Source organism: Phragmites australis, chromosome 12, assembly GCF_958298935.1.
Source record: "Phragmites australis chromosome 12, lpPhrAust1.1, whole genome shotgun sequence".
NCBI lineage: Eukaryota > Viridiplantae > Streptophyta > Magnoliopsida > Poales > Poaceae > Phragmites > Phragmites australis.
In genome coordinates this window covers 24,188,466-24,260,554 of record NC_084932.1, presented here as the reverse complement: position 1 = coordinate 24,260,554, position 72,089 = coordinate 24,188,466, and the positions used below count along the sequence as shown (strand labels likewise).

Here is a 72,089-nt window from a genome sequence, read left to right as displayed (position 1 = left end):
TTTTTGACGTGATGTTTGATTATATCATGATGTATCAGACAAAAAGTATTTAGCAACACCACACTCTCATGTACATATAAGAAAACTGATCGTATGTTGATGACTGCCCCTTGATAGGATGGAGTAGATGTGGGAGTTTGACTTCACCCAACAATGTTTAAATCCGATACCACTTTTTTATATACATACGAGAGCCTTTAATATTAAAAATAATTATGTCCTATATGGTACTGACTGTATGTAACAGAGAATCAATGTACTTGTTCATGAAATGTAATACAAGGGTAATCGAAAAAACGAAGCAATCAAATGTTGCTAGCTCTCCGGATCACGGGTACCATGCTGATTCATTTGAACGCGCGCGTGTCTACCCATTTTTTTTTTTACCGATGCACACAATGCTGTCGGGCAGGAGGTTAGAACGAAGTATCAAAGATATAGCTGGTTAGTTCTGTGAGTGCAGCTCTAACTTGATAGCATACGCAGCACATAGTTTCGTTTGTCCCAAGCTTTTCTCTCGCTTTATTATAGCTTAGTTCGGGAATCGATCTATCCTGTATATTAATAACTGACATTGATATCTGTGGCTTGTAGTGTCCAGTGGGCTGTGTTGTTCGCGACATCTTCGTTGTTGGTGGCCTTGGCATTTCATTTGGCTTTCTGTTCTTTGTCACGTGTGTGTTAACTGACATGGTTCATGACAGTTGACTGGGTAAATATGGAGAGGATTGCCACTATCTACTTTGCTTGACTGGCATGCGTCCACCAATCAGGTAACCTTTTACAAAGAGCATATATATATATATTCAGCACGTTCAATATTATTGAAAGCGCCTGAGAGCTGATGCATCTCTGGTTTTATTTTGCTGAGAAGGAGTGACAATCTTCATACCGACCTATGTAGATAATATAATCATTGTTAGCTCCTCACCTACTACTGCAAGCAGGTCAATCCAACAACTGAAGACTGACTTTGCTATCAAGGGTTGAGCCAGATAAAATATTTTCTGTGCATTGAAGTGAAGTCTGAAAAGAATGATGTCCTCTCTCAGAAACGCTATGCACTTGATCTCTTGAAGAGAGCAAACATGGAGAAGTGCAAGCCAATCGCTACACCAATATCATAGAGTGAGCGCTTGTCTAGAGATCAAGGAACGCAACTAAAGGAAGTGAGAGATTTCAATACAGAACTATCGTTGGAGGCTTACAGTACTTGACAATAACTCGGCCTTACTTACCATTTGCAGCATATCGAGTTTGCAGTAACATTCAGTGTCCTATTGATCTTCACTGGACAGTAGTGAAACGTATTATGAGATACGTCAAAGGATTGTGGTTTGTCCACTTTGTTATCCTACTATACCGTGCCTGATTAGCATTGAATGTCTAGCAATCGATTTTGGCATGGGCTAGCAGTTTAACTTCTTCTCTCCACATTGATATATACTTTGGCAGATGGTACTGTTGTGTTTTAATAAAAAGTCCATAACTTCAATGGGCAAGCATATGCTCTCAGCTACTGCAAGTGTTGTATTATTCCTATTTTTTCATTTCCATTCATATTAGAATCCACATTAGCTTTTATTTTATAGAGATAATTTGATTAATTTCACTATGTATATTTGATCCTTTTTTAATAGTTAAGTGGTATTGCATATTGAAAATAGGTCTTGAAAGGCCACATCGCACTGGACTCTGCTGCATTTCCTAATGGGATGACAGGTGAGCGATTTTTTTTCTGTTATCATACGTTGTATAAAATTCTTCTGACATTGTTGTAGAGGAAATGATAGAAATATTGCAAAAAGTCACATACAAGTCTTTAGTCAGGTTTCAACATTTTGAATCATGGATCGATGTCGCGTTGGGTCAAAAAAATTACCATATTTAGGTGAGGATATCTCTTTGGGAGTATTAAGAATTTAGTTTGAATTAAACCTGAAGTATTTAAATCCCCTCTATCCAAAGAGGCCCTTAGATTGAAGTCGTTTCGCTTACAAATACATTTGTTCTCTTCAAGAGATGCCTGTAGTGAGGCTTCTATCAGTTGTTGCTCAACACAAGACAGTTTAAGCAAGTCTGCAGTAACGTTCATAATCAAATAATTACTTATTATTTTCACAATAAAATATAAGTTGAATGTGTTTAATTATAATGATTTGAAGATGGATCCGTCATGGATGTACCAGGATCGAGGGCCAGAGTTTTTTGTTGGTGTTGAGGATTTTCTGAGGGCTGCTGCAGTGTACAAGAAGCCAAATAGGAAGCGTACCGATCGCTATATATGCTGTCCGTGTGTCGACTGCAAGAACAAGAAGCAGTTTTTAAACATAGAGCAAATCTGTGCACACTTCATTCGCAAGGGTTTCAAGGGTGGCTATACCCGTTGGACTGAGCATGGTAAATTTGAAGATGTTGGGCGTGAAAGGCAACCAACAGTCGAAGAGACATAAGCAATGATATGATGGTTAACGAAGACTTTGATATGTCGGCATTTGAAGATACTTTTGTCGAGAACGATGGAGGAGACACTTTTGTTGGCAACATTGAAGACGGCTTAGAGCAAATGTTGTGCAATGGGGAGGGGACCAGTAAAAGACAACATCAAAAGTTCCAGTGCAAGGTAGAGGACTCTAAAACACTAGTTTACCCAAACTGTAAAGATGAGCATAGCAAGTTGCATGTGATGTTAACACTGATGCAAATGAAGGATAGCAATGGTTGGGCTGATAAAGCTTCAATGAATTTTTAGAATTCTTGAAGGAATTCATAGATGAAGTGAGGAATATAAGGTTCGGGTTGAGTACAGATGGGATGAATCCTTTCGGCAACACGAAAAGTACTCATAGCATTTGGCCCGTGACTCTCTGTATCTACAACCTTCCACCTTGGATGTGCATGAAGCGAAAGTACCTTATAATGCATTTGCTGATTAGTGGGCCGAATCAACCAGGCAATGACATTGATGTGTACCTCAAACCATTAGTTAAAGGTCTTCTTGTATTGTGGAAAGATGGCGTACGGGTATGGGATGAGTATAGACTTGAGAATTTCACCCTGCGCACAATGTTGTTCGTAACGATCTCAGATTGGCCCACTCTTGGTAACCTATCAGGGAAGACTGTAAAAGGGTACAATAGATGTGTTTAGTGCTTGGAGGAAACCGGGGGGGGGGGGGGGTTGGCGGTGGCTGCCGAACAATCAGAAAATAATCTTCATGGGTCACAGTAGGTTCCTTCGTCTAGATCACCTATACTGCAAGAATAAAAGAGCTTTTGACGGGACATTGGAGCATCGTCAAGCTCTGAAGATTCGCACTGGAGAACAGGCATGTAAGATGGTAAAGACACTTAGAGTTGTACATGGAAATGAGTCAGGCAGTACAAAAATCTCGGCTGGGCAACATGCTCCTATGTGAAAAAAAGGTATCAATATTTTGGTTGCTGCCTTATTGGAAGTATCTTATGGTTCGATACACAATCACCGTCAAGCATGTGGACAAGAATGTGTTTGATAGCTTGATTGGTACCATATTAGACATATTCGGGAAAACAAAAGATACACTAAATGCACGGTTGAACCTGGAAGAAATGAACCTAAGGAAGGACCTACATTACATACAATTAGACAACGGCAAAAAGAAACTTCCCACAGCTTGGATAGGGATATTTCATAATTTCATTACGGAATTAACAAATTACAGACTTATTAATGAAATAAAGATAATTCAATGCACATGTCATGTATGCAAGTATTTTTTATCATGTAGGTGACAGTAATACAAACTCAACAAATTTAATTTTATATTTTTCTCAACTCAAATCTTTTTTCTATGTATTTCTCAAGTTTTCAGCTGAATTTAACAATAGAAGAACATTTCCAGGGAAAAAATATATCAGTGCTAGTTTTAAATAGTAACCGGCACTGATACCCCCACATATCAGTGCCGGTTAGTAAATAGAAGCGGCACTAATACGTTTATCAGTGTCGGTTACCAACTAGAACCAACACTGTATCAGTGTCAGTTAGCAACTAGAACTGGCACTGATGCTTCTGTACATATATATACCAACGCTTAGTGCTCTCCTCGTTCACTGCATTCACCATTTCATTCTTGTCCTCCTCCCGGCGCTCCTCATCCCCAAGCGCCGCTCCTCCCCGACCGTGACGCCTCCTCCCCGACCACGCTGCCTCCTCCCCAGTCGCTGCCTCCACAACCGCCGCCTCCTCCCCCGCCATGCCGCCTCCTCCCCAGTTGCTACCTCCTCCTCGACTGCACCTCGACGCACCACCTCCTCCTGACACGCCGCCGCTCCTCCTCCCGACGAACTGACTCTTCCCTGCAGCTGGCCACCGATGGCATTCCCTCCTCATAATCACCGATGTCCCCTTCCCCCTCCGCCCCCTCTGTTGTTTATATGCTTCTAGATGTGGTTAGAGAATTGTTCCAAAAACAGTTAATTATTCTCTGAAATTTGTCTTGCGAGTTCCATTATGGTTAGAGAACGGTAGTGTGAGATGCTATATGACTATGTATTTCGTGTGATGCTAGTTCAGTGAAAGGCAAGCAATTTTCTCTGATTGAGTGGTCTAGAGATTATGAAGTTTTCAAAATTTGTGGAGCAAATTGCTGTAGCAGTTCGACCACTAAGATGCTAGTTAGGTAAATTTTTCTTTGAATTTTACAGCTGCTACCCGATTGATTGGTCTACAGGGAAAAACATGTTTTTGAAATCAGGTCTCTAGTGAGGGACCATGTTGCAATCACATACAGAAGTTGGAGACGCAGACGAGATGACATGTGGGTGGTTCCCGATAACATCAAGGATCTTATGTGGGGCAAGTTGGTGGCAAAGTTTGAGTACCTTGAAGGATGCTACATGGCCAAAACGAAGCCTTGTGCCCTATCAACAATGGCCATCACGTTCAAGAATTTCAAGGGTAAGCTGTGGAGAAATTATTACTTGGTAGGTCGGACACCAAAATAGGATGATTATCCGACAATGGAACCATTTTGGAATGATTTCATAGAGTACAGGTGGTCAGAAGAAGCACAATGACTAAGTGAGGTAAACAAGGCCAACTCCCATAAGAACGTGTACCCCCACAGAACGTGAGGAAATACGATGAGTGGGAAGAGATGGAAGAACAAGTAACCCGCAGTGGTGGCACACCTTAGATGGCCAGTTGGATTGAACGAGCAAAGCACTATCTGTACGCGAGAGGGGTGACTTTGTCAGTAGGTGGTAGCCTAATCTTCAAAAGCGACAAAGAATAGGAAGTGATGCAAAGAACTACAGAGGCCCACACCCAGTCTTCCTAAGGCTCTTTCAGGCCAGAAAGGGAGAAAGACCAGCTAACCTTGGCACTGGAAACAAAGGAGCACCTAGGTCGCACCAGAGGCAAGGGTGGTGCCTTGGAAAGTGGGATTCTCAGAAGTCACCGAAAGTTACAGGAGTCGAAAGAGGAGGAGAGAAGAACTGGAAAAGCTGCTGGCTTTAGTATGACAAGAACTTGTACAAGAGTGTCATATGATAGACGCAAAAATCAAACAAGCACTTCAACAAGGAAACATGTAACAGTAAGGAGAAGAAAATGTTGTGAGCTCTGGTAGTCGACGGAGCAACTACACATCCACGGAGTTTGCAGAAGAAGAATCGGCCCGTTACCCCATGGTGACATCACAGAAAGCAAAGTGTGCAAGCTTATCGTGCCCAGTTTGAACATTACCACCATGGTGGCAATAGGGCAGGTTGACCAATGCGTGGAAGGAGCTCTCTTCAGCGATCTTCCGATACCACAGGGATATGCCAAGGTCCACGTAGACTTTGTGCGAAGGCTGTACCATAAGATTGATATGGATTACCCCGGAGAGACATGTTCCAAGAGGCTCGGATCAAATGTGGGTGGCTTCGTTCTGTGGCCCTAGTGCTACATAGTTTTCGAAGATGAGATAGACGAGTCGTCTAATGCGAAGTCGGACCCACCGCACAGAATTTCTCTGACTCCTCCACGATCGCCGCCACCGCCACCGTAACAAAGAAGAGAGCCAACTCCTCCACTGTCGCTGCCACCACCACCGTCACCCAGAAGAGAGCCAACTCCTCCCTTACGCAAGTTGCCACCATGGGAGCCAACTCCTCCCCCTCAAAAGTTTGCACTAGTTCCACAAAGAGAGCTAACTCCTCCACCTCCAAACTAAGTACCACCACCACCAAGAGAGGCAACTCCTCCCCCTCCGAAGTTGACAACAGCTGCACAGTCTAAGAATTTGAGTTCATCTCAGAATTTGGCTTCATCCCAGAAGCAAAAGGCACCTAAGAAGGTGGCATCACCTCGGAAGTTGCCTTATGAACAAACACCAGAGGAAACCAAAGTGATAATGGACGCCAGTGTCAAGAAATTCTTTCACAAGCCAGAGCCTAAGAAGAACATACCAATTCATGTAGAAACACAGAAGTTTTTCTTGAAGCTGGCCATACCTATTGAGCGTAAGAGTAAATCAGACTACACGCACATCAAAAGCAAGAAATACTTGAAGGATTCTTCTATCGAACAGAAACGACAAGAACAAAATTTAGAAAGATTTCTTGAAGATGCTAAAATGACAAAAGAGCAATTTCTAGATGAGTCCCTAGCACCAAAAGTAGCCGAGAGATGGCAATTTAAGTTCGGCGAACTCTTGGTCGTGCCAAACGTGTGGGACAAATTGACATATCAACTTCGGAAATTCCATGCATTGTACATGAAGGAGTCACAGGATTGGAGAGAAATGTTCGAGGCCAGATACAAGGATTGAGACTTCCTCCACGTGGATGGCTCTATTTATATATTATTTGAGGAAATGTATCGACTGTACCAGCAAGATGCCCTCGACGTGTATATCTTGAGTTGTTGGACTGTAAGTGTCATATATGTTTAATCATAGTATATATTCATGTACCATTTGATTGAATGTCTTAACTTATTCTTTATGTAGAATGGAGGTACAAAGATGCAGGACAGAGGGCATCGACCATGTGAGATTCATCAACCCACATCATATGAACCCGACAATGATGCAATCCGATCCAAAAAAAATTGATGATTATTTTTTTGTTCTTTCATTTGAGAATATTTGATGATTATTTTTTTGTTCATAGAATTTCTATTCTACAAAGAATATTTGATGATTATTGTTTTGGCATAGAATTTCTATTCTACAAAGAAAAATTTGATGATTATTTTTTTGTTCTTTCATTTGAGAATATCTGTGGACCTTCCTGATTTTTATATTTGTACATTGCAGTGTTGGTGCTCAGAAAAGTGAAGAACACTTGCATTCAGAAACTCAGAATAGCTGAAGAGAGGTGGGGAGTTGAACAATGCTTGATGTATCTCTAAGCACAAATTGAATGTGAACTTGAAATTTTTTTTGTGGCTATATAGTTGTTGTTTGCTTCGCTAAATTAGTTCGTATTGTGTAAGGTGAAGTTGTGTACATATTATGTGTAGCATTGATTCAAATCGCCAATGTCTCTATTATATGTAGCATTGTGCATATTATGTTTTTACTTACGAGACATGTTAGCACGATTGTTCGATATCTAGCATATTTATATGTCATGAGCTATTTTTACTTGGACATTTTCTAAATGTGAATCAATGCATATATTGTGACCATAATTTGATTACATATCTCATTAATTTTAAGTCTAAATAAGTGCTTTTTGTGTCTAAAATTTTTATGTAGGAATGGCACGTACAAAATCCAACCGCTGTGCACGGCCCCTTTCCTTCCCCCCTCCTATACAAGGCCGCTCCTCAGATCCTACTTCAGCCTCGGTACAAGATGAGCCTGCAAACATGGAGCTGGACCAGACGAGAGGCGGTAGCTCGAGTGCATACCAGAACATGGATCAATTTGTGTTGGAGACAGCTGCTGAGGCTACGCAGGGCAAGGCCGAAGATGGTGCTCTAGAGGGTCAGATTGATCCTGATGCTAATGCTCCGGGGGGTGAAGAGATGACAGGAGAAGAGAGGAGTGGACGTGGTCCTAGCAGGATGCCCGAGGAACGTTTCATCATGACGGAGGTTAATTCAATCGGGGAGCTCATGAGACCTAAAGTTGTTTTGGGACCGTTTAAAACAACAATCGGTTGTCTAGTGAGGGACTATGTTGCAATCACATACAGAGGTTGAAGACGTAGACGAGATGACATGTGGGTGGTTCCCGATAACATAATGGATCTTATGCGGGGCAAGTTGGTGGCTTAGTTTGAGTACCCTGAAGGATGCAACACGGACAAAACGAAGCGTCGTGCCCTATCAACAATGGCCATCGCGTTCAAGACTTTCAAGGGTAAGTTGTGGAGAAATTATTACTTGGTGTGTCGGACACCAAAATAGGATGATTATCCGACAATGGAACCATTTTGGAATGATTTCATAGAGTACAGGTGGTCAGATGAAGCACAATGACTACGTGAGGTAAACAAGGCCAACTCCCACAAGAACGTGTACCCCTACAGAACGTGAGTAAATACGACGAGTGGGAAGAGATGGAAGAACAAGTAACCCGTAACAAAGAATAGAGCCAACTCCTCCACAGTCACTGCTGCCGCCACCGTCTACCAGAAGAGAGCCAGCTCCTCCCTTACACAAGTTGCCACCATGGGAGCCAAGTCCTCCCCCTCAGAAGTTAGCACTAGTGCCACCATGAGAGCCAACTCCTCCACCTCCAAACTAAGCACCACCACAACCAAGAGAGGCAACTCCTCCCCCTCCAAAGTTGACAACAACTGCATAGTCTAAGAATTTGAGTTAATCTCAGAAGTCGGCTTCATCCCAGAAGCAAAGGGCACCTAAGAAGGTGGCATCACCTCAGAAGTTGCCTTATGAACAAACACCAGAGGAAACCAGAGCGATAATGGACGCCAGTCTCAAGAAATTCTTTCAAAAGCCAGAGCCTGAGAAGAACATACCAATTCATGTAGAAACACAGAAGTTTTTCTTAAAGCTGGCCAAAACTATTGAGCGTAAGAGTAAATCAGACTACACGCACATCAAAAGCAAGAAATACTTGAAGGATTCTTCTATCGAACAGATACGACAAGAACAAAATTTAGAAAGATTTCTTGAAGATGCTAAAATGACAAAAGAGCAATTTCTAGATGAGTCCCTAGCACCAAAAGTAGCCGAGAGATGGCAATTTAAGTTGGGCAAACTCTTGGTCGTGCCAAACGTGTGGGACAAACTGACATATCAACTTCGGAAATTCCATGCATTGTACATGAAGGAGTCACGGGATGGGAGAGAAATGTTCGAGGCCAGATACAAGGATTGAGACTTCCTCCACGTGGACGGCTCTATTTATATATTATTTGAGGAAATGTATCGACTGTACCAGCAAGATGCCCTCGACGTGTATATCTTGAGTTGTTGGATTGTAAGTGTCATATATGTATAATCATACTATACATTCATGTACCATTTGATTGAATGTCTTAACTTATTCCTTATGTAGAATGGAGGTACAAAGATGCAGGACAGAGGGCATAGACCATGTGAGATTCATCAACCCACATCATATAAACCCGACAATGATACAATCCGATCCAAAAGGAATCGAGGACTATGCATTGAAGTGTATTCTGGAGCTACAATTTATGAAATACATACTTTTGCCCTACCACTTTGGGTATGTGTCTCCCTCCAGGAATATTCTACTCTTTTTGAGCAATACATAGTTAGAAATTAGGACCAACTAACCTATGGTGACCTATGTGCAGTTATCACTAGATCCTCCTTGTCATCCAGCCAGACATTAGCAAGATCATTGTCTTCGACTCACAAAATAATTCAAAAGAAATCTACCAACCCATCATTGACTTGCTACAAAGGTAAAACCCGACCAGTTTGTTATTGCTCTTGTAATATTTGATTTGATTGAATCTAAGTCTACTTATGGTAATAATCACATAAATGCATAGTGTATCTACAATACATCAAGAACAGTGTTAGGCACCAACCATTCGCGAAAGAATGGATTATCCAACATGACTTTCCTTGTAGGAAGTAAGGCTCGGGCAATAATTTATGTGGTTTTTATGTAATGGAATTCATGCACGGATTCAACGGAGGCGCGTCATACTAGGTGGTCGATGCTGAGGTATGCGACATACATCTTGATGACTAATTTTTAGATCCAACACATGTTCATAAGGATTGATTTCTTCAATTCTAGAAATTGTAGCTTCTCGTGCTGTCCAGAGATCGACTCATGACCATTGAAATCAACGCACTTTCAAGAACAACTTGTCAGATTCATCAATGACCAAGTCATCAGTCCAACTGGCGAGTTCCATGAATTTGGCTCCTCTATCTCGTTACCTTCATCCAACAAGAAAAAGTAGAGTTCAGAATCTTTGATTAGCAAGAAACCTTAAACTCTTTTCCATTGTTGTACTGAAACCTCACATGTATGCGGTGTATATATACTGTGACGAAACTAGATATTTTAGAAATGAAATTTATATATGCTTATGTATATATGCTGACTTGACATCTCGTAAATTAAATTTATATGTGTGTGTCTATAACTATACCGTATACTATTGCCGGCAATGGCCAAAATTTTAAAATGCCATAGTATTGGCAGCGACCACCACATTTCGAAAAGGGCGGGAAATACCTATCAATGCTGGTTGGTAAAAACAAACCGGCACTGATAATGATTTTCAGTCCCGGTTCTATACCCGGCACTGATAGTCTGTGATTATCAGTTCTAAGTAATCAGTGTAGGTTCAAAACCCGCTACTGATGGCGATTTTGAACCAACATTGATGAGGGTATTTGCAGTAGTATTAGAACAAAAGAGTCGCTGAATTGTGTAGTTAGTAGTGAATAGTCCAGTGAGTTGTGTAGTTAGTAGTGAATAGTCCAGTGAGTTGTGTAGTTAGTACCACTACTACAGAAATGATTTAGTAGGATGCCTCTGTACAGAAGTCTATTCGGAGTTGTCTGTGCAAAGGGTATCACAGACGGTTCCAAACTAGAACCGTCTGAAAAATGACAAGTATAATTTTCACGAAGTGGGACATTTTAGTATGGACGGTTCGCATTTAAGAACCGTCTGTACTATTAATACAAACGGCTCCACAATATGACCGTCTATACAAATAACGTAGTTCAGACAGTTCCAAAACAACAAAGCGTCCTGCTTTCAGCTCCCCACGCGTTCCCTGTACGTACATAGTTCAGACAGCTCCAATATTACTGAGCATCCCGCTTCGCGCATCTCCCCACGCGTTGGCCCAAAACCTTCTCCAACCCACGAAAGCTTATCCTCCCACCCCCTCTCTAGCACCCCTAAGATCCAGCCCCCTTCCTCCCCATCTATGGCGCTCCTCATCTACCTGCTCCGCTCCCTGTGCCCGAGTCGCCGCCCTCTAGGTATGCGACGCCCCACCCCCGTCAGATCTTTGCTTGCATCTCCTATACAATATTTTTGATAGTTGGACATAACCTCCTGTACAATAACATGCAGTCTACCATCTCCAGCAAGATTATTAGAATGAATTTGTGCAATACAAGCAGTTGGAGCAAGCAATTAAGCAAAGTGAGGCAAACAAGGCAAACTACGGTATGAACATTTACCATCATAGACTAGGCACGCACGGTTACATGAAGAAATTACCTGACTGGGAGAAGAAGGAAGAAGAACTAGCCCACAACGGTGTTACACCTGTGACGGCTCTGTGGATTCCATGACGAAACACTATTTGTGCGCGAGGGGGTGACTCTTTTGGATAAAGGCAACCTATGCTTCAAAAATTAAAAAGATCAAGAGGTGACGCAAAGTATTGTGGATGACCACGACTAGAGATCCCAAGGCTCTTTCAAGGCAGATAGCGAGAAGGACGAGCTAACCTTGGTACTAGGAGATAAGGAGCACCATGGCCGCACACAAGGCCAAGGTTTGAGGCCTTGGAAAGACTCCTTCCAAAAAGACTCTAAGAGTTATAGAAGTCGGAAGCGAATTAAACAAGAAATGCAATATATCTTGACTCTTGTACGAAAAGAACTCCAACAAGAGAGATAGACAAAGGTAGCCCTTATACAGCAAGCTGTACAAGAAGCCATTGGCCAACAGCAAGTACAAGGCAATGTTGTAGTTTTCCACAGCCCTGGTGCTTGTTGGAGTAGCTGCACGTCCATGGGAATTCTCGAAGACAAATTATGTCATTATCCTCTGGATGATATCAAAGAAACCACATAGTGCAAGCTTGTCGTGCCCAATATGAATGTTACCACCAAGGTGACTTTGTGCTTGACTTGGCCCATGGAAGCTAGGGCTTAGTTCAACAATCACCCGATACCGTCGGGATATGCCTGGGTACAAGTGGATAGCATATTACCTGGGTACCGCAAAATGGATATGGATATCCCCAGAATGATAGGGAAGAAGAAACTGGGGGGCAAACATTGGTAATTTCATCATGTGGCAAAAGTGTTACATATTTTTTAGTAAAAACACATACAATGAAGAGGAGGAGATGGACTCACATGGATACCTCCCTTCACCTAAAAGATCCCTGACCCCTAAGTCACCTCCACGTAGAAGATCTCCAACTCCTTTGCCGCCAACACCTCCACCAACAAGTGGTTTGAGTCCTCCGTCACCAGCATCTGCACCACTTAGCGGTCCGAGTCCTTCGCGGCTATCTCCTGCATCATCTAAGAAGTTAATTTCATCTAAGAAATCACTTTCATCTCAGAAGCAGGCACCACCTAAGATGTCAGCGCCACCTCAGTAGTCAGAACAAAGTCCTAAGGAATTGAGGTGGATAGTGAACACTAGCATAACTGCACCCTTCAAGCAGGCTCAGTCTCTAAAGAAGGATCTAGCCAATCCTTCAGCATAGAAGTTTTTCATATCCATGGAGAACCAAAATGGACGGGGGCATCGAATGAAAAACCTAAATTAGACTATGAGCGCATCAGGGAGAAGTCTTACCTGAAGGACGTCATGATCTAAAAATTTCTTGCTGAAACCGGACTTACGGAACACCAAATTATCCAGGACCCCTGGTTGACACTGCAGAGTTTAGATAGTTGTTTAAGTTGGGCACACCGCTGGTCAAACCAGATCTGATGGTCAACCCATCCTATCAATTACAGAAATTCCATCAGTGGTACATGACGGAGTCGAGCAAGGGTAGAAATGATCGGCGCCGACTACAAAGATGAAGATTTCCATAATGACACCAACATATTGGGGCTAGATTTCAAGGATATGTGAATGTATATCTTTGGAGATGCATTTTATGAGCTCATCCATGCAATGATAATCAAATTATGTAAGTTGAGGAGTTGGTAATTTGGTGCCTTCTCTGCACTTTTTGTTTTTGTCGTTTGGTGTTATTTTTTGATGGATCCTTCGGCGAATGCAATTTTTTTTTAATTTGATCCAACCAAAATCTTCCTAGAGCATCTAGGCAACTTCTGAAAATTTTGGTTGGTTACTTTTTGTAATGTTTCATAATCACGAATTTAAGGTTTAATCTATTTTCATCACTATCTGTTACAGTCTACTTGTGAAAATCATAACTCTTGATCCAGATATCCAATTGACTTATCTTTGTAAAAATTTTGTAACATTGTCTAGGTTCTACTATTAAAATTTTAGACAATCAGATTGTCGAATCTATCTGTACATCGTTTTTAGTGACGTGATAGCGGTCTATCTCGAACTTATTACAATATTAAATTAAATATTTGATTAAGCTGAATTTAAATTTACATTTGGCCTCCGCAATCATTCACCTCCCTCTGATTACATATTTTGCGCGTAATCCGTCCTACAGAAAATGGTAGCTTGTTGTTTACGTTAATCTTTGCTTGAAATGGAGTATGGCTGGAAATTAAAAAACAAGTACAGAATGGTTCTTTCACATGATCTTCATTATACAGTTCTTCCCAGACTTTGCTTCCAGATTGAATGCGTTATTGCCTGTTAGGGTTAAAAATCCGACGGTAACCGAGCAAAAATCGCGATAACCGGTCATCTCGGTCCGGTTCGGTTTCGAAAACCGAACGGTAACCAAATTTGAATTCAAAAAATTCAAAAAAATAAAAAAATTCAAAAATTCAAAAAAAGCCTTAAAATTTTCAAAAATAATGCCGTTTGCATCAAATAGGGAGGAAATTTTAAAAAATGAAAAAAAATTGAAGTGTGCGGCTCAGTTATTAACTCATATTAAGAAAAAGTTTAAGATGCAAACACATATTTTTCTTGTGTAGCACGTATCTTAAGAGGATATTTAAAATTGATTTCACTTTATTTAGAGTTTTATTAATTTCTCTATGATTTTATTTAGAAAACCGCATATGAAAAACTATTTTAACATGCGGTTCAATTAAGAAATAGCCTGTGATAATCAATTTACACAGACATGTACTTAATAAAACCGTCTATGATAATCGATCTACACAGGTGGTCTGTTTTGCGTATGTGGAAGTTGTTCGTTTTCACAGGCCTTAAAAGAATTTTAAGCGGGTTGGCTAAACACCTGTATAAATAGGTTATGACCCGTCTATAAAAATAGTTTTTTATAGTAGTAATCGAAAAACGAAGTAATCAAATGTTGCTAGCTCTCCGCATCACGGGTAACATCCTGATTCATTTGAACGCGCGCGCGTCTACCCATATTTTTTAACGATGCACACAATGCTCGAAGCTGGGATCAACCCTGTCGGGCAGGAGGTTAGAACGAAGTATCCAAGATATAGCTGGTTAGTTCTGTGAGTGCAGCTCTAACTTTGACAGCTTACGCAGAATTTGTTGTTGAATATTGTAACGTCTATGGATGGTATAAATGTAACAAATCACACATAGTTTCGTTTGTCCCAAGCTTTTCTCTCGCTGTATTATAGCTTAGTTCGGTAATCGATCTATCCTGTATATTAATAACTGACATTGATATCTGTGGCTTGTAGTGTCCAGTGGGCTGTGTTGTTCGCGACATCTTCGTTGTTGGTGGCCTTGGCATTTCATTTGGCTTTCTGTTCTTTGTCACGTGTGTGTTAACTGACATGGTTCATGACAGCTTTGGACAAAGTCATGAAAGTCGTCCACGGTTGTCATGGGACATGGTTTTCAAGAAAAGAAAGACTGGAATTGGCATATTACAGACAGTTGACTGGGTAAATATGGAGAGGATTGACACTATCTACTTTGCTTGACTGGCATGCGTCCTCCAATCAGGTAACCTTTTACAAAGAGCATATATATATATATTCAACGCGTTCAATATTATTCAAAGCGCCAGCTAATTTAACCCCGTGCAGCTGACTCAATCTTGTGCCAATACCATACCTAGCAATAAGAAAGTCCCTGGCCGCCTGGTCCATATTCTGAAATCAGCATATATGACCATTTGCTTGATTTGGGCTGTAATCTGAAATCAGCATATATTTATGATCATTTACTTGATTATATCGTGATCTATCCGACAAAAGTATTTGGCAACACAACACTCGATCTCATGTACATATAAGGAAACCGATCACAAGTTGATGACTACCTCTCGATGGGATGGAGTAATCGTAGGAGTTCAACTTCACCCAACTAAGTTTAAATTCGATTCACTAATTTATATACATGCAAGCACCTTTAACATTAAAAAAATAGGTCCTATATGGTACTGACTATATAAGCATGTAATAGAGGATGTATTTGTTCATAGAATGTAGTGTGAGTGTAATCGAAAAAGAAAGTAATCAAATGTTCCTAGGTCTACAGATAACAGGTAACTTAATGATTCATTCAACACGCGCACATGTACATATTTTTTCACCGATGCACACAATGCTCGATTAGGGATGGGCATGGTTCATTCTAGATCAACTTAATTACTAACTAAACATACTTTTAATTTCATATTATCTAGTTAGTTAATTAATTTGATCTAAAATGGATCAATGGATTGATCCATGTCAATCGCTATGCTCGATACTGAGATCAACCCTAGCGGGCAACAGGTTAGAATGAAGTATCAAAGTTCCAAGCTATTGCTGGGTGACATGTGGTTCTAGACCAATGTTTGCGGCAGTCCGCTCGCTCACGTCAAAAACAACGTGTGGCAGATGGTCCAAACTAAGGTTCTGGTCCAGAAAAGGCCACAGGCCCATACAAAGAGAACATGAAGCAAATTAATTAGACATCTACACACATATAGTGTTTTACATAGCATGTTAATAACCCTAGTGGATATTAAATCATGCACACAGATATTGTTATTTCTAATATATAGCTGATTAGTTTTGTGAGTGCAGCTCTAACTTGACAGCTTACGCAAAATTGGTCGTTGAATTTTGTAACATCTATGGACGATATAGATGTAACAAACCATGCATACATTCGTTTGTCCCAAGCTTTTCTCTAACTTTATTATGCCTGTCTCGACAATCTATTATGTGGCTGCATGAACTATAGGTTGTTTCTTCTGTATTTTCCATATCACATCCTTAATGGCCCTGTCAATTCTGACCAGGTAAGTTTAAGCTCCACGTCTATATGCGTCATGCAGACTTAGGCGGCCCTAGCACAAGAAACTAGTCAATATTATCAACCACCAGAATAAAACAAAAAAAGAGTCCATCACAAATCGTCTATAAATACCAGGTATTGTATTGGCTAGCAAGGCCAACCTGAGCTAGCAGTAGTGCAGTACTACACAGTATATACACATACTACACAGTTACACACAGACAGGCTGCTCTGCAGTAAGGTAAGAATGTCTCATGAGGACATGGTCGGAGCATTCGCCCTGCTTTACCACCACTTGTTCAGCTTCATCAAGCCGATGGCGCTCAAGTGCGTCGTGGATCTTGGCATCCCCGACGCCATCCACCGCCGCGGCGGTGCGGCCACCCTCTCCTGCATCGCCGCCGACACGGGGGTGCATGCGACCAGGATCCCCGACCTCCGGTGCCTGTTGAAACTGCTAACCACGTCGGGCCTGTTCGGCGCCGCCACCACCGCGGACGGCGAGGTCGTGTACACGCTCACCGCGGCGTCCAGCCTCGTCGTCGGCCCGCGCGGCCTGTCCAACATCGTGCGCTTTGTGGCCGGCCCTGTCTCCGTGACCCCGTTCCTCGACATGCCCGCGTGGCTCAGGACCGCGCCTGCGCCGGACGCCCCGAAGTCGCCCTTCGAGCTGACGCACGGCCGCTCCAGGTGGGACCCCGCGAACGCGGACGACGACACGATGAACGACGCGGCCTTCGCCGAGAGCCAGCTCCTGATCGAGGCCGTTCTTAGCGACCACGGCGACGTCTTCCGCGGCCTGACCTCACTGGTCGACGTCGGCGGGGGGCACGGCTCGTTCGCGAAGGCCGTCGCGACGGCTTTCCCGAACATCAAGTGCGCCGTGATGGATCTCCCCCACGTCGTCGCGGACGCCCCCATAGCTGATGGCAGCGTGCAGTTCGTCGCCGGCAACATGTTCGAGTCTATTCCACCAGCGGATGCTGTTTTACTCAAGGTATATATTTCTACGTGTGTCAGTGTGTATTTTTCAAGTAGATGCCACCTTACAATAACTGCAACAGGCTTTAAAAATCTTGAACACTAATATATACAAATTAATGTATTTAGCTTTTACAAAGTGAAAATTATAATACTCTCTTGGTTCAACAATGCAATGTTTTGAACATTACACACTCTCCAACATGCACATTTGACCTTTATCTTTATATGAATTTGTAAATGGAATATTACTACATATATTTTTCATAGAAAATCTAATGGTTTCATTTACACAAGAAAAATCTAAATAACCTTTGAATGATTGGTGGTTAATATGTGTATGGTCTGAGTGGTCTCCCAACATATATGTACCTGCTGCAAGCGACGGTGAGCATGCATGCATCCATACACTGCTCTCCTTAAGATTGATAAAACTAATATCTTTAGCGCTTGTGTTCCTTTTCCTAGTATGTCCTGCATTGTTGGAGCGAGGACGATTGTGTCAAGATCCTCAGGCGTTGCAAGGATGCAATCCCTCCGAGAGATGCTGGAGGGAAGGTGATAATCACGGAGATGGTGCTGGGGTCCGGACCGCGTGACAGGAACGTCGCCGAGACCGAAGAGATGCATAGCTTGTTCCTCACGTGTATCAGCGGCGTGGGGCGAGAGGAGCACGAGTGGAAGAAGATCTTCTCCGATGCTGGATTCAGCGACTACAAAATTACACCGGTGATGGGCCCTATTTCGGTTATTGAGGTCTACCCTTGAATGACGACGAAATTCACGTACACGATGAATTTATAACTCGAGATTTGATCAGAAATAACTGAATAATGAAGTGTTGTACTAGAAACCTAGCTAGCTCTTTTGAGCGCATGTAATTGACGTTATTTTTTCCCCATTTTCTATTTCGATGTGTTGTACAAGTGCGAGTTCATCGACAAGCTTTCTTGTCTTTGGAGTTAATAAAGCTAATAAATACAATTATATAAATGTTGCAATTAATTAAATTCGTTTGGCAGAGATGTTCCAAAAAAATGAATTTGATCGTTCGGAAGAGAACCTGGCACAAAATGTTCCACATTTTTTCCCTATTATACTACGAAAAATTGTTTAATTCCTATTCAGGAGAATGTCATGGTATCCCAATTTTTCACCTTGTGAGAAAAATATATGTTGTAGTTGTTGAATCGTGGAAAATTTTCTACTTTATAAAACATTTAGAAATTGATCAATGTACATAAGTTTGAGATGCTGGTAAACATTTAGACTCTGGATTTGGCCTAGGAAGATCTAAGGCAAACCTAAGACATTTATGTGCAATCCAATGGGTAGGTTAACTTAAGATGATGAGGCATGCATGGAGCCACACATGATTATTCCTGTGTGTACATGTGATTTGCCCGAGGTATATTTTTAATTTTAGCCCCTGATAATCTAATGTTTTTATTATTAACGTCTTCGAGAGCAGTGGTATGGCAAACTAAAGCATGACATGAGACCCACGCTGGACTGTCCCTGAGACGCTCTCCCTGTGGATGCTAAATGACAATACTGATGGCAACACAACCACTTTAGAAAAGTGCAGTAAGCCATATGACCACATTACACAGCAATAAGTCAACCTGTCAAGGACATTACATAAGTTCATGTAGGCATGATTGTCCACGCCTCTCTGATGCATCGGCCTCCTCCCCGATGACCACGCCGACCTCCAAGATCATGACGACGAGAGCCACCCAAGCGGCCTCCTCCAAGAAGTCGCGCCGCCTCTCCAACGCGGCCTCCTCCCCAGCGCGGCGCCGCCCCCGCCAACCCGCCGCCACGACGTGGGCTCCTCCCCGGTGACATCTTCCTCAGCAGCCTCCTCCCCAGCCACGCTGACGCGTGGATCCACATCGCCCTAAGCACACCCTCCACAGCCTCACCTCCCTAAGCACCTCCTCCACGGCCTCCTCGTCCTCAAGCCCAACGTCGCCCCGAGCACCTCCTCCCCAGCGGCCTCCTCCCCTGCACCTCTAGCATGAGCCCGACATCATCGTCCCCGAGCTCCACTCTGACGACCTAGTCTCCCGAGGTCCACCCCAGTGACCTCCCCGGTGCCACAAGCCCGAGCCTGGCCTCCTCGTCCCCGAGCTCCACACTAGCAAAGTCATTCCAGAGTCCAACCAGTACCATGTTGCTCAAATGGTGCTGTTCGGACGCCGCCCCTTCACATACCCCATAGAGTTCGGTACCTAATTCTTCTCAAGGAAATAACATAGTTCAGGGGCTTTGGTTAACAACAAAACTTGAATGACATTGCTTCTTACCCTTTTGTTGCATACTCGTGTTAATTATGAACTTTTGTTGCAAACTTGTCTTAGTTATGAACTTTAGTGAATGACATGTGAAAGAACATAGTTATGTATGCATGAAGCCAAGCAAAAAAGTGAAGCCTACAAGATGAAGTGAATGTTCAAGCAAAGAAGCCAAGTGTACAAGATTGAGCGTATTGATGAAGATCATGATCATCCTATACCCAAATCCCCATCCAAAGGTAAATGAGGTAATACTAGCTAGAATTTGTGTTTATGCATTTTGTGTTGCATCTAGTTACTTTTTCTTGTCTAGGATTGCATATGCATATTTCAATTTATTGTAATACCTAGTGTAGGTTTATCATATGGTAGGTTGCTTGTGTTTCTACCTAACCCATAGGCAACTTACATGGTTTATTAGTGGTAGTTACTTACATGGCACTATTTTTACAATTGATATCTTTATGTGTCATGAGTCCAATATGTAGGATAAATCCCCCATTATTGTAAATGACAAGTGCATATATCTCACAAGTATTCAACAATTATATGCACACATTTAGGGGGAGCATATCCTATGGGTTGTGATTTTGAGACTAACATGTGTTGTAAGTTGTATCTTTTGTAGTCTCATGGAGCAATCTAGAAGTCCCCGGATGTATGCAATGCTTAAAGGCTTCATTTGGTATCATGATCAATTCATTTATTCATTTAAGCTACCTCCATGCATAATATGGCTTAAACTTCCTATCTCTCATATTTTCAAGTTGTGCATATGTTTCATTCTTATCATATGTATGCACAGAAATGGGGGGATTTGAATCATATTATGTAAGTTTCATGAATTGTGATCCATGTGCTTTCATTTCAATTGGTACTATATCTGTGACATTAATCCCTTCAAGTGGTCCTCATTTTATTGGATCATGATTTATGAAGCTCTCTCCTAAGTTCTCTAACATTCTTTCTTGAAGTCAACATGTGTTTGTAGCCCTTTTTGAGATTGTTGACAAAGGGGAAGAAGTTTAACGACCAAAGAAAGATAGAATGCCTAGTGGAGAACAAGCAAGGAAGCAAGATGTCTAGAGATTCCAAGGGTGACTCATCCACATTTGGTATTCACATTTGGTATCAGGAGCATGCAAAGAAGAAACTCTAATTGCTATCAAGATCATGCAACAAAGAAACTCCTGCATGGGTCGATCAAGGGAGATAGTGGCGATGGAGAAAGGGGGAGCCACAACAAAAGGGGGGACAAAAGTGGGAAGAACATGCATCCAAGCAATGTGGTAAGGCATTTTGAAAATATTGCTATTCATTATTTGTGCCATTTACATTTGGTATTTTCTATTTGCCACTTTTGTTTGGTTGTGTTGTCATCAATCACCAAAAATAGGGAGATTGTAGCGAACATGCCTTTGCGGAGATTGTAGCGAACATGCCCTTGGTGTTTAATGAGAACATAGTCAATAGAACTAAATTTTTTGTCAAGTATATGCTTTAGTAGGTCTCATGGATGCAATATAGAAAGAAGCCACTGCAGCCAGCATAAAGTTTGATTGAATTGGAGAAGTCGCAAGAAAATTGACTTCAACGGAAGGTCCGTCGTTGCAACAATTGCACAAACCAGAGCATTGTGTCCAGAGGCTGTTGAACTCGCTGGATAGTCCGGTGATGAAGGTTTGGCAACACCGGGGTATTCTATCAGTGGAGTTCAGTGAAGTTGCACTCACCGTAAGGTCTGGTGTTATGGAAATGAACACACTGAAGTATTTCTGACAGAGGGCGAGAAATACCTCACCGGATGGTCCGCGCTTGTGTTGTGTAGATCGGAGGATACACACCGGAGCATTTCTTGTAGAGAAGGTTGAAGGTGCTGAAGAATGAAGTTCAATGCACCGGATGGTCCGGCGATCAGAAGACTACACACCGAAGCAATTCTTGTAGGAAGAATAAGTGGCGGTCTGACTCAAGTCTATAGGCCGGATGGTCCGGTGACGGAGTTGAAGAACACACCGGAATGTCTAGTGTTCACAAATGGTTTTGAGTGGAGTTCTAACGGCTAGTTTCTGAAGATATACTCACCAAATGGTTTGGTGCTTATACCACTGCTAACGCTGGATCATCCGGTGTTCATAGTTTCTATGAGCCGTTGGGGCAACGGCTAATGATGGGTTTGACACTACAAATACCCCTCCATTTGGCCATTTGATGTTGTGGCAGTGTGCTGGAGTCTAGAGAAACTCAGAGACACTTGAGAAGACATCCAAGCCATCAAAGTGGTTAAAGTGATCATCTAAGGCACTTAAGCACAAGATTAATGAGTGATTAGTGTTTATAGGCCCAGAGAGAAGAGTTGCTAGGTGTTGCTACCTACAGTGGATCAAGGACTGATCCTAGAGTGTACCAAGTGGTACGCTAGCACCTTGGAGTATTGGTGACTCACTGGCACCTTGAGACAGAGTTTCTCAAGCTTGTTGACCCTCCGACTTGGTGTGGAGCGGCGGAAAGACACATGTATAGGGACACGGAGACCCTTGCCTTGCTAGCTCAAGCTTCGAAGTGAAGACAGCGACAAGTGATCAGAATAGAGGCTAACGGTGAGACCTTGCTTTGCTGGCTCATCCGGGTTGAGGCCTTTTTTTGGTCGCTTGGTTGCTGAAGAGTCATGGCTAGAAGAACCTTGGCGACCGGGAGCATATCCTTTATAGAGATCCAACGTGGACTAGGGGTGGTATTCATGCCATCGATTCTACGGGATAAAAATCCCATGTATTGAGTTTGCTCTCTCTATCTTATTTATGTTTCTGCATATACATACTTACAATTTACCTTCATAGATAGATTGCAATCTCTTTTGAATGGTAGAGTAGACACGCTAGATAAACTTAGAGCACGTTTAGATAGAAAGTGATATAGGTTTATCTTATGATGTTTTTAGAGCTGGTTAGTTTTTTAAGTGTCCCAATTCACCTCCTCTTATGACGTCACCGATCCCTACAACTAGCAAGTTACAATAGCATGGCTTCAAGCCCTCGAGAGCTGATGCATCTCTGGTTTTATTTTGCCGAGAAGGAGTGACAATCTTCATACCGACCTATGTAGATGACATAATCATTGTTAGCTCCTCACCTACTGCTACAAGCAGGTCGATCCAACAACTGAAGACTGACTTTGCTATCAAGGGTTGAGCATTGAAGTCAAGTCTGAAAAGAATAGTGTCCTCTCTCAGAAACGCTATGCACTTGATCTCCTGAAGAGAGCAAACATGGAGAAGTGCAAGCCAATCGCTACACCAATGTCATAGAGTGAGCGCATGTCTAGTGATCGAGGAACGGCACTAAAGGAAGTGAGAGATTTCAATACAGAAGTATCGTTGGAGGCTTACAGTACTTGACAATAACTCGGCCTTACTTACCATTTTCAGCATATCGAGTTTGTCAGTAACATTCAGTGTCCTATTGATCTTCACTGGACTGCAGTGAAACATGTTATGAGATACGTCAAAGGATTGTGGTTTGTCCACTTTGTTATTCTACTATACCGTGCCTGATTAGCATTGAATGTCCAGCAATCGATTTTGGCATGGGCTAGCAGTTTAACTTCTTCTCTCCACATTAATACATACTTTGGCAGATGGTACTATTGTGTTTTAATAAAAAGTCCATAACTTCAATGGGCAGGCATCTGCTCTTAGCTACTGCAAGTGTTGTATTATTCCTATTTTTTTCATTTCCATTCATACTAGAATCCACATTAGCTTTTATTTTATAGAGATAATTTGATTAATTTCACTATGTATATTTGATCATTTTTTAATAGTTAAGTGGTATTGCATATTGAAAATAGGTCTTGAAAGGCCACATCGCACTGGACTCTGCTGCATTTCCTAATGGGATGACAGGTGATCGATTTTTTTGTGTTATCATACGCTGTATAAAATTCTTCTGACATTGTTGCAGAGGAAATGATAGAAATATTGCAAAAAGTCACATACAAGTCTTTAGTCAGGTTTCAACATTTTGAATCATGGATCAATGTCGCGTTGGGTCAAAAAAATTACCATCTTTGAGTGAGGATATTTCTTTGGGAGTATTAAGAATTTAGTTTGAATTAAACCTGAAGTATTTGAATCCCCTCTATCCAAAGAGGCCCTTAGATTGAAGTCGTTTGGCTTACAAATACATTTGTTCTCTTCAAGAGATGCCTGTAGTGAGGCTTCTATCAGTTGTTGCTCAACACAAGACAGTTTAAGCAAGTCTGCAGTAACGTTCACAATCAAATAATTACTTATTATTTTCACAATAAAACATAAGTTGAATGTGTTTAATTATAATGAATTGAAGATGGATCGGTCATGGATGTACCAGGATCGAGGGCCAGAGTTTTTTGTTGGTGTTGAGGATTTTCTAAGGGCTGCTGCAGTGTACAAGAAGCCAAAAAGGAAGCGTATCGATCACTATATATGTTGTCCGTGTGTCGACTGCAAGAACAAGAAGCAGTTTTCAAACATAGAGCAGATCTGTGCACACTTGATTCGCCGGGGTTTCAAGACTGGCTATACCCGTTGGACTGAGCACGGTAAGTTTGAAGATGTTGGGCGTGAAGGGCAACCAACAGTCGAAGAAGACATAAGCAATGATATGACGGTTAATGAAGACTTTGATATGTCGGTATTTGAAGATCCTTTTGTCGAGAACGATGGAGGAGACACTTTTGTTGGCAACATTGAAGACGGCTTAGAGCAAATGTTGTGCAATGGGGAGTGGACCAGTAAAAGACAACATCAAAAGTTCCAGCGCATGGTAGAGGACTCTAAAACACCAGTTTACCCGAACTGTAAAGATGAGCATAGCAAGTTGCATGTGGTGTTAACACTGATGCAAATGAAGGATAGCAATGGTTGGACCGATAAAGCTTCAATGAATTTTTAGAATTCTTGAGGGAATTGCTTCCAAGGGGGAATGTGTTGCCCGAAAATACGTACCATACCAAGCAGGTTATCTGCCCGTTGGGATTGGAAGTAGAAAAAATACATGCATGTGGAAACGACTGCATGTTATTTTGCGGCGAGGATGCAGACTTGGAAGCATCTCACATTTGCAATGCACCACGGTACAAGCGCGACGTTGATGATATCGAGAGCGATGGTGTGGGGTTGAAGAGAAAGAAGAAAAGACCCCTCCCCATTAAGGTGGTTTGGTATTCCCCTATAATCCCCTATTTGAAGCGATTGTTTGCTAACAGAGCGAATGCTAAGTTGATGCGATGGCACGCCGAATAGCGTAAGAAAGATGGAATGTTTAGACACCCTTCTGATGGTATGCAACGAAGAAGATTTGATTCAAAATACAAGGAATTCATAGATGAAGTGAGGAATATAAGGTTCGGGTTGAGTACGGATGGGATGAATCCTTTCGGCAACATGAAAAGTACTCATAGCATTTGGCCCGTGACTCTCTGTATCTACAACCTTCCACCTTGGATGTGCATGAAGCGGAAGTACCTTATAATGCATTTGCTGATTAGTGGGCCGAATCAACCAGGCAATGATATCAATGTGTAGCTCAAACCATTAGTTAAAGATCTTCTTGTATTGTGGAAAGATGGCGTACGGGTATGGGATGAGTATAGACTTCAGAATTTCACCCTACGCACAATGCTGTTCGTAACAATCTTAGATTGGCCCACTCTTGGTAACCTATCAGAGAAGACTGTAAAAGGGTACAATGAATGTGTTTAGTGCTTGGAGGAAACCGGGGGGGGGGGGTGGCGGTGGCTGACGAACAATCAGAAAATAATCTTCGTGGGTCACCGTAGGTTCCTTCGTCTAGATCACCTATACTGCAAGAATAAAAGAGCTTTTGATGGGACATTGGAGCATCGTCAAGCTCCGAAGATTCGCATTGGAGAACAGGTATTTAAGATGGTAAAGACACTTAGAGTTGTACATGGAAATGGGTCAGGCAGTACAAAAATCTTGGCTGGGCAACATGCTCCTATGTGGAAAAAGATATCAATATTTGGGTTGCTGCCTTATTGGAAGTATCTTATGGTTCGACACACAATCGACGTCAAGCATGTGGAGAAGAATGTGTTTGATAGCTTGATTAGTACCTTATTAAACATATCCGGGAAAACAAAAGATACAATAAATGCACGGCTGGACTTGGAAGAAATGAACCTAAGGAAGGACCTACATTACATACAATTAGACAACAGCAAAAAGAAACTTTCCACAGCTTGCTACATTATGAGCAAGGAAGAGAAGATTCGCCTGTGTGGTTGCTTGCATGATGTGAAAGTTCCGACTAGTTACTCCTCCAACATTAGGAGCTTAGTAAACATTAAAGATAAGAAGTTAGTTAGCATGTAGTCTCATGATTGTCACGTGATGATGACGCAGATGCTTCCAGTTGCAATTAGAGGTATTCTGTCAAATAATGTACGAGACCCAATCAAAAAGTTGTGTTCGTTCTTCAACGCAATTTCACATAAGGTCATTGATCCGAACAAACTGACAAAGCTGCAGGAAGACGTGGTTCATACTATATGTCAGTTCGACACTATTTTCCCTCCGGCATTTTTTGTTATAATTCCCCATCTAATTGTTCTCATTGTGGGTGAGATAAAGAGCCTTGGCCCCGTGTTTCTGCATTACTTGTATCCTTTCGAAAGGTTCATGGGGGTTTTGAAGAAATATGTTCGTAATCGAGGTCGCCCGAAAGGTTGCATTGCCAAAGGGTGGAGTACGGAGGTGGTCATTGAGTTTTGCATTAACTACATGAAATTGAACGTGATTGGTATGCCTATATCTCACTATGAGGGGAGGCTAAAGGGGAAAGGGACGATAGGTCTTAGTTCAATCCATATCAAAGATCATGTTTTATTCACTCAAGCACACTTTGAAGTTCTGCACAGTCACTTATAGTGAGCCCATATGTCAATATGCACATGAGCATGCTACGCTCCACAAATCCAACGAAGTCAGATGATTGGATCTCAAGAGAGCATAGAGATAATTTTGGTAATTGGTTATGTCAACATATGATGGGTAAGGATACCGACGATGCTCTATTGGAACTGCTGGCTATGGCCTATAAACTACGATTCGCACATTCCAAGCATACGAGATCAATGTCTATACATTTTATACGAGAGCACAAGACAATAATACCATTAATCAAAATAGCGGTGTCCGTATTGATGCCTATGACTCCGCTGGCAATAGGAAAACCTACTATGGCTTCATAGAGGAAATTTGGGAGCTTGAATATAGCGATTTGATGGTCCCTCTTTTTCGGTGCTAATGGGTTAGGCTCCTAGGGGGAGTCAAGGTCAACTAGTACGGTATGACTACCGTGAACCTCAAACTCATCGGATATAGAAAACAACCATTCGTGCTTGCCAAGGATGTTGCACAAGTCTTCTATGTAAATGAACTGGGCCCAGCTATCAAGGAGGAGCGTCACATAGTTCTTCAAGGAAAAAGAAAGATTGTCGGCGTTGAGGATGACTTGCCTACTTTTAGAGAGAATATCAAACTTCCTCTCATTGATGACACTGAGGAAGCTACCTACATATGCCACGACCATAAGGAAGCATTAATCGTTTAATGAAAAAAGCTTTCATGTATTTGTATCGAGGACATGTATGGTGAAGAGTAACTTTTTGAAAGTTCTGATCTGAGTGCCGCACCATGAGATCAGACTTATGTGAATTGGTTAGAATTCAAATTAGATTAAAAAGGAGAAAATCAAATGAAGAGCTAAAAAAATCACATAGTTAACCAACAATCGGTGGCTAACGTTAATTTTCATGTAAAGAGTATTAAAAAAAATTAAGTTTAACGTAATTGGTTTCACTTGTTTTTTTTGGATATGGATATTTCATAATTTCATAACGGAATTAACAAATTACAGACTTATTAATGAAATAAAGATAATTCAATGCACATGTCATGTATGCAAGTATTTTTATCATGTAGGTGACAGTAATACAAACCCAACAAATTTAGTTTTATAGTTTTCTCAACTCAAATCTTTTTTCTATGTATTTTTCAAGTTTTGAGCTGAATTTAACAATAGAAGAATATTTCCAGGGAAAAAATATATCAGTGCTGATTTTAAATAGTAACCGGCACTAATACCCCCACATATCAGTGCCAGTTAGTAAATAGAAGCAGCACTGATACGTTTATCAGTGTCGGTTACCAACTAGAACCGGCACTGTATCAGTATCGGTTAGCAACTAGAACTGGCACTGATGCTTCTGTACATATATATACCAACGCTTAGTGCTCTCCTCATTCACTTCATTCACCATTTCATTCTGCTCCTCCTCCTCCCGACGCTCCTCATCCCCAAGCGCCGCTGCTCCCCGACCACCGCCTCCTCCCCGACCGTGCAGCCTCCTCCTGACACCTCCTCCCCAACCGCGCTGCCTCCTCCCCAATCGTTGCCTCCTCGATCACCGCCTCCTCCCCGACCATGCCGCCTCCTCCCCAGTTGTTGCCTCCTCCTCGACTGCACCTCGACGCACCACCTCCTCCCGACACACCGCTGCTCCTCTTCCCGATGCACCAACCCTTCCCCGCAGCTAGCCACTGAAGGCATTCCCTCCTCATAATCACCGTTGTCCCCTTCCCCCTCCGCCCCCTCTGTTGTTTATATGCTTCTAGATGTGGTTAGAGAATTGTTCCAAAAACAGTTAATTATTCTCTGTAATTTGTCTTGCATGTTCCATTATGGTTAGAGAACGGTAGTGTGAGATGCTATATGACTATGTATTTCGTGTGATGCTAGTTCAGTGAAAGGAAAACAATTTTCTCTAATTGAGTGGTCTAGAGATTATGAAGTTTTCAAAATTTGTGGAGCAAATTGTTGTAGCAGTTCGACCACTAAGATGCTAGTTAGGTAAATTTTTCTCTGAATTTTACAGCTGCTACCCGATTGATTGGTCTACAGGGAAAAACATGTTTTTGAAATTTTGTACAGTTTGTATTTGCTAGCCCCTAATTCTTTGCTACTGTTGTCTTGTCATGTAGAACATTTGCTTTGTATTGCTTTACTACTATTCCTAGGATATCGAAACCAATGTGCTATTGCTATTACTATTTCCTTTCTAGTTAAATCTGTATTGGTTTACTACTATTCCTAGTACCACCATGTTAGTTCGGTATTTGTTAATTAGGGGCAACCTGATATAATTCATCACGATCTGTCCCCTCTTTCTTTGGAAAATCTAGTTTTGGTAAGGCTGATCTTGTTACTTTATGTGCATAACCTTAAGAGAATGCTTGTTCATACAAACAAACATATTATATGTAGTATTGTGCATATTATGTTTTTACTTATGAGACATGATAGCATGATTGTTCGATATCTAGCATATTTATATGTCATGAGCTATTTTTACTTGGACATTTTTTAAATGTGAATCAATGCATATATTGTGACCATAATTTGGTTACATATCTCATTAATTTTAAGTCTAAATCAAGTGCCTTTTGTGTCTAAAATTTTTATATAGGAATGGCACGTACAAAATTCAACCGCTGTGCACGGCCCCTTTCCGTCCCCCCTCCTATACAAGGCCCCTCCTCAGATCCTACTTCAGCCTCAGTACAAGATGAACCTGCACACATGGAGCTGGACCAGACGGGAGGCGGTAGCCCGAGCGCGTACCAGAACATGGATCAGTTTGTGTTGGAGACAGCTGCTGAGGCTACGCAGGGCAAGGCCGACGATGATGCTCCAGAGGGTCAGATTGATCCTAATGCTAATGCTCTGGAGGGTGAACAGATGACAGGAGAAGAGAGGAGTGGACGTGGTCCCAGCAGTATGCCCGATGAACGTTTCATCATCACGGAGGTTAATTCAGTCGGGGAGCTCATGAGACCTAAAGTTGTTCTGGGGCCGTTCAAAACAACAATCGGGTGTTTAGTGAGGGACCATGTTGCAATCACATACAGAGGTTGGAGACGTAGACGAGATGACATGTGGGTGGTTCCCGATAACATCAAGGATCTTATGTGGGGTAAGTTGGTGGCAAAGTTTGAGTACCTTGAAGGATGCAACACGGCCAAAACGAAGTGTCGTGCCCTATCAACAATGGCCATCACGTTCAAGAATTTCAAGGGTAAGCTGTGGAGAAATTATTACTTGGTATGTCAGACACCAAAATAGGATGATTATCAAACAATGGAACTATTTTGGAATGATTTCATAGAGTACAGGTGATCAGATGAAGCACAATGACTACGTGAGGTAAACAAGACCAACTCTCACAAGAACGTGTATCCCCACAGAATGTGAGGAAATACGACGAGTGGGAAGAGATGGAAGAACAAGTAAACCGTAACAAAGAAGAGAGCCAACTCCTCCACGGTCGCTGCCACCACCACCGTCACCCAGAAGAGAGCCAGCTCCTCCCTTACGCAAGTTGCCACCATGGGAGCCAACTCCTCCCCCTCAGAAGTTATTACCAGTGCCACCATGAGAGCCAACTCCTCCACCTCCAAACTAAGCACCACCACCACCAAGAGAGGCAGCTCTATTTATATATTATTTGAGGAAATGTATCGACTCTACCAGCAAGATGCCCTCGACGTGTATATCTTGAGTTGTTGGACTGTAAGTGTCATATACGTATAATCATAGTATACATTTATGTACCATTTGATTGAATGTCGTAACTTATTCCATATGTAGAATGAAGGTACAAAGATGCAGGATAGAGGGCATCAATCATGTGAGATTCATCGACCCACATCATGTAAACCCGACAATGATGCAATCCGATCCAAAAGGAATCGGGGACTATGCATTGAAGTGTATTCTAAAGCTACAATTTAAGAAATACATACTTTTGCCCTACCAGTTTGTGTATGTGTTTCCCTCCATGAATATTTTACTCTTTTTGAGCAATACATAGTTAGAAAGATCATTGTCTCGACTCACAAAATAATCCAAAAGAAACGTACCAACCCATCATTGACTTGCTACAAAGGTAAAACCCGACCAGTTCGTTATTGCTCTTGTAATATTTGATTTGATTGAATCTAAGTCTACTTATGGTAATAATCATACAAATGCATAGTGTACCTACAATACATCAAGAAGAGTGTTAGGCACCAGCCATTCGCGAAAGAATGAATTAGCTAACATGACTTTCCTTGTAGGAAGTAAGGCTCAGGCAATAATTTATGTGGTTTTTATGTAATGGAATTAATGCATGGATTCAACAGAGGCATTTCATACCAGGTGGTCAATGCTGAGGTATGTGAGAAATATCTTGATGACTAATTTTTAGGTCCAACACATGTTCATAAGGATTGATTTCTTCAATTCTTGAAATTGCAGCTTCTCGTGTTGTCTAGAGATCGACTCATGACCACTGAAATCAACGCACTTTCAAGAATGTTAGATTCATCAATGACCAAGTCATCAGTCTAACTGGCGAGTTCCATGAATTTGGCTCCTCTATGTCATTATCTTCATCCAACAAGAAAAAGTAGAGTTCAGAATCTTTGATTAGCAAGAAACCTTAAACTCTTTTCCATTGTGGTAATGAAATCTCACATGTGTGTAGTATATATATACTGTGACAAAACTTGATGTTTTAGAAATGAAATTTATTTGTGCTTGTGTATATATGCTGACTTGACGTCTCGTAAATTAAATTTATATGTGTGTGTCTATAAATATACCGTATACTATTGCCAGCAACGGCCAAAATTTTAAATGCCACGGTATTGGCGGCAACCACCACATTTTGAAAAGGTCAGGAAATACCTATCATTGCCGGTTGGTAAAAACAAACCGGCTCTGATAATGTTACTCAGTGCCGGTTCCATACCCAGCACTGATAGTTTGTGATTATCAGTTCTGAGTAATCAGTGTCGGTTCAAAACCCGCCACTGATGGTGATTTTGAACCAACACTGATGAGGGTATCTGCAGTAGTGTTAGAACAAAAGAGTCCCTGAATTGTGTAGTTAGTAGTAAATAGTCCAGTGAGTTGTGTAGTTAGTACCACAACTACAGAAATGATTTAGTAGGATGCCTCTGTACAGAAGTCTTTTGGGAGTCGTCTGTGCAAAGGGTATCATAGACGGTTCCAAACTAGAACCGTCTGAAAAATGACGAGTATAATTTTCACGAAGTGGGACGTTTTAGTACAGATGGTTCGCATTTAAAAACCGTCTGTACTATTAATACAAACAGCTCCAAAATATGACCGTCTATACAAATAACGTAGTTCAGACAGTTCCAAAACAACAAAGCATCCTGCTTTCATCTCCCCATGCGTTCACTGTACGTACATAGTTCAGACAGTTCCAATATTACCGAGCATCCCGCTTCGCGCATCTCCCCACGCGTTGGCCCAAAACCTTCGCCAACCCATGAAAGCTTATCCTCCCACCCCCTCTCCAGCACCCCTCAGATCCAGCCCCCTTCCTCCCCATCTCCAGCGCTCCTCATCTACCTGCTTCGCACTCTGTGCCCGCGTCGCCGCCCTCCAAGTATGCGATGGCCCACCCCCGTCAGATCTTTGCTTGCATCTCCTGTACAATAATTTTGATAGTTGGACATAACCTCCTGTACAATAACATGCAGTCTACCATCTCTAGTAAGATTATTAGAATGAATTCGTGCAATACAAGCAGTCGGAGCAAGTAATTAAGCAAAGTGAGGCAAACAAGGCCAACTACGGTATGAACATTTACCATCATCGACTAGGCACGCGAGGTTACATGAAGAAATTACCTGACTGGGAGAAGAAGGAAGAAGAACTAGCCTACAGGGGTGTTACACCTCTGACAGCTCTATGGATTCCATGAGCGAAACACTATTTGTACGCGAGGGGGGTGACTCTTTCGGATAAAGGCAACCTATGCTTCAAAAATTAAAAAGATCAAGAGGTGATGCAAAGTATTGTGGATGACCATGACTAGAGATCCCAAGGCTCTTTCAAGGCACATAGTGAGAAGGATGAGCTAACCTTGGTACTAGGAGATAAGGAGCACCATGGCCGCACGGAAGGCCAAGGTTTGAGGCCTTGGAAAGACTCCTTCCAAAAAGACTCTAAGAGTTATAGGAGTCGGAAGCGAAGTAAACAAGAAATGCAATATATCTTGACTCTTGTACGAGAAGAACTCCAACAAGAGAGATAGACAAAGGTAGCCCTTATAAGGCAAGTTGTACAAGAAGTCATCGGCCAGCAGCAAGTACAAGGCAATGTTGTAGTTTTCCACAGCCCTGGTGCTCGTTGGAGTAGCTGCATGTCCATGGGCATTCTCGAAGACAAATTATGTCATTATCCCCTGGATGATATCAAAAAAACCACATAGTGCAAGCTTGTCGTGCCCACTCTGAATGTTACCACCAAGGTGGTTTTGTGCTTGACTTGGCCCGTGGAAGCCAGGGCTTAGTTCAACAATCGCCCGATACCATCAGGATATGCCTAGGTCCAAGTGGATAGCATATTACCTGGGTACCACAAAATGGAAATGGATATCCCCAGAAAGATAGGGAAGAAGAAACTGGGGCAAACATTGGTAATTTCATCATGTGGCAGAAGTGTTCCATATTGTTTGGCAAAAACACAGACAATGAAGAAGAGGAGATGGCCTCACATGGATACCTCCCTTCACCTAAAAGATCCCTAACCCCTGAGTCACCTCCACGTAGAAGATCTCCAACTCCTCTACCGCCAACACCTCTACCAACAAGTGGTTCGAGTCCTCCATCACCAGCATCTGCACCACTTAGCGGTCCGAGTCCTTCGCGGCTAGCTCCTGCATCATCTAAGAAGTTAATTTCATGTAAGAAATCACTTTCATCTCAGAAGCAGGCACCACCTAAGATGCCGGCACTACCTCAGTAGTCAGAACAAAGTCCTAAGGAATTGAGGTGGATAGTGAACACTAGCATAACTGCACCCTTCAAGCAGGCTCAGCCTCAGAAGAAGGATCTAGCCAATTCTTCAGCATAGAAACTTTTCATATCCATGGAAAATCAAAATAGACGGGGGCATCGAATGAAAAGCCTAAATTAGACTATGAGCGCATCAAGGAGAAGTCTTACCTGAAGGATGTCATGATCTAACAGTTTTTTATTGAAACCGGACTTACAGAACACCAAATTATCTAGGTGGTTGACACTGTAGAGCTTAGATAGCCGTTTAAGTTGGGCACACCGCTGGTCAAACCAGATTTGATGGTCAACCCATCCTATCGATTACAGAAATTCCATCAGTGGTACATGACGGAGTCGAACAAAGATAGAGAAATGATCGGCGCCGACTACAAAGATGAAGATTTCCATAATGACACCAACATATTGTGGCTAGATTTCAAGGATATGTGAATGTATATCTTTGGATATGCATCTTATGAGCTCATCCATGCAATGATAATCAAATTATGTAAGTTGAGGAGTTGGTAATTTTGTGCCTTCTCTGCACTGTATGTTTTTATCGTTTGGTGTTATTTTTTGATGGATCCTTCGGCAAATGCAATTTTTTTTAATTTGATCCATCCAAAATCTTCCTAGAGCATCTAGGCAACTTCTGAAAATTTTGGTTGGTTACTTTTTGTAATGTTTCATAGTCACAAATTTAGGGTTTCATCTATTTTCATCATTATCTGTTACAGTCTATTTGTGAAAATCATAACTCCCGATCCAGATATCCAATTGACTTATCCTTGTAAAATTTTTTTAACATTGTCTAGGTTCTACTATTAAAATTTTAGGACAATTAGATTGTCGAATCTATCTGTACATCGTTTTTAGTGACGTGATAGCGGTCTATCTCGAATTTATTACGATATTAAATTAAATATTTGATTAAGATGAATTAAATTTTAAATTTGGCCTCCGCAATCATTCACCTCCCTCTGATTATATATTTTGCACGTAATCCTGTCCTACAGAAAACAGTAGCTTGTTCTTTACGTTAATCTTTGCTTGAAGTGGAGTATGGCTGGAAATTAAAAAACAAGTACAGAATGGTTCTTTCACATGATGTTGATTGTACAGTTGTTCCCAGACTTTGCTTCTAAATTGAATGCGTTATTGCCTGTCAGGGTTAAAAAACCGACGTCAACCAAGCAAAAATCATGATAACCGGTCATCTCGGTCCGGCTCGGTTTCAGAAACCGAACGGTAACCAAATTTGAATTTAAAAAATTCAAAAAAGTAAAAAAGTTCATAAAATTCAAAAAGAAACTTAAAATTTTCAAAAATAATGTCGTTTGCATCAAATAGGGAGGAAGTTTTTTAAAAAAAAGAAAAAAATTGAAGCGTGCGGCTTAGTTATTAACTCAGGTTAAGGAAAAATTTAAGATGCAAACACATATTTTTCTTGTGTAGAACGTATCTTAAGAGGATATTTAAAATTGATTTCACTTTATTTTGAGTTTTATTAATTTCTCTATAATTTTTACAAAGTTCACAAGCATAAAGTGAATATGTTAAGAAACAACACTGTAATTAACTTTTTCATGTCTACTATTATTTTTCCTACGTAAATCATAGTATAGATAAACTAATAAAAGTGGTTTCACTAATTTTTGAGTTGTGATGGGTCAGTTATGAATTAATCTAGTCGCAACACATTTACACAATCTTGCATGTTACAATAACTAATTCATGAGTTTATGTATTTTTAAAAGACATAGGATCATATAAGAAGACTAACAAAATTAGTTTCGTGATTTTTGGATTAGAAAAGAGTAAACTATGCATTTAACTTGGTTTAACAAATACATTTTCTCACAGAACATTTTGAACTTTTTTATGAGTATAAATACTTTTATCATGTAGATCATGTTACAAGGAAACAAACAAAATTTGTTTTACTTTATTTGAAGCTCAGATGAATTAGTGATTGATTTTACAATATTGAGATAATTTTTGGGATTTTGTTGAACTACACCGAAAATCGAGAAAACCGCTCGATAAATCGAGAAAACCGAGCGGTTGCCAACAATGCGGAAAACTTGAGAAAACAGCTCGATAAATCGTAAAAACCGCTGGGTAACCGGTCCAATTCGACCGGTTACCGAGTGACTAAAATCACGATTTTTCGCTAAATTTTAAATTTTCCCAAACAAATTTTATCCGAATATTTTTAAAATTTTGACCGGTTACTGCCGGAGCTCGGTAACCGAGCTCCGGTCGGTAAGTTGAACCATATTGCCGGTTCGCAAAACTTCCATGACATCAGATTCAGCCAACGAAGCCGGTGTGTGTAATATACATATCAATGTGTCATTATCATCATTTTTTCCTGATAAATGGATAGATTTACCAGTAGCACATTGATATTTGATACTTGATACCCACCGCATGCAGGGGCAGGGTTTGTCGACTAGCCAGAGTGGACATCAGCTCGCCAGCCTAGCTTACGCAGGTAGACTTTTCCATCCATACAGGACTAGTCTACTTCATCCAAGTTTTTTCATTCAAACAGGACTGCTCTATACTACTTTCGATGCCAGTTTTTTCCAGTCAACAAGGGCCAGTCTTCTTTGACAAAAAATTTGAGGTAGGGGTACGGAAGGCTCTGACCATGGGCTTCCCGCACATAGATCTCTTCCGTGCTTCGTTCCTCAAATGGTACGGTAACAATTTTCTTACATAGTTTTGTAGCGCCGACACAAATCATTTCAATCATGTGACAGCACATCAAATCTGAATTCGATCTGCACATAGAGAAATACTAAAGACAAATTCTTCTGAACACGAAAATCAGATAATACCCTGGGAAAAAAGAAAGCAAAGGAGTAAGCTACTATATATAAATATATTGAAATTTGTCTCTCTTATTTTTCTCTTAATGAGTCATATTTTTGGCGTGATGCTTGATTATATCATGATGTATCAGACAAAAAGTATTTGTAACAAACCATGCATAGATTCGTTTGTCCCAAGCTTTTCTCTCACTTTATTATGCCTGGCACGACAATCTATTATGTGGCTGCATGAACTATAGGTTGTTTCTTCTGTATTTTCCATCACAACCTTAATGGCCCCGTTAATTCTAACCAGCTGGTAAGTCTTGAATGGTTGATGTCCATGACTCAAATGAAAAAGTTGACAACTAAAATGTTGTAGATCTCGTCGAGATCTACTATTTTTATATAATTTTTTTAACTCCGTATTAATACTTTATGAATTTACGAATATATATCTTACTAAAAATATGCAAGCCGGCTTTTGTTTTCCTCTGCTTCAACATGAACCAACTTAAGCCTCACTATCGGTTCATGTCAAAAACTACGGTTGTTGATATGAACCTACAATGATATGTTTTTATTGTCAATTTTTAAAGAATCGATAGTGATAGAGGACGGTGAATTGGTGTTTTGGTAATAAGGCAATTTAAATATGTACAATAAATTACGCATCTTGGTGAAGCACTACAAATATAGAAACAAACTAAAGAAAAAGGACCGCAGTAAAACTTTACTGAGTTACACACTGCTTAGCATTCTAAGTTTAAGCTCCACGTCTATATACGTCATGCAGACTTAGGCGGCTCTAGCACAAGAAACTAGTCAATATTATCAACCACCAGAATCCGTACATACGTAGCCCATGTCAGAATAAAACAAAAAAAGAGTCCATCACAAATCGTCTATAAATACCAGGTATTGTATTGGCTGGCAAGGCCAACCTGAGCTAGCATTAGTGCAGTACTACACAGTATATACACAGTTACACATAGACAGGCTGCTCTGCAGTAAGGTAAGGTAAGAATGGCGCTCGTCCATGAAAACGAAGAAGTGAGGTCTCATGAGGACATGGTCGGAGCATTCGCCCTGCTCTACCACCACTTGTTCAGCTTCATCAAGCCGATGGCGCTCAAGTGCGTCGTGGATCTTGGCATCCCCGACGCCATCCACCGCCGCGGCTGTGCGGCCACCGTCTCCTGCATCGCCGCCGACACGGGGGTGCATGCGACCAGGATCCCCGACCTCCGGTGCCTGATGAAGCTGCTAACCACGTCGGGCCTATTCGGCGCCGCCACCACCGCGGACGGCGAGGTCGTGTACACGCTCACAGCGGCGTCCAGCCTCGTCGTCGGCCCGCGCGGCCTGTCCAACATCGTGCGCTTTGTGGCCGGCCCTGTATCCGTGACCCCGTTCCTCGACATGCCCGCGTGGCTCAGGACCGCGCCTGCGCCGGACGCCCCGAAGTCGCCCTTCGAGCTGACGCACGGCCGCTCCAGGTGGGACCCCGCGAACGCGGACGACGACACGATGAACGACGCGGCCTTCGCCGAGAGCCAGCTCCTGATCGAGGCCGTTCTTAGCGACCACGGCGACGTCTTCCGCGGCCTGACCTCACTGGTCGACGTCGGCGGGGGGCACGGCTCGTTCGCGAAGGCCGTCGCGACGGCTTTCCCGAACATCAAGTGCGCCGTGATGGATCTCCCCCACGTCGTCGCGGACGCCCCCATAGCTGATGGCAGCGTGCAGTTCGTCGCCGGCAACATGTTCGAGTCTATTCCACCAGCGGATGCTGTTTTACTCAAGGTATGCTCTTAATATGTGTATGGTCTGAGTGGTCTCCCAACATATATGTACCTGCTGCAAGCGACGGTGAGCATGCATGCATCCATACACTGCTCTCCTTAAGATCGATAAAACTAATATCTTTTGCGCTTGTCTTCCTTTTCCTAGTATGTCCTGCATTGTTGGGGCGAGGACGATTGTGTCAAGATCCTCAGGCGTTGCAAGGATGCAATCCCTGCGAGAGATGCTGGAGGGAAGGTGATAATCACGGAGATGGTGCTGGGGTCTGGACCGCGTGACAGGAACGTCGCCGAGACCGAAGAGATGCATAGCTTGTTCCTCACGTGTATCAGCGGCGTGGGGCGAGAGGAGCACGAGTGGAAGAAGATCTTCTCCGATGCTGGATTCAGCGACTATAAAATTACACCGGTGATGGGCCCTATTTCGGTTATTGAGGTCTACCCTTGAACGACGACAAAATTCACATACACGATGAGCTAGCTCCAAAGATATATAACTCGAGGTGTGATCTTTATAGCTAAATAATTAAGGGTTCTGCTAGCCACCTAGCTAGCCCGTTTGAGCGCATGTAATTGCCGTTTTATTTTTTCCCCATTTTCTATTTCGAAGTGTTGTTCAAGTGTGAGTTCATCGACGAGCTTTCTTGTCTTTGGAGTTAATAAAGCAAATAAATACAATTATATAAGTGTTGCAATTAATTAAATTCGTTTGGTGCACTACAGGAATCGATGTGTATGCCGAGTGCCTACGTGTATGCCGAGTACATTATATCGGGCACTCGGCAAACAACCACCTACGCCGAGTGCCCGACGAAAGCACTCGGCAAACAATTAGGCACTCGGTAAATACCTCAAAAAACACTCGGCAAACAATAGCACTCGGCAAAAGAGAGAAAAAACACTCGGCGAATTCGGGCACTCGGCAAACAATGCGCCACGTGTCCCTCCGTTCGGCGGCTGACGGCGAGTCGCCCCTTTGCCGAGTGTCGTCTTACGAACACTCGGTAAACATAAATGTTTGCCGAGTGCCCGATATTAAGCACTCGGCAAACTATTTTTTTTATTTTCTTTTCGGTTTCCTTTTGTTCTCTTTTCTTTCTCGTAATAACAACCAACCAAGGGCCGCCACACATCGATTCCGGTACTACTGCAGTATGGTTTAAGGATGATATTGTTATGAACTTGGAGTTAGAATTCAGTCGTGCTTCAAGATTGAGATGCAGCAGATGTGGACTCCTGGGAGCGGCCCTTGGAATCATTTGTGCTCTGAACATGTGTCAAAGATGCTACCGTGTGATGAGCTGAGCTCACAAACAAAGGAGAATGACAATTCTTCTTCCTTGCCTTAAAAAAGGAATTTCTCTGCTATATACTATCATTCCAGCTGTCATCCAGACAAAGAAGGAATTTTCAATGCTTGCCAAGTGTAAGAAGCAAAAGCAGATCAGCTTGACACACCAAGCTGCCCTTCTGATCTATGGGTTTTGCTTGGTTCATCGTTAAGTGCATCAGAGAAGGTAGCTGGTAGCATAGTGAGAAGTGGTGGAACAAAAAAGTGACTTCATTTGGTGATTCTTGGATGGATAACATGTTTGCTATGTTCCATCAAAATCCAACTTTATGGACAACTCTTTTGCATAAGAAATGATTTGATGGATATAAGTCAAATAACGAACAAAAATGGGTAGAAAAACATGAGACTTGCCATGGTGTCATGATATGATACGTAGAGGCTATGGTAAAAATTTGAGAAGGTTTCGCAAAAGCTGTCAAGTACGATGCTTAGAAACCGAAGCATCTTCGAAAAAGAATCGTGATTTCGAGAGGGAATGGATCAGGTTTGAAGCCAAAGTGACGGTTGAATCATCGTTTGACATTGAAACTTTTTCTACACTCAACATACAACATAGCATATTCAATGTTAAACTTTGGCATTTTTCTGGGTCCGTTTGCTATTTTTAATTCATTAAGTGCATTTCTTGGCTTTTAATGGATATAAGTCAAATTTGATCTGCAAGTACATGAAATAATGAACAAAAATGGGTAGAAAAATCATATTCATGTTGTTGAGTCTATTTTTAGGCCTTTACCCAAGAAATGAAAAGAAATTTGAAACATCTGGACGGCAACACTCGACCACTAACATGTAGCTTATTGGTTTTCTAATTCTAAAAAAAACAAACGAAGTCTGAAAAATATGAGACTTGCCATAGTATCATGATATGATACGTAGAGGCTGTGATAAAAATTTGAGAAGGTTTCGCAAAAGTTATCACGTACGATGCTTAGAAACCGAAGCATCTCCGAGGAAGACTCGTGGTTTCGAGAGGGAACGGATCAGGTTTGAAGCCGAAGTGACGGTTGAATCGTCGTTTGACCTTAAAACTTTTTCTACACTCAACATACAACATAGCATATTCGATGTTAAAATCTGGCATTTTTGTGGGTCCGTTTGCTATTTTTAATTCATTAAGTGCATTTGTAGCCAAAAAAAAATTCAGGTGTTTGCCGAGTGTTCTTGCGTTCACACTCGACAAACAAGTGATTTGATGAGTGTCCGTGATTTGGCACTCGGCAAACCTGGGCTTTGCCGAGTGTTCTAGATTTGAAACTCGGCAAAAAAACGACACTCGGCAATTTACCGAATATAGGGTTTCCCCACCCCGGCCGCGCGCGGGGACAGATCTCAAAATATCCTTTACCTTCTCCCCGGCTGCCACCGCCGCCTCCCGCGCCCCCCCTCCACCGCTGCCGCCAGCGCCCCCCTCCCCCTCCTCCCAGCTCCCCCTCCTCCACTGCCGCCCCGCCCGCGCCGCCCCCCTCCGACGTCGCTCCGCGCCAGCCTGCTCCGCCTTGCGCCGGCTAGGCCCGCCCCGCGCCGGCCCTCTCCGACGCCGCCCCGCGTCGGTCGACGCTGCCTTGCCCCGCGCCGGCCAGCTCCCCCTCCTCCGCTGCCGCCCCGCCTCGCTCCGCCGCCCGACACCGCCTCGCGCCGCCCCGCTCGCGCCGCCCCCCTCCGACGCCGCTCCGCGCCGGCCCGCTCTGCCTCGCGCCGGCCATGCCCGCCCCGCGCTGGCCCGCTCTGACGTCGCCCCCCGCCGCCGCTGCTCCGACGCCGCCCCGCGCTGCCCCGCGCCACCTCGCCCCGTGCCGGCCAGCGCCGCCCCGCGCCACCCCCCTCCGACGCCTGGGGTACAAGGTACCGCCGCACGCCATGCGCCGTTGAAGCCATGTGCTCCTCCCTCCTTTTACCCCCTCCTCCGGACAGTATTGCCATGAGGACTTCATATGTGACTCATGTCATTGTGGGCATGTGTTGCTGGTAGCACATGAAGTAGATCATATGAAGTCCTTGTGGCAATACTATCCGGGGAGTGGGTTATGAAAGTTGATTCAGATTTCAGTCTGCGTTGTCCTCTAATTAGTCTTTAGATGGTTGTATCCTCCATATTTGTCATGCCTGTGTTGTTGTGTTGTTATGCCAGTTTTGCTATTTATTACAAAGGAGGTGCCGCCGAAATTTTGAATTTTTGCTAATTTAGGGTTTAGGATGTGCATGTCGCGTAACCTATGCGTCTCCCGTTTGAAAGAGTTATGGTTATAAATATGCAAGTCTTTGCATATCTATAACCGTAACTGTTTCGAATTGTCCACATTTTTTGGACAGCCCGAGGATATGTAGATTGGGTTCGTTTCAATGCTCTACTCCGATCCGAGACAGAGTTTCGGCAGCGTCTCCCCGTTGTTCTCCGGATACACATTGTCTTGGCTTGTTGCCGAGACGTGTATTTGGAGAACAGCGGGGAGGTGCTGCCGAAATTCTGTCTCGGATCGGAGTAGAGCATGGAAACGGCCCAATCTACACATCGTCGGGTGGGATTAGGACCTATCTTTACCTATTAGATAGTTTGATGCATGTCGATTCCCTCTTATGGTAAAACACAAATATTTGATGGAAATAATTAATTGTATAGGTAGATGAAATTGATTTTTATATTACTTGCTGAATAAAAAATATTATATGTGTATGTTTCCCAATATGTTAGAGGATGGATGATCGTGAGTGGATGGTAGACTCTGGTGATGGTCAGAAGAGGCAGCTCGCAATCCCCGTGAAGATCCTTCGGTATCTTCCATTCGTACCAAGAATCCAACGGCTTTATATGACTGTGGAATCTGCTAAACAGATGACATGGCACAAAGATGGGCGTCGATACAATCCTGACATGCTGGTACATCCATCGGATGGTGAAGCATGGAAGAGGTTCGATCTGATTCATCGTGAAAAAGCTTTAGAGGCTCGTAATGTATGAATTGCGCTCGCAACTGATGGGTTCAATCCATATGGTATGACTTGTGCCTCATACAGCTGTTGGCCCATGTTTGTTATTCCCCTCAATCTCCCCCCCCCCCGACGTCATCTTTCAACGACAGAACATATTCCTGTCGCTGATAATTCCGGGGCCTGAATACCCGGGGAAGAATATGAGTGTGTACATGGAGCTGCTGATGGATGATTTGGTCCGTGCTTGGGAGGATGGGGTCTGGACATACGACCGAGCTACAAAGACAAATTCAAGATGCATGTTTGGTACCAGTACTCCCTGCATGACCTACCGACGTATGGGATATTCTGTGGCTGGTGTGTGCATGGGAAGTTCCCATGCCCAGTATGCAGGGCGGCTCTGATGTTCATTTGGTTGACAAAGGGTGGCAAATATTCTTCCTTCGACAAGCATCGACAATTCCTTCCTCTTGATCATCCATTCAGACAAGACGTGCAGAACTTTACGAAAGATGTAGTTGTCGAAGGCTCAGCACCACCTAAGATGACCGGTGCCACGGTTCGTTCTCAGTTAGACGCTCTCGAGGCCAATGCCCAAGGAGATGGATTTCTGGGATATGGTGAGCAACACGCCTGGACTCACAAGCCATGCTTGTGGAATCTCCCCTACTTCGATGATCTCCTTCTTCCACATAACATTGATGTAATGCACACTGAAAAGAATGTCGCTGAGGCCATTTTTGGCACAATCATGGACATTCCTGAGAAGACGAAGGATAACGTTAAGGCTAGAGTCGATCAAACGAGATTATGCAATAGACCAAAGCTAGATATGGCCCCTCCCAGAGGCGGGAAATCGTGGACAAAGCCAAAGGCAAATTTCGTTCTTACAAGGGCCCAAAGGAGGGAAGTACTTGAGTGGTTCCAAACCTTGATGTTCCCTGATGGGTATGCAGTGAATCTGAAGAGGGGAGTGAATTTAGCTACTTTGCGAATCAACGGGCTCAAGAGTCATGACTATCACATATGGCTTGAGCGGCTACTGCCGGTGATGATTCGAGGCTATGTCCCCGAGGATGTTTGGCTAGTGCTTGCGGAGTTGAGCAATTTCTTCCGCCAGCTTTGTGCTAAAGAGTTATCTCATACCATGGTAGCAGACATGGAAAGACTGGCGCCTGTGTTGCTCTGCAAGTTGGAGAAGATCTTTCCACCCGGCTTCTTTAATCCGATGCAACATATGATTTTGCACCTCCCGTATGAGGCACGAATGGGGGGCCCGTGCAGGGCCATTGGTGCTACTCAATTGAGAGATTCCAAAAGATTCTTCGAAATAAATGTAAAAATAAATGCAAAATTGAAGCATCCATAGCCGAGGCATACATCCTGGAGGAGGTGTCAAACTTCACAAGAAAATACTATGCTGACAATCTTCCCAGTGTGCATAATCCACCCCCTCGTTACAATGCTGGCAACCCCGAAGATGAATCAAAGCTTAGCATCTTTAGAGGGCAACTTGGCAGTGCAAGTGGTGCGACTAACAAGACCTTGCAACATGAAGAGTGGCGCACTATTATGTTGTATGTCTTGACCAACCTATCCGAAGTAGAGCCGTACATGCAGTAAGTGCTCAATACATTATTTCTCAACTAGTCACAAGTTTGTGTCCAACTCCGCTTCTTCTCATTGCTATAGGGAATTCAATGAGCAATTCTGGCATGAATCAAGGGAACCTACCCTCGAGGAAGCTTCGGCCCTTCTTAGAGATGGTGTGGGAAATGACATGCCCGATTTCATTTCTTGGTTCAAACAGAAAGTACTTTCTAACTTGGCTATTACACCAACTTGATTTCATTTCTTACATGCGACTAATACACCAAGCTATCCCGCTTAAACTTGTAGGGAACAACCGACGAGTCTATGAGTGTCGACTTGAGACAAGTTGCTGATGGTTGTGCCTATAGGGTCAGGTCATTTAAGGCTTACGACGTGAATGGATATCGCTTCCACACAGCAAGCCACGAGCAGAGTCGGCCCAATCGTAGAACAACAAATATCGGAGTTTTTACTCCAGGCTTAGATGGGGCTGAGTACTACGGAAGAATTGAAGAAATATACGAACTGAATTTTGATGGGAGCAAACCTCTGAATCCCGTCATATTCAAATGCCATTGGTTCGATCCAAAAGTAGTGAGACGGACCCCTAATCTTGGGCTAGTCGAAATTCGACAATCAACCATCTTACCAGGAGACGATGTCTATATTGTGGCTCAACAGGCCACGCAAGTTTATTATCTCTCGTACCCGTGCAAAACCGTTGAGCGTCTTAAGGGTTGGGATGTTGTGTACAAGGTACCGCCACACGGTAAACTACCAGTCCCAAATAATGAAGATTACAATATAGACCCCAACACATATGATGGAGAATTCTTTCAAGAAGATGGCCTCGCAGGGAATTTTGAGATCGACTTGACGGAAGCTCAGGGCATGGAAGTAGACAATGAAACTGGTGCTAACGAGGACGAAGAAGACGAGGTTGAGAATGCGAGGGACTTGGAATTACTTGAGCGGTTACATTTAGGCAATGACGGTGATGATGGCATTCCTCCTCCCGAGCATCAGGATGATTATTTCAACACGCGTGATAGTGATGATGAGACTTATGATCCAGCTGATCCCGATGATGATGATTATTTCTAATAACTGTATGTTTATTTCTAATAACTGTATGATTTATTCTTTCTCATAGCATGTTTTTTTAGTATGCTTCATTTATTTACATCAAGTTGTAACATCCATACTAATTGGTTTACTCGTTCTCATAGCATGGGTTTTTTTAGTATGCTTCATCTATTTAGATCAAGTTGTATCATCCGTATTAATTTAATTGGTTTACTCTTTCTCATAGCAGGTGATTGAAGCATGGTGGGCGGTATGAGGAAGTTAACGTCGCTATACAAAAAGGCGACGGGGAAAGCCATGGATGCAGGTGACGGGTCCGGAAAGAGACCCCGGGGAAGACCTCCAGGAAGGCCGAGAGGCGGAGGCAGGGGTGGAGGAGGTGCTTCTATACCTGCTGTTGAGGAGGAGACTGAGTCGCCTCTAGGTGCGGCTGAGTCTGAGTCTGACTCGCCTATACCTACGGCTGCGACTCAGTCTGGGGATGAGGAGGAGCAGGTAGAGGAGGAGCAGGTAGACCAGGGGGGTAGCTCTAGCTCTACTTGTTCTCATGTGTGGCTGCGTGGTCCTTCTAGCCTCCCGAGGCGACCGATGCCAATGGCTAGACGCCCGCTCATTCGACCAGATGGAGAGAAGTAAATGGCTCTCTCTACTCTCACTATTTTTTTGCCTTTGTATCTTCAATATTTCAACACATACTAATAATTTGCCTTTACACTTGTGCAGGAACTGGCTGAAGGTTGGAGAGGGTGACCACTCACGCCATGTAAACGGCATCCTTGGACTTTTGATCAAGGAGAAGTTCCCTGGCATGGTTACTTTGGGCGGAGTAACCGAGCCGGCATACACATGGGCCCACTATGCAGCCGCACCGGACGCCCGTGACCGGGAGGGAAGGATGTTTCCCAATAGAGCCGAGCGGGTGAAGGCCGAACTGTGGGTAAGTTTCTTTCGCACTACATTAGTCAATACTAATCGCATGGAAATTATTTAACTAATGACTGGATCCGTCGCGTCTATATGCAGGATTTTTTTAGATGCAAGCCGGGCTTGGAGGCTAGGACAGCTGCTGTCGTCGACAAAGCTACCAAGAAGCTTGTTAAGGATATGCACTATGAGGCGCGCGTCCAGGCCGTGATCAAATTTCACGCGGAACACCTTGGAGCGAAGGTGACAAAAAAAGACGCTAGGACCATATCTCTGACCCGGGAGCAGTACCTGCAGGTAAAGTACATTAAAGCTTATTATTCCTTAGATTACTAACACTTAATTTCTTTTTCTTATATATCATGTACTTGATTATTTAGGTGCCTCCGGGGTGGTGCGCAGGAGACCTTCCGTGCTGGACGGTGATCATGGACAAGTGGTGCGCTCCCGAGTGGGAGGAGAGTCACAATGCTTGCCAAGAAAGGCGATTGTTGATGCCTAGCGCGCCACACCATCAAGGCAACCTCAGCCTGACTGGTTTCGCAGCTAGATGGGTATGCAATAGCATCTGTTGTTCCCAAGCTCAGTTCTCCTTAATTTCTGTGCGGGCGTCCCCTTTATGAATGTTATTGCTTTTCTGTTGCAGTTGGCAAAAAATGATGGTCAGCCTCTCTCCCAGTTCAGGGCTTATGCTTTGGCCCATAAGTCAAAGGCGATGCACGGGGTTGCTTATGACCCGAATGACCCAGCCTCAGTGTACACCAACGAGAACGTCAAGGCTCGCCTGGATGGATACACATCGATGGCAAAGGAGGTCCACGGCCCAGACTTTGATCCGAGCGAGCATGATCTTGATGGGGAAGTGGTTATGAGGGCGGGAGGAGGCAAGAAACATGGCCGGTTCTGGATTGGCGATGGCACACTCGATACAGCCACCACTCCCTCTCTCTCTCTTAGCTTAGAGCTCAGAGCACGAGCTCAGGTACGGGTATACTCCCTCGCCTAGAGCCTACACGGATTGCGATGAACGAAATCCAGGTTAGTTCTATTTCATTCATCCTCCACGATCTTTACATGCTTTGCATTGGAACGATGATGAGATTGCGATGACATACTGTAGGCCCAGCTGGATGAAGAAAGGAGGCTACAGCACGAATTAGAGAGATCGTTTGAGGAGAGGATGGCGGCAGAACGATCCCAGTGGTATGCGATGATGACGCCCCTTTATGCTGCAATGGGCCAAACTCCGCCACCGATGCCAACCCCTTCTCATCCACTTGCTCGACAGGCTCCACACACTCCTGTGAGTTAGTTTATAACCTTGTAATCACCATTATTGCCATTCCTACAACCATAGAGTGTTGTGCTAACTATCTCCTCCTTTGTGCAGTATCCATCAGAGGGATCGAATACGCCTCGAGCTGGAAGTTTGCACTTTGGTACTCCACCTCACTTTGGTTTGTTCTCCTCACTTTGAAAACTTACTTTTGTAACCCCATATCCATACTTAGCATTTCTGTTTACTTTCAAATGCATACTTCTTACTTAGTGTTTCCGCTCCTTGATTGATGCAGGTTAAGGTGGTAATCAAGTGTGGAGTCCGTTACGGCCTGCAACATTTTCTTTTTGTTTGGACTATGTTTTGCTATCTTGTCACGACAATTTGTGATGTTTGTGTCACTTGCGATGTTTATGCGATGGTTTATGTGATGTTTGTGGCATATGTGATGTTTATGCGACAATTTATGTGATGTTTGTGTAATATGCGATGTTTATGTGAAGGTGATAATCTATGAAATATATATAAATTGTTTTGAATTGCAGCGACATTTTTGAATCTGGTATGGATCAATTGGCAATCTGGTATATAACAGTTTGCCGAGCGTAACACTCGGTAAACAAGGCTATACCGAGTGTAACACTCGGCAAACGTGACACGTGTCGCAAGGCTGTTCAATCTGGCATTTTGGATGCCAGTTTGCCGAGTGTGCTCCAATACACTTGGCAAAGAGTGCTATCTGGGCGCTATTCTGTGCTCACTTTGCCGAGTACCCTCCAATACACTCGGCAAACGTGCCGTGATTTGCCGAGTGTATTCCACGGACACTCGGCAAAGTCGGCAAACTACCCAAAAAAGGGACGATGTGCGAGCGCCACGTGTCCTCGTGTTTGCCGAGTGTATCCCTTAGACACTCGGCAAAAGGACGTTAAGGCCCTGGCGCTGTTAGGTCATTTTTTTTGGCCGAGTGTCGTATTTGGCTCTCGGCAAATATGTTTGCCGAGTGCGTGATATAAAACACTCGGCAAACAGCTGTTTGCCGGCACTGTGTATGCCGATAGTGTTATGCCGAGTGTTACACCCGGCAAACACTTTGCCGAGTGTTTTTAGGGCTTTGCTGTGTGCCCTGGGCACACGGCAAAGTATCAAAATCCAGTAGTGGTGGAATTGTTCCAAAAAAATGAATTCGATCGTTTGGAAGAGAACCTGGTACAAAATGTTCCGCATTTTGTTCCCTATTATACTACAAAAATTGTTTAATTCCTATTCAGGAGAATATCATGGTATCCCAATTTTTCATCTTGTGAGAAAAATATATGTTGTAGTTGTTGAATCGTGGAAAAATTTCTACTTTATAAAACATTTAGAAATTGATCAATGTACATAAGTTTGAGATGCTGGTAAACATTTAGACTCTGGATTTGGCCAAGGAAGATCTAAGGCAAACCTAAGACATTTATGTGCAATCCAATGGGTATGTTAACTTAAGATGATGAGGCATGCATGGAGCCACATATGATTATTCCTGTGTGTACATGTGATTTGCCCAAGGTATATTTCTAATTTTAGCCCCTGATAATCTAATGTTTTTATTATTAACCTCTTCGAGAGAGCAGTGGTATGGCAAACTAAAGCATGACATGAGACCCACGCTGGACTGTCCCTGGGACGCTCTCCTTGTGGATACTAAGTGACAATACTAATGGCAACACAACCACTTTAGAAAAGTGCAGTAAGCCATATGACCACATTACACAGCAATAAGTCAACCTGTCGAGGACATTACATAAGTTCATGTAGGTATGATTGTCCACGCCTCCCTGGCGCATCGGCCTCCTCCCCGATGACCACGCTGGCCTCCAAGATCATTACGACGAGAGCCACTCAAGCGGCCTCCTCCAAGAAGATGCGCTGCCCCTCCAACGCGGCCTCCACCCCAACGCGGCGCCGCCCCTGCCAACCCGCCGCCACGACGTGGGCTCCTCCCCGGTGACCTCTTCCTCAGCAGCCTCCTCCCCAGCCACGCTGACGCGTGGATCCACATCGCCCTAAGCACACCCTCCACAGCCTCACCGCCCTAAGCACCTCCTCCACGGCCTCCTCGTCCTCAAGCCCAACGTCGCCCCGAGCACCTCCTCCCCAGCGGCCTCCTCCCCTGCACCTCTAGCATGAGCCCACCATCATCGTCCCCGAGCTCCACTCCGACGACCTAGTCTCCCGAGGTCCACCCCAGTGACCTCCCCGGTGCCACAAGCCCGAGCCCGGCCTCCTCGTCCCCGAGCTCCACACTAGCAAAGTCATTCCAGAGTCCAACCAGTACCATGTTGCTCAAATGGTGATGTTCGGACGCCGCCCCTTCACATACCCCATAGAGTCCGGTACCTAATTCTTCTCAAGGAAATAACATAGTTCAGGGTCTTTGGTTAACAACAAAACTTGAATGACATTGCTTCTTACCCTTTTGTTGCGTACTTGTGTTATTTATGAACTTTGTTGCAAACTTGTCTTAGTTATGAACTTACATGGCACTAGTTTTACAATTGATATATTTATGTGCCATGAGTCCAATCTGTAGGATAAATCCCCCATTATTGTAAATGACAAGTGCATATATCTCACAAATATTCAACAATTGTATGCACACATTTAGGGGGAGCATATCCTATGGGTTGTGATTTTGAGACTAACATGTGTTGTAAGTTGTATCTTTTGTAGTCTCATGGAGCAATCTACAAATCCCCAGAGGTATGCAATGCTTAAAGGCTTCATTTGGTACCATGATCAATTCATTTGTTCATTTAAGCTACCTCCATGCATTATATGGCTTAAACTTCCTATCTCTCATATTTTCAAGTTGTGCATATGTTTCATTCTTATCAAATGTATGCACAGAAATGGGGGAATTTAAATCATATTATGTAAGTTTCATGAATTGTGATGCATGTGCTTCCGGTACTATATCTGTGATATTAATCCCTTCAAGTGGTCCTCATTTTATTGGATCATGATTTAAGAAGCTCTCTCCTAATTTCTCTAACATTCTTCCTTGAAGTCAACATGTGTTTGCAGCCCTTTTTGAGATTGTTGACAAAGGGAGAGAAGTTTGACGACCAAAGAAAGATGGAATGCCTAGTGGAGAACAAGCAAGGAAGCAAGATGTCTAGAGATGCCAAGGGTGACTCATCCACATTTGGTATTCACATTTGGTATCAGGAGCACAGAAAGAAGAAACTCTAATTGGTATCAAGATCATGCAACAAAGAAACTCCTGCATGGGTCGATCAAGGGAGATAGTGGCGATGGAGAAAGGGGGAGCCACAACAAAAGGGGGGACAAAAGTGGTAAGAACATGCATCCAAGCAATGTGGTAAGGCATTTTGAAAATATTGCTATTCATTATTTGTGCCATTTACATTTGGTATTTTCTATTTGCCACTTTTGTTTGGTTGTGTTGTCATCAATCACCAAAAATAGGGAGATTGTAGCGAACATGCCTTTGCGGATATTGTAGCGAACTTGCCCTTGGTGTTTAATGAGAACATAGTCAATAGAACTAAAATGTTTGTCAAGTATATGTTTTAGTAGGTCTCGTGGATGCAATATAGAAAGAAGCCACCACAGCCGGCATAAAGTTTGATTGATTTGGAGAAGTCACAAGAAAATTGACTTCAACGGAAGGTCTGTTGTTGCAACAATTGCACAAACCAGAGCATTGTGTCCAGAGGCTGTTGAACTCGCCGGATAGTCCGGTGATGAAGGTTTGGCAACACCGGGGTATTCTATCAGTGGAGTTTAGTGAAGTTGCACTAATCGTAAGGTCTGGTGTTATGGAAATGAACACACTGAAGTATTTCTGACAGAGGGTGAGAAATACCTCACCAGATGGTCCACGCTTGTGTTGTGTAGAACGGAGGATACACACTAGAGCATTTCTTGTAGAGAAGGTTGAAGGTGCTAAAGAATGAAGTTCAATGCACCGGATGGTCCGGTGATCAGAAGTCTACACACCGGAGCAATTCTTGTAGGAAGAATAAGTGGCTGTTTGATACTATAAATACCCGTCCATTTGGCCATTTGATGGTGTGGCAGTGTGCTGGAGTCCAAAGAAACTCAGAGACACTTGAGAAGACATCCAAGCCACCAAAGTGCTTAAAGTGATCATCTAAGGCACTTAAGCACAAGATTAATGAGTGATTAGTGTTTATAGGCCTAGAGAGAAAAGTTGCTAGGTGTTGCTGCCTAGAGTGGATCAAGGAGTGATCCTAGAGTGTACCAAGTGGTACGCTAGCACCTTAGAGTATTGGTGACTCACTGGCACCTTGAGCCAGAGTTGCTCAAGCTTGTTGACCCTCCGACTTGGTGTGGAACGGCGGAAAGACACATGTACATGGACAGAGAGACCCTTGCCTTGTTAGCTCAAGCTCCGAAGTGAAGACGGCGACAAATGATCGGAAGAGAGGCTAGCGGTGAGACCTTGCTTTGTTGGCTCATCCGGGTTGAGGCCTTTTTTTGGTCGCTTGGTTGCTGAAGAGTCATGGCTAGAAGAACCTTGACGACCGGGAGCATATCCTTTAGAGAGATCTAACGTGGACAAGGGGTGGTATTCATGCCATCGATTCTACGGGATAAAAATCTCATGTATTGAGTTTGCTCTCTCTACCTTATTTATGTTTCTGCATTTACATACTTAATACAATTTACCTTCATAGATAGGTTGCAATCTCTTTTGAACGGTAGAGTAGACACGCTAGATAAACGTAGAGCACGTTTAGATAGAACGTGATATAGGTTTATCTTCTAATGTTTTTAGAGCTGGTTAGTTTTTTAAGTGTTCCAATTCACCTCCTCTTATGACGTCACTGATCCCTACAACTAGCAAGTTACAATAGCATGGCTTTAAGCCCCTGAGAGCTGATGCATCTCTGGTTTTATTTTGCCGAGAAGGAGTGACAATGTTCATACCGACCTATGTAGATGACAAAATCATTGTTAGCTCCTCACCTACTACTGCAAGCAGGTCGATCCAACAACTGAAGACTGACTTTGCTATCAAGGGTTGAGCCAGATAAAATATTTTCTGTGCATTGAAGTGAAGTCTGAAAAGAATGGTGTCCTCTCTCAGAAACGCTATGCACTTGATCTCTTGAAGAGAGCAAACATGGAGAAGTGCAAGCCAATCGCTACACCAATGTCATAGAGTGAGCGCCTGTCTAGAGATCGAGGAACGCAACTAAAGGAAGTGAGAGATTTCAATACAGAAGTATCGTTGGAGGCTTACAGTACTTGACAATAACTCGGCCTTACTTACCATTTGCAGCATATCGAGTTTGCAGTAACATTCAATGTCCTATTGATCTTCACTGGACTGCAGTGAAACGTGTTATGAGATACGTCAAAGGATTGTGGTTTGTCCACTTTGTTATCCTACTATACCGTGCCTGATTAGCATTGAATGTCCAGCAATCGATTTTGGCATGGGCTAGCAGTTTAACTTCTTCTCTCCACATTGATATATACTTTGGCAGATGGTACTGTTGTGTTTTAATAAAAAGTCCATAACTTCAATGGGCAGGCATCTGCTCTCAGCTACTGCAAGTGTTGTATTATTCCTATTTTTTCATTTCCATTCATATTAGAATCCACATTAGCTTTTATTTTATAGAGATAATTTGATTAATTTCACTATGTATATTTGATCATTTTTTAATAGTTAAGTGGTATTGCATATTGAAAATAGGTCTTGAAAGGCCACATCGCACTGGACTCTGCTGCATTGCCTAATGGGATGACAGGTGAGCGATTTTTTTCTGTTATCATATGTTGTATAAAATTCTTCTGACATTGTTGTAGAGGAAATGATAGAAATATTGCAAAAAGTCACATACAAGTATTTAGTCAGGTTTCAACATTTTGAATCATGGATCAATGTCGCGTTGGGTCAAAAAAATTACCATCTTTGGGTGAGGATATCTCTTTGGGAGTATTAAGAATTTAGTTTGAATTAAACCTGAAGTATTCGAATCCCCTCTATCCAAAGAGGCCCTTAGATTGAAGTCGTTTTGCTTACAAATACATTTGTTCTCTTCAAGAGATGCCTGTAATGAGGCTTCTATCAGTTGTTGCTCAACACAAGACAGTTTAAGCAAGTCTGCAGTAACGTTCATAATCAAATAATTACTTATTATTTTCACAATAAAACATAAGTTGAATGTGTTTAATTATAATGATTTGAAGATGTATCGGTCATGGATGTACCAGGATCGAGGGCCAGAGTTTTTTGTTGGTGTTGAGGATTTTCTAAGGGCTGCTGCAGTGTACAAGAAGCCACATAGAAAGCATACCGATCACTATATATGTTGTCCGTGTGTCGACTGCAAGAACAAGAAGCAGTTTTCAAACATAGAGCAAATCTGTGCACACTTGATTCGCAGGGGTTTCAAGGGTGGCTATACCCGTTGGACTGAGCACGGTAAATTTGAAGATGTTGGGCGTGAAAGGCAACCAACAATCGAAGAGACATAAGCAATGATATGATGGTTAACGAAGACTTCGATAAGTCAGCATTTGAAGATACTTTTGTCGAGAACGATGGAGGAGACACTTTTGTTGGCAACATTGAAGACGGCTTAGAGCAAATGTTGTGCAATGGGGAGGGGACCAGTAAAGGACAACATCAAAAGTTCCAGCGCATGGTATAGGACTCTAAAACACCAGTTTACCCAAACTGTAAAGATGAGCATAGCAAGTTGCATGTGGTGTTAACACTGATGCAATTGAAGGATAACAATGGTTAGGCTGATAAAGCTTCAATGAATTTTTAGAATTCTTGAGGGAATTGCTTCCATGGGGGAATGTGTTGCCCGAAAATATGTACCATGCCAAGTAGATTGTCTGCCCATTGGGATTGGAATTTGAAAAAAATACATGCATGTGGAAACGACTGTATGTTGTTTTGCGGCGAGGATGCAGACTTGGAGGCATGTCACGTTTGCAATGCACCACGGTACAAGCGCGACATTGATGATATCGAGAGCGATGGTGTGGGGTTGAAGAGAAAGAAGGAAAGACCCCTCCCCATTAAGGTGGTTTGGTATTCCCCTATAATCCCCTGTTGAAGCGATTGTTTGCTAAAGAGCGAATGCCAAGTTGATGCGATGGCACGTCGAATAGCATAAGGAAGATGGAATGTTTAGACACCCTGCTAATGGTATGCAACGAAGAAGATTCGATTCAAAATACAAGGAATTCATAGATGAAGTGAGAAATATAAGGTTTGGGTTAAGTACGGATGGGATGAATCCTTTCGGCAACACGAAAAGTACTCATAGTATTTGGCTCGTGACTCTCTGTATCTACAACCTTCCACCTTGGATGTGCATGAAGCGGAAGTACCTTATAATACATTTGCTGATTAGTGGGCCGAATCAACCAGGCAATGATATTGATGTGTACCTCAAACCATTAGTTAAAGGTCTTCTTGTATTGTGGAAAGATGGCGTACGGGTATGGGATGAGTATAGACTTGATAATTTCACCCTGCGCACAATGCTGTTCGTAACGATCTCAGATTGGCCCACTTTTGGTAACCTATTAGGGAAGACTGTAAAAGGGCACAATAGATGTGTTTAGTGCTTGGAGGAAACCGGGGGGGGGGGGGGGGTTGGCGGTGGCTGACGAACAATCAGAAAATAATCTTCATGGGTCACCGTAGGTTCCTTCGTCTAGATCACCTATACTGCAAGAATAAAAGAGCTTTTGATGGGACATTGGAGCATCGTCAAGCTCTAAAGATTCGCACTGGAGAACAGGCATGTAAGATGGTAAAGACACTTAGAGTTGTACATGGAAATGGGTCAGGCAGTACAAAAATCTCGGCTGGGCAACATGCTCCTATGTGAAAAAAGGTATCAATATTTTGGTTGCTGCCTTATTGGAAGTATCTTATGGTTCGATACACAATCGCCGTCAAGCATGTGGACAAGAATGTGTTTGATAACTTGATTAGTACCTTATTAGACATATTCGGGAAAATAAAAGATACACTAAATGCACGGCTGAACCTGGAAGAAATGAACCTAAGGAAGGACCTACATTACATACAATTAGACAACGGCAAAAAGAAACTTCCCACAGCTTGCTACACTATGAGCAAGGAAGAGAAGATCTGCCTGTGGGGTTGCTTGCATGATGTGAAAGTTTCGACTAGTTACTCCTCCAACATCAGGAGCTTAGTAAACATGAAAGATAAGAAGTTAGTTAGCATGTAGTCTCATGATTGTCATGTGATGATGACGCAGATGCTTCCAGTTGCAATTAGAGGTATTCTGTCAGATAATGTCCGTATTGATGCCTATGACTCCACTGGCAATAGGGAAACCTACTATGGATTCATAGAGGAAAATTTGGGAGCTTGAATATGGCGAGTTGATGGTCCCTCTTCCTAGGTGCAAATGGGTTAAGCTCCCAGGGGGAGTCAAGGTCGACAAGTATGGTATGACTACCGTGGACCTCAAACTCATCGGATACAGAGAGCAACCATTCGTGCTTGCCAAGGATGTTGCACAAGTCTTCTATGTAAATGACGTGGGCCCAGCTATCAAGGAGGAGCGTCACGTAGTTCTTCAAGGAAAAAGAAAGATTGTCGGTATTGAGGATGACCTACCTACTTTTAGAGAGAATGCCGAAATTCCTCTCATTGATGACACTGAGGAAGCTACCTACATATGCCACGACCATAACGAAGCATTAATCGTTTAATGAAAAAAGCTTTCATGTATTTGTATCGAGGACATGCATGGTGAAGAGTAACTTTTTGAAAGTTCTGATCAGAGTGCCGCACCATGAGGTCGGACTTATGTGAATTGATTAGAATTCAAATTAGATTAAAAGGAGAAAATCAAATGAAGAGCTAAAAAATCACATAGTTAACCAAGAATCAGTGGCTAACGTTAATTTTCATGTAAATAGTATGAAAAATTAAGTTTAACACAATTGGTTTCACTTGTTTTTTTTGGATAGGGATATTTCATAATTTCATTACAGAATTAACAAATTACAGACTTATTAATGAAATAAAGATAATTCAATGCACATGTCATGTATGCAAGTATTTTTATCATGTAGGTGACAGTAATACAAACTCAACAAATTTAGTTTTATATTTTTCTCAACTCAAATCTTTTTTTCTATGTATTTCTCAAGTTTTTAGCTGAATTTAACAATAGAAGAATATTTCCAGGGAAAAAAATATATCAGTGCTAGTTTTAAATAGTAACCGGCACTGATACCCCCACATATCAGTGCCGGTTAGTAAATAGAAGCGGCACTGATACGTTTATCAGTGTCAGTTACCAACTAGAACCAACACTGTATCAGTGTCGGTTAGCAACTAGAACTGGCATTGATGCTTCTATACATATATATACCAACGCTTAGCGCTCTCCTCATTCACTTCATTCACCATTTCATTCTGCTCCTCCACCTCCCGACGCTCCTCATCCCCAAGCGCCGATGCTCCCCGACCACCGCCTCCTCCTCAACCGTGCCGCCTCCTCCTGACGCCTCCTCCCCAACCGCGCTGCCTCCTCCCCAATCGTTGCCTCCTCGATCGACGCCTCCTCCCCGGCCATGCCGCCTCCTCCCCAGTTGCCGCCTCCTCCTTGACTGCACCTCGACGCACCACCTCCTCCCGACACGCCGCTGCTCCTCCTCCCGACGCACCGACTCTTCCCTGCAGCTGGCCACCGATGGCATTCCCTCCTCATAATCACCGATGTCCCCTTCCCCCTCCGCCCCCTCTGTTGTTTATATGCTTCTAGATGTGGTTAGAGAATTGTTCCAAAAACATTTAATTATTCTCTGAAATTTGTCTTGCGAGTTCCATTATGGTTAGAGAACGGTAGTGTGAGATGCTATATGACTATGTATTTTGTGTGATGCTAGTTCAGTGAAAGGCAAGCAATTTTCTCTGATTGAGTGGTCTAGAGATTATGAAGTTTTCAAAATTTGTGGAGCAAATTGCTGTAGCAGTTCGACCACTAAGATGCTAGTTAGGTAAATTTTTCTCTGAATTTTACAGCTGCTACCCAATTGATTGGTCTACAGGGAAAAAATATGTTTTTGAAATTTTGTACAGTTTGTATCTGCTAACCCCTAATTCTTTGCTACTGTTGTCTTGTCATGTAGAACATTTGCTTTGTTTTGGTTTACTACTATTCCTAGGATATCGAAACCAATGTGCTATTGCTATTACTATTTCCTTTCTAGTTAAATCTGTATTGGTTTACTACTATTTCGAGTACCGCTGTGTTAGTTCGGTATTTGTTAATTAGCGGCAACCTGATACAATTCATCAGGATTTGTCCCCTCTTTCTTTAGAAAATCCAGTTTTGGTAAGGCTGATCTTGTTACTTTATGTGCATAACCTTACGAAAATGCTTGTTCATACAAACAAACATATGTGCTAGTGCTTACTGAAATACATGCCTTCAGAAAATAAGCACTTGAAGCAATTGTCTGAACCTAGCCATTATGCAAAGCAAAGGGAACTTTATTCCATCCACCTCGAGCCCTCCATGTTCAATTGACTCATATAATAAGCTTGCATGCTGTTCCTTATTGAGTTGTTTTGATCCAATTTCTATTCACTATATTCATTTTTTTGTTTCAAATTCCCAAAAGTTTGTGAAAAATGCAAATCTGCATATTATATGAGTTAATTCAATCAAAAGTTTTTTATTTGTTGTGAAAAATGTAAGTCTACTAGATCCTACATGGGATGCTTTCAGTAATTATTCTTGCATATTCTACTAAAAATATCCGATGAGACGAAGGAGTTCCTACCTTCTGCTAAATTTTCATGAATTTTGGTGAAGCCTAGCTACCTCAATTGGGATTAAAATGAATGGTATTTGCTAATTGCAGAAAAAGAAAAATCGACTTGGTACTTAACCCCACCTTCTACTAGCTTGAGCTAACATACCAATTCTTGCTTTCTCTCCCTCAGAAATTCTCCCATGGCACAGAATTTCTCTGACTCCTCCACGATCGCCGCCACCGCCACCGTAACAAAGAAGAGAGCCAACTCCTCCACGGTCGCTGCCACCGCTACCGTCACCCAGAAGAGAGCCAACTCCTCCCTTACGCAAGTTGCCACCATGGGAGCCAACTCCTCCCCCTCAAAAGTTTGCACCAGTTCCACAAAGAGAGCCAACTCCTCCACCTCCAAACTAAGTACCACCACCACCAAGAGTGGCAACTCCTCCCCCTCCGAAGTTGACAACAGCTGCATAGTCTAAGAATTTGAGTTCGTCTCAGAAGTCGGCTTCATTCCATAAGCAAAAGGCACCTAAGAAGGTGGCATCACCTCGGAAGTTGCCTTATGAACAAACACCAGAGGAAACCAAAGTGATAATGGACGCCAGTGTCAAGAAATTCTTTCAAAAGCCAAAGCCTGAGAAGAACATACCAATTCATGTAGAAACACAGAAGTTTTTCTTGAAGATGGCCAAACCTATTGAGCGTAAGAGTAAATCAGACTACACGCACATCAAAAGCAAGAAATACTTGAAGGATTCTTCTATCGAACAGATACGACAAGAACAAAATTTAGAAAGATTTCTTGAAGATGTTAAAATGACAAAAGAGCAATTTCTAGATGAGTCCCTAGCACCAAAAGTAGCCGAGAGATGGCAATTTAAGTTGGGCGAACTCTTGGTCGCGCCAAACGTGTGGGACAAATTGACTTATCAACTTCAAAAATTCCATGCATTGTACATGAAGGAGTCACAGGATGGGAGAGAAATGTTCGAGGCCAGATACAAGGATTGAGACTTCCTCCACATGGACGGCTCTATTTATATATTATTTGAGGAAATGTATCGACTGTACCAGCAAGATACCCTCGACGTGTATATCTTGAAATTTCTATTCTACAAAGAATATTTGATGATTATTTTTTTTGGCATAGAATTTCTATTCTACAAAGAAAAATTTGATGATTATTTTTTTGTTCTTTCATTTGAGAATATTTGTGGACCTTCCTGATTTTTATATTTGTACATTGCAGTGTTGGTGCTCAGAAAGTGAAGAACACTTGCATTCAGAAACTCAGAATAGCTAAAGAGAGGTGGGGAGTTGAACAATGCTTGATGTATCTCTAAGCACAAATTGAATGTGAACTTGAAATTTTTTTGTTGCTATATAGTTGTTGTTTGCTTCGCTAAATTAGTTCGTATTGTGTAACGTGAAGTTGTGTACATATTATGTGTAGCAATGATTCAAATCGCCAATGTCTCTATTATATGTAGCATTGTGCATATTATGTTTTTACTTACGAGACATGTTAGCATGATTGTTCGATATCTAGCATCTTTATATGTCATGAGCTATTTTTACTTGGACATTTTCTAAATGTGAATCAATGCATATATTGTGACCATAATTTGATTACATATCTCATTCATTTTAAGTCTAAATAAAGTGCTTTTTGTGTCTAAAATTTTAATGTAGGAATGGCACGTACAAAATCCAACCACTGTGCATGGCCCCTTTCCATCCCCCCTCCTATACAAGGCCCCTCCTCAGATCCTACTTCAGCCTCGGTACAAGATGAGCCTGCAAACAAGGAGCTGGACCAGATGGGAGGCGTTAGCCCGAGTGCGTACCAGAACATGGATCAATTTGTGTTGGAGACAGCCGCTGAGGCTACGCAGGGCAAGGCCAAAGATGGTGCTCCAGAGGGTCAGATTGATCCTGATGCTAATGCTCCGGAGGGTGAAGAGATGACAGGAGAAGAGTGGAGTGGACGTGGTCCCAGCAGGATGCCCGAGGAACGTTTCATCATGACGGAGGTTAATTCAATCGGGGAGCTCATGAGACCTAAAGTTGTTTTGGGGCCGTTTAAAACAACAATCGGGTGTCTAGTGAGGGACTATGTTGCAATCACATACAGAGGTTGGAGACATAGACGACATGACATGTGGGTGGTTCCCGATAACATCACGGATCTTATGTGGGGCAAGTTGGTGGCTTAGTTTGAGTACCCTGAAGGATGCAACACGGACAAAACGAAGCATCGTGCCCTATCAACAATGGCCATCGCGTTCAAGACTTTCAAGGGTAAGTTGTGGAGAAATTATTACTTGGTGTGTCGGACACCAAAATAGGATGATTATCCGACAATGGAACCATTTTGGAATGATTTCATACAGTACAGGTGGTCAGATGAAGCACAATGACTACGTGAGGTAAATAAGGCCAACTCCCACAAGAACGTGTACCCCCACAGAACGTGAGGAAATACGACGAATGGGAAGAGATGGAAGAACAAGTAACCTGTAACAAAGAATAGAGCCAACTCCTCCATAGTCGTTGCTGCCGCCACCGTCTACCAGAAGAGAGCTAGCTCCTCCCTTACACAAGTTGCCACCATGGGAGCCAAGTCCTCCCCCTCAGATCATTGTCTTCGACACACAAAATAATTCAAAAGAAGCCTACCAACCCATCATTGACATGCTACAAAGGTAAAACCCGACCAGTTCGTTATTGCTCTTGTAATATTTGATTTGATTGAATCTAAGTCTACTTATAGTAATAATCACATAATTGCATAGTATACCTACAATACATCAAGAAGAGTGTTAGGCACCAGCCATTCGTGAAAGAATGGATTATCCGACATGACTTTCCTTGTAGGAAGTAAGGCTCGGGCAATAATTTATGTGGTTTTTATGTAATGGAATTTATGCACGGATTCAACGGAGGCGCGTCATACTAGGTGGTCGATGCTGAGGTATGCGACATACATCTTGATGACTATTTTTTAGATCCAACACCTGTTCATAAGGATTGATTTCTTCAATTCTTGAAATTGCAGCTTCTCGTGCTGTCCAGAGATCGACTCATGACCATTGAAATCAATGCACTTTCAAGAACAACTTGTCAGATTCATCAATGACCAAGTCATCAGTCCAACTGGCGAGTTCCATGAATTTGGCTCCTCTATCGCGTTACCTTCATTCAACAAGAAAAAGTAGAGTTCAGAATCTGTGATTAGCAAGAAACCTTAAACTCTTTTCCATTGTTGTAATGAAACCTCACATGTATGCGGTGTATATATATTGTGACGAAACTAGATATTTTAGAAATGAAATTTATATATGCTTGTGTATATATGCTGACTTGACGTCTCGTAAATTAAATTTATATGTGTGTGTCTATAACTATAGCGTATACTATTGCCGGCAACGGCCAAAATTTTAAAATGCCACAGTATTGACAGCAACCACCACATTTTGAAAAGGGCGGGAAATACCTATCAGTGCCGGTTGGTAAAAACAAATCGGCACTGATAATAATTTTCAGTCCCAGTTCTATACCCGGCATTGATAGTCTGTGATTATCAGTTCTGAGTAATCAGTGTAGGTTCAAAACCCGCCACTGATGGCGATTTTGAACCAACATTGATGAGGGTATTTGCAGTAGTATTAGAACAAAAGAGTCCCTGAATTATGTAGTTAGTAGTAAATAGTCCAGTGAGTTGTGTAGTTAGTACCACTACTACAGAAATGATTTAGTAGGATGCCTCTGTACAGAAGTCTATTCGGAGTCGTCTGTGCAAAGGCTATCACAGACGGTTCCAAACTAGAACCGTCTGAAAAATGACGAGTATAATTTTCACGAAGTGAGACGTTTTAGTACGGACGGTTCGCATTTAAGAACCATCTGTACTATTAATACAAACGGCTCCACAATATGACTGTCTATACAAATAACGTAGTTCAGACAGTTCCAAAACAACAAAGCGTCCTGCTTTCATCTCCCCACGTGTTCCCTGTACGTACATAGTTCAGACAGTTCCAATATTACCGAGCATCCCGCTTCGCGCATCTCCCCACGCGTTGGCCCAAAACCTTCTCCAACCCACGAAAGCTTATCCTCCCACCCCCTCTCCAGCACCCCTAAGATCCAGCCCCCTTCCTCCCCATCTACGGCGCTCCTCATCTACCTGCTCCGCTCCCTGTGCCCACGTCGCCGCCCTCTAGGTATGCAACGCCCCACCCCCGTCAGATCTTTGCTTGCATCTCCTATACAATATTTTTGATAGTTGGACATAACCTCATGTACAATAACATGCAGTCTACCATCTCCAGCAAGATTATTAGAATGAATTCGTGCAATACAAGCAGTCGGAGCAAGCAATTAAGCAAAGTGAGGCAAACAAGGCCAGCTACGGTATGAACATTTACCATCATAGACTAGGCACGCGCGGTTACATGAAGAAATTACCTGACTGGGAGAAGAAGGAAGAAGAACTAGCCCACAACGGTGTTACACTTGTGACGGCTCTGTGGATTCCATGACGAAACACTATTTGTACGCGAGGGGGTGACTCTTTTGGATAAAGGCAACCTATGCTTCAAAAATGAAAAAGATAAAGAGGTGACGCAAAGTATTGTGGATGACCACGACTAGAGATCCCAAGGCTCTTTCAAGGCAGATAGTGAGAAGGACGAGCTAACCTTGGCACTAGGAGATAAGGAGCACCATGGCCGCACGCACGGCCAAGGTTTGAGGCCTTGGAAAGACTCCTTCCAAAAAGACTCTAAGAGTTATAGGAGTCGGAAGCGAATTAAACTAGAAATGCAATATATCTTGACACTTGTACGAAAAGAACTCCAACAAGAGAGATAGACAAAGGTAGCCCTTATACAGCAAGCTGTACAAGAAGCCATCGGCCAGCAGCAAGTACAAGGCAATGTTGTAGTTTTCCACAGCCCTTGTGCTTGTTGGAGTAGCTGCACGTCCATGGGAATTCTTGAAGACAAATTATGTCATTATCCCCTGGATGATATCAAAGAAACCACATAGTGCAAGCTTGTCGTGCCCACTATGAATGTTACCACAAAGGTGGCTTTGTGCTTGACTTGGCCCATGGAAGCCAGGGCTTAGTTCAATAATCACCCGATACCGTCGGGATATGCCTGGGTCCAAGTGGATAGCATATTACGTGGGTACCGCAAAATGGACATGGATATCCCCAGAATGATAGGGAAGAAGAAACTAGGGGCAAACATTGGTAATTTCATCATGTGGCAAAAGTGTTACATATTGTTTGGCAAAAACACAGACAATGAAGAAGAGGAGATGGACTCACATGGATACCTCCCTTCTCCTAAAAGATCCCTGACCCCTAAGTCACCTCCACGTAGAAGATCTCCAACTCCTTTGCCGCCAACACCTCCACCAACAAGTGGTTTGAGTCCTCCGTCACCAGCATCTGCACCACTTAGCGGTCCGAGTCCTTCGCGGCTAGCTCTTGCATCATCTAAGAAGTTAATTTCATCTAAGAAATCACTTTCAGCTCAGAAGCGGGCACCACCTAAGATGCCGGCACCACCTCAGTAGTCAGAACAAAGTCCTAAGGAATTGAGGTGGATAGTGAACACTAGCATAACTGCACCCTTCAAGCAGGCTCAGTCTCTGAAGAAGGATCTAGCCAATCCTTCAGCATAGAAGTTTTTCATATCCATGGAGAACCAAAATGGACGGGGGCATCGAATGAAAAACCTAAATTAGACTATGAACGCATCAGGGAGAAGTCTTACCTGAAGGACGTCATGATCTAACAGTTTCTTGCTGAAACCGGACTTACAGAACACCAAATTATCCAGGACCCCTGGTTGACACTGCAGAGTTTAGATAGTTGTTTAAGTTGGGCACACCACTCGTCAAACCAGATCTGATGGTCAACCCATCCTATCAATTACAGAAATTCCATCAGTGGTACATGACGGAGTCGAGCAAGGGTACAGAAATGATCGGCGCCGACTACAAAGATGAAGATTTCCATAATGACACCAACATATTGTGGCTAGATTTCAAGGATATGTGAATGTATATCTTTGGAGATGCATCTTATGAGCTCATCCATGCAATGATAATCAAATTATGTAAGTTGAGAAGTTGGTAATTTGGTGTCTTCTCCGCACTTTTTGTTTTTGTCGTTTGGTGTTATTTTTTGATGGATCCTTCGGCGAATGCAATTTTTTTAATTTGATCCATCCAAAATCTTCCTAGAGCATCTAGGCAACTTCTGAAAATTTTGGTTGGTTACTTTTTGTAATGTTTCATAATCACGAATTTAGGGTTTAATCTATTTTCATCACTATCTGTTAGAGTCTATTTGTGAAAATCATAACTCTTGATCCAGATATCCAATTGACTTATCTTTGTAAAAGTTTTGTAACATTGTCTAGGTTCTACTATTAAAATTTTAGGACAATCAGATTATCGAATCTATCTGTACATCATTTTTAGTGACGTGATAGCAGTCTATCTCGAACTTATTACGATATTAAATTAAATATTTGATTAAGCTGAATTTAAATTTACATTTGGCCTCCGCAATCATTCACCTCCCTCTGATTACATATTTTGCGCGTAATCCGTCCTACAGAAAACGGTAGCTTGTTGTTTACGTTAATCTTTGCTTGAAATGGAGTATGGCTGGAAATTAAAAAACAAGTACAGAATGGTTCTTTCACATGATCTTCATTGTACAGTTCTTTCCAGACTTTGCTTCCAGATTGAATGCGTTATTGCCTGTCAGGGTTAAAAATCCAACGGTAACCGAGCAAAAATCGCGATAACCGGTCATCTCGGTCCGGCTCGGTTTCAGAAACCGAACGGTAACCAAATTTAATTCAAAAAATTCAAAAAATAAAAAAATTCAAAAAATTCAAAAAAATCTTAAAGTTTTCAAAAATAATGTCGTTTGCATCAAATAGGGAGGAAGTTTTTAAAAAATGAAAAAAATTGAAGCGTGCGGCTCAGTTATTAACTCATGTTAAGGAAAATTTAAGATGCAAACACATATTTTTCTTGTGTAGAATGTATCTTAAGAGGACATTTAAAATTGATTTCACTTTATTTAGAGTCTTATTAATTTCTCTATAATTTTTACAAAGTTCACAAGCACAAAGTGAATATGTTAAGAAACAACACCCTAACTAACTTTTTCATGTCTACTATTATTTTTCCTACGTAAATCATAGTATAAATAAACTAATAAAAGCGGTTTCACTAATTTTTGAGATGTGATGGGTCAGTTATGAATTAATATAGTCGCAATATATTTACACAATCTTGCATGTTACAATAACTTCATGAGTTTATATATTTTTAAAAGACATAGGATCGTATAAGAAGACTAACAAAATTAGTTTCATAATTTTTGGATTAGAAAAGAGTAAACTATGCATTTAATTTTGTATAACAAATACATTTTCTCACAGAAAATTTTGAACTTTTTTATGAGTACAAATACTTTTATCATGTAGATCATGTTACAAGGAAATCAACAAAATTTGTTTCACTTTATTTGAAGCTCAGATGAATTAGTTATTGATTTTACATGATTGAGATAATTTTTGGGATTTTTGTTGAACTACACTAAAAATCGAGAAAACCGCTTGATAAATCGAGAAAACCGAGCGGTTACCGATAATGAAATTTTTTTGAGAAAACCGCTCGATAAATCGCAAAAACCGCTCGGTAACCGGTCCAATTCGACCGGTTACCAAGTGACTAAAATCGTGATTTTTCTCTAAATTTCAAATATTTTCAAATAAATTTTGTCCGAATATTTTTCAAATTTCGACCGGTTACCGCTGGACTCGGTAACCGAGCTCCGATCAGTAAGCTGAACCATGTTGCCTGTTGGCAAAACTTCCATGACATCAGATTCAGCCAACGAAGCCAGTGTGTGTAATATACATATCAATGTGTCATTATCATCATTTTTTCGTGATAAATGGATAGATTTACCAGTAGCACATTGATATTTGATACTTGATACCCACCGTATGCAGGGGCAGGGTTTGTCGACTAGCCAGAGTGGACATCAGCTCGCCAGCCTAGCTTACGCAGGTAGACTTTTCCATCCATACAGGACTAGTCTACTTCATCCAAGTTTTTTCATTCAAACAGGACTGCTCTATACTACTTTCGATGCCAGTTTTTTCCAGTCAACAAGGGCCAGTCTTCTTTGACAAAAAAATTGAGGTAGGGGTACGGAAGGCTCTGACCATGGGCTTCCCGCACATAGAGCTCTTCCGTGCTTCGTTCCTCAAATGGTACGGTAACAATTTTCTTACATAGTTTTGTAGCGCCGACACAAATCATTTCAATCATGTGACAGCACATCAAATCTGAATTCGATCTGCACATAGAGAAATACTAAAGACAAATTCTTCTGAACACGAAAATCAGATAATTTTTTAACGATGCACACAATGCTCGATGCTGGGATCAACCCTGTCGGGCAGGAGGTTAGAACGAAGTATCCAAGATATAGCTGGTTAGTTCTGTGAGTGCAGCTCTAACTTGATAGCTTACGCAGAATTTGTCGTTGAATATTGTAAAGTCTATGGATGGTATAGATGTAACAAATCACACATAGTTTCGTTTGTGCCAAGCTTTTCTCTCGCTTTATTATAGCTTAGTTCGGCAATCAATCTATCCTGAATATTCATAACGAAGAGCTTTTCCGATAATTACACGTCTCTAATGCTTATATCTCACTATTTATAGCGAAGAAATTTATTGAACTAATAAATACGTTGCGTTTTTATTTGAAGTACCACAAGCAAGGTTTCGACACTGTTCTTTATGGATATTATGTTTGCCAGTTTCTTAGGGTAAACGAAAGGTACATAGCAAACCCTGAGGATGTAAGTCATCATTGTGTTTTAAGTTGTGTTTTCATTTCAGACACGGATGATCGAACCTACCCACACCTCTCTCAAAAACGAAGATATCCAAAACGTCCAACGTGACATGTGCCGGTTCATCATGCACGAAGTCATCCACAAGAGTGGCAGATTCTTCGATCTCGAAGGTGAATTGGCTAGTTATCTGAGGCTTTGTGAGTGGGAGATGAAAGAATACTTGTGTTGAATATTTGGCTTGTGATGTAAAAATATTGTACTTGTGTATAATTTTATATTTGTGTTAAATATTAGAATTGTGTTGATTCAAATGCTGTTCAAATCTATGATTTTAAATTTATCTTGAAAATGTGTTGAAATCTAGAGAGAATAAAATATATACTCTTTATTATTTTTTGAATAAAATATATACCACAGGCGGGTCCTTATGTCGTCCACATGTGGAAATCTACATATCTACAGGCGGTTACTTAAGAAAACCGCATATGAAAAACTATCTTAACAGGCGGTTCAATTAAGAAATAGCCTGTAATAATCAATTTACACACACAGTTACTTAAGAGAACCATCTGTGATAATCGATTTACACAAGCGGTCTTTTTTGCGCATGTGGAAGTCGTTCATTTCCACATACCTTAAGAGAATCTTAGATGGATTGACTAAACACATGTACAAATAGGTTATGACTCGTCTATAAAAATAGTTTTTTTAAGTAGTAGTAATAAAAAAACGAAGTAATCAAATGTTGCTAGCTCTCTGGATCACGGGTAACATCCTGATTCATTTGAACGCGCGCGCGTCTACCCATTTTTTTTAACGATGCACACAATGCTCGATGCTGGGATCAACCCTGTCGGGCAGGAGGTTAGAACGAAGTATCCTAGATATAGCTGGTTAGTTCTGTGAGTGCAGCTCTAACTTCCCCATTATTCTATGAAAAGTTGTTTAATTCCTATCCAGGAGAATATCATGGTATCCCAATTTTTCACCTTTTGAGAAAAATAAACTGACGAATCAAATGATGAAATTTCTAAGACCATACGAACGTCGCTCAGTTCTGGTTGAAATCTTAAAAAAGAAAACTTAAAAAGTTCAGATCGAGCAATGTGGCATGGTGTAGTTGTTGAATCGTGCAAAAAGTTATATTTCGTAAAACATTTAGAAATTCATCGTTGTGCATAAGTTTAGGATGCTGATAAACATTCTAGACTCTGGATTTGGTCTAGGATGATTTGAGGCAAACCAAAGACATTTATGTGTAATCCAATGGGTAGGTTAACATAAGATGATGCGGTATGCATGGAGCCACATATGATTATTCCTGTGTCTACATGTGATTTGCCCGTGGGCTGTCTGAGCACATATTTACATCATCCCTGTTAGGAATATATATTTTTAATTTATTTTAGTACCTTTTCATCTAATTTTTGTTATTAACCTCTTCTAGACTAAGTTTTTTTAAGAACAAGTTCATTTTATCACGCCAAAGAGTAGCGGGGCGACACGAGATGCTTGCTGACTGTCCTTCGGCCACTGTGCACGTGGATACTAAGGGCCTGTTTGGTTACCCGCATGCCCTCAGTTTGACTCGTATGAGTCATGCAGGCTGAGTAAATTTGCACCGTTTCGAGCAGGCCCGGCGGATACGGCCGAATCCCGCGTACGTGCGGAGCCAGGCGGAGGCGATGCGCTTGCACGGGCAGATGTAGGCGCGAGCAAGCGGTCCAAGCAACCAAACATCCATCCCACGACTGCAACTGCATGCGTCGGTGCTTGGACGAGCGGAGCCGAGGAACCAAACACGTTCTAAGTGACAACACTGCTGTCAACACTAGTGCAGTAAGCTGGTGAACACATTACATAAGTCAAGCTGGTGAACACATTACATAAGTTCAGGTGGGCATGATCGTTGCCAGCAAAATTCACAATATCAAACCACTACCCCAGAACGGGTTATTACAGACGAATTTTAAACCCTATCACAAACGGTTATAGCACTACTACAGAACGACATATGAGTACTCACTACTGCAGAACAGGTGATCAATGCCGGTTCAAAAACGTGATCAGTATCGGTTTATGAACTGGCACTGATTAATCAGCACTAATAGTCAGTGACTATCAGTGCCGGGTATGGAACCGGCATTGAAAATCACTATCAGTGCCGGTTCTAGATGAGAACTGGTACTGATAGTGCACCTATCAGTGCCGATTAGTATTACCAACCGGCACTGATATGGGTGCTATCAGTGCCGGTTGGTAACAAACAACCGGCACTGATAGGTGTTTCCCGCCTTTTTTAAAAAAAACGTGGCGGTTCCCGTCAGTACAGTGCCATTTTCAAATTTTGGACGTTGCCGGAAATAGACACGCATACATATCAAGTTTCATCACAGCATATATACACAAGCACATATAAATTTTATTTATAAAACATCAAGTCTCGTCACAATATATATACACCGCATACTTATCAAGTTTCATTACAATAATCTTATGGAGTTTAAGATTTCTTGTGAACCGATGGGTCTGAACTCTGCCCTTTTTTATGGGTTAAGGTAACGAGAAAGACGATCCAATTTCATGGAACTCGCCGGTTGGATTGATGATTTCGTTATTGATAAACCCGACAAGTTGTTCTTGAAGTGCGTTGATTTCATGAGGCATGACACGTTCTTTGGACAGCTCGAGGATCTGCAATTTCAAAAATTGAATAAATCAATACATATGATTTTGGCGTATCGAACCTAAAAATTAGTCATCAATGTGTATACCGCCTACCTCAGGATCTTCCAGCAGGATCGAATCCTCTGTGTTGAAGCTGTGCATGAATTCCATTACATAAAAACCACATAAATTATTGCCTGGACCCTGCTTCCTACAAGGAAAGCCATGTCGGACTGTCCATTCTTTCGTGTATGGCCTGTATCTAACGCTCTTCTTGGTGTGTCGCGGGTACACTCTGTATGTGTGAGATTATTACCGTAAGTAGACTTAGATTCAATCAAATCAAATATTACAAGAGCAGTAACGAAATGGTCGGTTTTTACCTTTGTAGCAAGTCAATAACGGGTTGGTAGGTTTCTTTCGGATTATTTTGTGAGTCGAAAATAAAGATCTTGCTAATATCTGACTAGATGACAAGAAGGATCCAGTGAAAACTGTACATAGGTCACTATAGGTTAGTTGGTCCTAATTTCTAACGATGTATTGCTAAAAAAGAGTAGAAACACGTACCCCCAGTGGTAGGGTAAAAGTATGTATTTCTTCAATTGTAGCTTTAGAAGACACTCCAATACATAGTCCTCGGTTTTCTTTTGGTCGGTAGATTTTATCATTGTCGGGTTGACAAGATATGGGTCGATGAATCCCATATGCATGATGCACTCCTTCTTGCATCTTTGTACCTCCATTCTACACAAGGAATAAGTTAAGAGATTCAATACAATGGTACAGAAATGTATATTGTGAATTATACGTATACGACACTTACAGAGTCCAACAACTCAAGATAGACACGTCGAGGGCATCATGCTGGTACAGTCGATACATTTCCTCGAAGAATATAAAAATATTGCTGTCCCTGTGGAGGAGATCTTGTTCCTTGACTCTGGCCTCGAAACTTTCCCTACCCTCCTTCGACTCATTCATGTACCACGCATGAAATTTCTGAAGTTGATATGTCAGTTTGGCCCACTCGTCTAGCGCGTCCAACAGTTCGCGCAGCTTAAATTGCCATCTCTCGGCTGCTTTGGGTGCCACAGACTCGTCAAAAAATTGCTCTCTTGTCATATTGGCATCCTTAAGGAATCTTTTTAGTTGTTGTTCTTCCCGTACCTAGTCGATAGAAGCCTGCCTCAAGGATTCCTTTCCTTTGATACGCTTGTAGTCTGATTGACGCTTAGCCACAGCATGTTTGCTCAGCGTCAAGAGAAACTTTTTCGTTTCTGCAGTGAGTGGTTTTTTCTTCTCAGGATCTCGCTTTTTAAAAAATTTCTCGACTTCGGTGTTCACTATCGCTCTGTTTTCCTCTGCAGTTCTTTCATAAGGCAACTTCTCAGGTGCTGCCACCTTCTTAGACTGAGAGCGTGTTGTCAACTTCGGAGGAGTTGGCAATTTTGGTGGCACTGTTGCTGACTTCGGAGGAGTCAGCTCTCTTGGAGGCACTGGTGTTGACTTCGGAGGGGGAGGTGTTGGCTCCCTTGGTGGCACTGTTGCTGACTTTGGAGGGGGAGGAGTTGACTCTCTTGTTGGTGACTTGCGTGGGGGAGGAGTTGGCTCTCTTCTCGGTGACGGTGGCAGTGGCAGCGACAGTGTAAGAGTTGGATCTCTTACTGGTGACGGTGGCACTGGTGCCGACCGTGGAGGAGTTGGATCTCTTCTGTGTGCTGGGTCTGACTCCGCATTAGACGACTCGTCTGTCTCATCTTCAAACAATATGTAGCGCTTGTGCCACAAAACGAAGCCACCCACATTTGATCTGAGCATCTTGGAACTCGTCTCTCCGGAGTAATCCATGTCAAGCTTACGGTACGACTTTCGCACGGAGTCCACGTGGACCTTAGCGTATCCCCGTGGTATCGGGAGATCGTTCAAGAGAGCCCCTTCGACGCATTGGTCGACCTGCCCCATAGCCACCGTGATGGTAATGTTCATAGTGGGCACGACAAGCTTGCACACCTTGCTTTCTGTGATGTCGTCCATGGGGAAACGGGCTAATTAGGACTTTCCTTCTCCAGAGTTTTCCTTGAAGTCTTGGTTGAAATCGAGGTCTTCCACGCTTCTGACACTTCCTGCGCAGAACTCGTAGAAGTCATGCTTTTCTGCAATTATAA

At 42.4% G+C, this 72,089-nt stretch overlaps 3 protein-coding genes across 3 annotated transcripts; 2 read left to right on the top strand and 1 right to left on the bottom strand.

The window, feature by feature from the left end:
* Positions 1–16,697: 16,697 nt before the first annotated feature.
* On the top strand, positions 16,698–39,009 carry LOC133886031 (acetylserotonin O-methyltransferase 3-like). The gene is made up of 3 exons (XM_062325748.1): positions 16,698–16,772; positions 37,573–38,358; positions 38,506–39,009. The coding sequence occupies exons 2-3, from the start codon at positions 37,579–37,581 to the stop codon at positions 38,803–38,805; spliced, it is 1,080 nt and encodes a 359-aa protein (XP_062181732.1). The 5' UTR covers positions 16,698–16,772; positions 37,573–37,578; the 3' UTR covers positions 38,806–39,009.
* On the top strand, positions 16,700–18,499 carry LOC133886032 (acetylserotonin O-methyltransferase 3-like). Its single transcript, XM_062325749.1, has 2 exons — positions 16,700–17,528; positions 17,981–18,499. The coding sequence occupies exons 1-2, from the start codon at positions 16,779–16,781 to the stop codon at positions 18,278–18,280; spliced, it is 1,050 nt and encodes a 349-aa protein (XP_062181733.1). The 5' UTR covers positions 16,700–16,778; the 3' UTR covers positions 18,281–18,499.
* A 2,210-nt stretch (positions 39,010–41,219) lies between the features above and the next one.
* Positions 41,220–41,573, bottom strand: LOC133886428 (H/ACA ribonucleoprotein complex subunit GAR1-like). The gene has a single exon (XM_062326137.1). The coding sequence runs from the start codon at positions 41,571–41,573 to the stop codon at positions 41,220–41,222; it is 354 nt and encodes a 117-aa protein (XP_062182121.1).
* Positions 41,574–72,089: the final 30,516 nt, after the last annotated feature.

Bases quoted from the DNA above. Each gene is read 5' to 3' on its own strand.
- LOC133886031 (XM_062325748.1), top strand. From the start codon at position 37,579: ATGGCGCTCGTCCATGAAAACGAAGAAGTGAGGTCTCATGAGGACATG. The intron at 38,359-38,505 runs GTATGCTCTTAA...TCCTTTTCCTAG, and splicing joins CGGATGCTGTTTTACTCAAG to TATGTCCTGCATTGTTGGGG.
- LOC133886032 (XM_062325749.1), top strand. From the start codon at position 16,779: ATGTCTCATGAGGACATGGTCGGAGCATTCGCCCTGCTTTACCACCAC. The intron at 17,529-17,980 runs GTATATATTTCT...TCCTTTTCCTAG, and splicing joins CGGATGCTGTTTTACTCAAG to TATGTCCTGCATTGTTGGAG.
- LOC133886428 (XM_062326137.1), bottom strand. From the start codon at position 41,573: ATGGCGTGCGGCGGTACCTTGTACCCCAGGCGTCGGAGGGGGGTGGCG.